Here is a 71,553-nt window from a genome sequence, read left to right as displayed (position 1 = left end):
TTTAATGGTTTCTTGGCCTCAATCCCTTATAATTCTGAAAAAAAAAAAAAAGTCTCTTTTGACTCTTGTTTTCAAGCCAGGGCTGTTTGATTTGGAACACTTCATTGAAGTCTGTGCTACTGATTGATTTCAGGTTTATTATATTTTCCCCTTTGAAACATGCTACAGTAAAAAAAAATCCGTACACTTTGTCATTTTTCATGTAACCTCCTCCCTTTTTTTCCCCCCCATTCTTAGCAAATGCTCAGTCTTTTCCACTTCAATAGCTTGAAATTCTCCCCTGGGAGCCCTAAGCTCTTTAAATATTTTTAGGTTGCCAGATTTCTTATGTTCTCTCTCCAGGAAGCCAATTTTGTTTCTAAGCTCTTGAGAGTAGTCCAGCTTCATCTTCTGCGCACTCACTGCATCACAATAAAATGCTGCCTAATTGCTGCCTCAGCTGAGTCCCAAAGGTGCTAGAGTTTGTCTCTAGGCTACAGTTGTGGACAATAAACTCTTCTCAGACTGGAGTTAAGCCTTTTTATTATTTAAATCTGAGTCATGTAAAATCAGTTTACTAGCAAGTAACCCACAAAGATCTAGTATAGAAAGAAACTCCCACATATTGTTTTCCAACACAATGAGAGAATGATCAGATATAAAGAGTTGCAAGGAGCTTGTAATACAAGATGTAATAGAAAGACCAACATTTAATTCAGCCAAAAAGACATGAGAATGTTTCTGAAACCCTAGGAGTTGCTCTTAGATATCATCTGTTTGGTTTTCTTCAGCTTTGTGATGGTTTGGGTGTTCCCTGCCCCTCCCCCCCCCCTTTAGAAATCACCCAGACTAGACTCAGCCAGCTCTGGAAATATGAATGAAGCTTATTATTTACAGCTGGCACAATATACAAGCAGATATTTACAATATATATACAGTTATACACAGAAATATGCAAGATAAAAGGCAATACAGAAACACAACTCCCTTCCCAGAAACCTGAGTCCCCAGGAGGGGCTCTCAACTGCCCCTTTACCTTTTCCCTACCCGACTCAACCTTACCCCAGTCCCAAGGAAGAATGGAGGTTCAGCCAGAGGTTTAGGAAGCAAAGTGGATTAGTGCAAAATGGAAGGTGAGGTTAGAGAGATGCAGCTCAGCCAGCAGCCCAAGCAAGAGTGATGCCAAGAGTATTATCTAATGTTTTTATTTCTTGTTCCTATACTTCTCAGCCAGGCTGTGAGGGAAGTAGACATCACCATTGTTTTCTTTCTGCAGCCTGTAATCTAGTTCTTCTCACCAAAACATTCTAGCCTGCTTCAAACTAGCACAAGCTTAAAACTAAAACAGACAGTATGAAAAACTCTATTTTTTTTTCTTTTAGCTTATCCATAACCTGGAATACCTATGAAGAAGGAAAAGCAGCTGTAGATAACAAATTCCAGATGAGCCAGATCACAGTATCACAGTATCATCAGGGTTGGAAGAGACCTCACAGATCATCAAGTCCAACCCTTTACCACAGAGCTCAAGGCTAGACCATGGCACCAAGTGCCACGTCCAACCTTGCCTTGAACAGCCCCAGGGACGGCGACTCCACCACCTCCCCGGGCAGCCCATTCCAGTGTCCTGTTCTGTTCTCAGGCTAGCACAACAACCAGAGGACTCAGTGAGCATTTCATTACAAAATCATCAAGAATATAGCAAGACTGGGTGGCTGCACCTTCAGTAAGCTTGAGAGGACCCTTGCAGCAAGGAACAAATGGACAACGTGAAAATGAACAAATCCTTTTTCTCACCAGGACCATATTCAGTCCCCTTCAGTAGTAGGCATCCTCACACTGCATGTGCAGGCATCTTCTCCCTTCATGTTCCCCCTCCTCTTTTTTTTTTTTTAATCTATACCTTACAGTGGTTTTAGTTCTGATGTAAAATACAGCTTGTGATAGTAGCACATGCTCCAGGGACATTACAGCAGAAAGAGTTACTGATGTCTTTGTCAGACTCTGGTCCCTTAAGACAACATTTGCTTTGGGTGCATTTGGTACTCTGTGCCCAAATCCAGTCTTTATTAGGCAAAAATGAAGCTGAAAGAGGCCTCTAGATTTCCTGAAAGTGTTTAGACTGTCCTGTAATTGAAAAAAGTCAGACAGGATAGCAGAGACCCGACCCAGTATTTGCAGCGGTGCTGGCAGCACACTTGCAACCCGGGACACTCACAAGGCAGAAGAGCACACATCCACGTCAAGGCAAGCCGAATCAAACGGCTCTTCATATGGCTCCTTTCGTCAGCAGGGAGTGCAGGCGTAACAGGCAGTCGGATCCATCTGCACTAACGGCAAGGAGACTGCTAACCGCGCACCACACACTCATTATGCAGAGACCCCTCCTGTTGCTGGGGTCTCTTATTCCTCATTAAGATTTGTCTTGATCACTTCTTAAGAATGTAATGGCAGACAGCGTGTGCACTGCAGAACCTTCATTACTGACGGTGATGCACAAGACAGGAAGGATGCACAGGGCTGAAGCTTCTTTTGGCAGGCAGCAGTTAGAAAAGCTCGGATGCAATTTCAGTCTTATTCAGATCAATGGCAAATTTGCCACTGATGTCAGTGGGACGAAACTTTGCTCCGCATGTCTGCCTGTAATCGGAGAATGTGTATTCTGCAAGCCCTGGAGACTCAGTGAAAGTGGGACCCCACAGACTTCACCTCAGATTCACTGCTTGAAATAAAACTACATGGATTCTTTCTGCTCTTTTGAGTTACCTGTAAAACAAGTATGATAATGCTTTGAGTGCTAAACAATACAAGGTGTGTAGGAAGACATAATATCTTTTATTAGGCCAACTGAAATAGCTGGGGAAAACCAGACGAGCTTTCAGGCTTGTCTGAAGTGCTTTGAGATGCTCTGATGAAAGGTGTTCGAGCTGTGCTAGGGATCATTAAATTACATTCTTCCTCTCTCTGGAAATCATTTAGTGATATTTCAAAGGAAAGATGCCATACAGAAATAACTGATTTCTGCTGGAAGTGCTGTCTGGAGCTAAATATCTTCCTCCCTCTCTCTTTATGAACTAATATAAAGAAAAAGATGTTTTAAATTACCATGTGAAGAATAATTTTGTGGTATACTGTAGAGTCCTGTGAAATGTTCTGCATTAAGGGTAATTCACAATATCCTTAAACATATTTCAGTGTACATAAACAAAATGGTTGGATTTCTGTTTAAGGTGTTACAGAAATTATGAAGGTATTGTTGCAAAGAAAGTATAAAGCATGGAAGCTCTGTGAAAACAGCAAGTGAAAAAAGGCAGATACGAGCAAAAACTTACATTATGCTTGTAAACACTGCCTAACAAACTCCCCTATTTTCATTACTGAGTGTGGGCATCATGCCTTTGAAAGCTGTGAACCGGTGCATGTCCATGAAAGAATGACACAAACAGCAAACGCTTAACCCTCTTCTCCCTGATTTACCAGCAAGGACACAACAAACTGGGTGTTCTCACTTGAAGTTAGCCAGGGCTGACAGACTAACAGTATCATGATATTGCAGCTGTGAGCGCAGCAAGATACATCAGTGCCATCACGGAGTCAGTAGATCACTGAGGTTACTGGGGACTGTGAAGGGATGGGTGAGGGAAAGTTTCACTGTACATAAACCCTAGCAATATCACTTTACTAGTACTTTAGTTCCATGTTAAGATACAAATGGTGTCAAGAACAGAGAAAAATGTGGGAAGAATCCTTAAATATAAAAAAAAAAGAGGTTGTGAAGGATGAAATAAACTGTTGTCTCTGTCTATCAGAACAACAACCAGTGGGAATAAACTGCAGCAAAGGAGATCTACATTAAACTACTAGAAAATCATCCAGAAGTAAGCATTGGTACAGACTGCCTAGAGAAGTGGTGAAACTTTTATCATTGGAACATGTCAAAAGTGGCTTAAGCAAATATCATGGAAAGTTTCACTACTGATGATCACCCAGTGAAGTGGGTAACAGACTTGGAGATTAAATGGAGAAAGGTGACAGTATGTGTTTTTTCTGGATTTTTTCCCCCCTCATAAGATGTTGTTGAAGATCTTCTGTTTGTGTGAGATTTTAAGATGTATTCCTCTGAAAATATTTGTCTAAGATTGGAGAGGCCATTTATCTTCTGAAGTGCCTGTTCCTCACCACTGATCACAGATGAGACTGGCAAGTTTGCAGATGACACTAAGCTGGGGGCAGATGTGACTGAGTTGGAAGGCAGAAGGGCTCTGCAGCAGGACCTTGACCGCCTGGACAGATGGGCAGAGTCCAATGGGATGGGGTTCAATAGCTCCAAGTGCAGAGTGCTGCATTTTGGCTACAACAACCCCATGCAGAGATACAGGCTGGGGTCGGAGTGGCTGGAGAGCAGCCAGAGAGAGAGGGATCTGGGGGTGCTGATTGATACCCACCTGAACATGAGCCAGCAGTGTGCCCAGGTGGCCAAGAGAGCCAGTGGCATCCTGGCCTGCATCAGGAATGGTGTGGTCAGCAGGAGCAGGGAGGTCATTCTGCCCCTGTACTCTGCACTGGTTAGACCACACCTTGAGTATTGTGTTCAGTTCTGGGCCCCCCAGTTTAGGAGGGACATTGAGATGCTTGAGCGTGTCCAGAGAAGGGCGACAAGGCTGGTGAGAGGCCTTGAGCACAGCCCTACGAGGAGAGGCTGAGGGAGCTGGGATTGTTTAGCCTGGAGAAGAGGAGGCTCAGGGGTGACCTTATTGCTGTCTACAACTACCTGAGGGGAGGTTGTGGCCAGGAGGAGGTTGCTCTCTTCTCTCAGGTGGCCAGCGCCAGAACGAGAGGACACAGCCTCAGGCTGCGCCAGGGGAAATTTAGGCTGGAGGTGAGGAGAAAGTTCTTCACTGAGAGAGTCATTGGACACTGGAATGGGCTGCCCGGGGAGGTGGTGGAGTCGCCGTCCCTGGGGCAGTTCAAGGCAAGGTTGGACGTGGCACTTGGTGCCATGGTCTAGCCTTGAGCTCTGTGGTAAAGGGTTGGACTTGATGATCTGTGAGGTCTCTTCCAACCCTGATGATACTGTGATACTGTGGCTTGGTGTGGACACCTACTTACTGAATCTGGAAAGTCAGCTAAGACAGTTCCCATCCTTAATGACAAATTGCATCCTTCCTAATATATATCTAAACATAACATTCAAATCTCCATTATTCATTCCAACGATTCTTACTTGTGCACATATGAGGTGGCACCCATAACACATAACCATAACGTTACTTATTGTTCTGTAGTAGCAATTTTATCACGTTATATTTAGATGCCATATTGTGTGATGAAGAATATAATCAAGGTTTCCAGGGCAGTGGTCAGAAAGTTTCTAGACAACAATTGCTAAAATCTATTCCATTTCTGCATTCCTTTCCTACTGAGACTATCACTAAGTGTATGGTATTGCAGGAAGGAAAATTTTATTTGTAGATCTAAGAAGGACAGGGAGCTGCTGGAGAGGGTCCAGTGGAGGGCTACAAATATGATTAGGGGACTGAAGCACATGCCTTGTGAGGAGAGGTTGAGGGTCCTGGAGCTTTTTAGTCTGGAGAAGACTGAGAGAGGATTTAATATATGTTTATAAATATCTGAGGGCTAGGTTTCATAGAATCAAACAGGTTGGAAGAGACCTCCAAGATCATCCAGTCCAACCTAGCACCCAGCCCTAGCCAGTCAACTAGACCATGGCACTAAGTGCCTCAGCCAGGCTTCTCTTGAACACCTCCAGGGACGGTGCCTCCACCACCTCCCTGGGCAGCCCATTCCAATGCCAATCTCTCTGGCAAGAACTTCCTCCTAACATCCAGCATATACCTCCCCTGGCACAACGTGAGACTGTGTCCCCTTGTTCTCTTGCTGGTTGCCTGGGAGAAGAGACCAGCTCCCACCTGGCTACATCCTCCCTTCAGGTAGCTGTAGATAGCAATGAGATCACCCCTGAGCCTTCTCTTCTGCAGGCTGCACACTCCCAGCTCCCTCAGCCTCTTCTCACGGGGCTGTGCTCCAGGTCCCTCACCAGCTTCATTGCTCTTCTCTAGACACGTTCCAGTATCTCAACATGTCTCTTGAATTGAGGAGCCCAGAACCGGTCACATTACTCAAGGTGTGGCCTGACCAGTGCTGAGTACAGGAGTACACTCTTCAAAGTGTAGAGGGGAAGGACACCACAAGGTGCACATACAAGATCCAGGCCGCAGGGCTACAGGGCACAAAGGCACAGGGCACAGAGGGAGTATTTTGTAGCAACACTAAGCAGCCTGGGTGGGAGTCAGCACACACCACTGAGCCTTGAGATGGAAAACTGCTCTCTTTGTGGATACACTTTGGAGTGGCATGGGGAGTCTGCTCATACCAGCTGGCACAGCACAGAACAGCGGTCCTAGAGGCTTTTTCCACACTGTTGAAAGGTTGCAAAATTTGTCTCAGTAGGAGGGGGACACGTTTTAGTATCTCACTGAAATGGAAATTCACAATACGAATGGTGAAAGTGACCAAAAGAAACAGCACAGGGTCGCCTTTTCCATCTGAGAAATCTATATAGAACATTTTTTGCTGTGGTTTTGGACCTCTTTCCCCCCCCAATAAGCTCTATTTTATTTCTGTAACCTGCAATTACAGAATGCCCAATCTTATATCTTGTTATGCACAAGTACTCTCATTATACATGTATTAAACCAAAGTGAAGCACTAAGGCTCTGTACTAGGGGCTTGGATGGGACAGAGTTAATTTTCCTCACAGAAGCTCATAAGTGGCTATGTTTTGGATTTGTGTTGGAAACGCTGTTGATAACGCAGAGATGTTTTAGTTACTGCTGAGCAGTGCTTGCCCTTTTTCCTGCTCACATCACCCACCAGCCGGTGGGCTGGGGGTGCTCAAGAAGTTGAGAAGACACAGCTGGGACATCTGATCTCAACTGACCGAAAGGATATTCCTATGATGTCATGCTCAGCAATAAAACTAGGGGAAGAAGGAGGAAGGGAGGCAATTTGGAGCGATGGCGTTTGCCTTCTCGAGGAACTCTCACGCATGATGGAGCCCTGCTTTTCTGGAGATGGCTGAATACCTGCTGGCTGACAGTGGTGAATAAATTCCTTATTTTCCTTTGCTTGCATGTACAGCTTTTGCTTTACCTATTGTGCTAGTTTGAAGCAAGCTGGAATGTTTTGGTAAAAGAACTAGATAACGGGCAGTGAAATGAAAAACAATTGTGTCTACTTCTCTCACAGTCACGCTGAGAACTCTGGGAAGAAGAAAGACTTTTTCTCCATTTTGTTTCTCACTCTTGCTTTTGCCTTAGACCTGGTCACATCTCATTAACCCTGCTCCTACTAACCTTGCTCCCTAACCTCTTGGCTGCACCTCTTTTCTTCCTGAGAACTGGGGTAAGGTTGAGAGGGCCGGGGGGAGGTGTTGGGGTGGTTTGAGAGCCCCTCCTGGGGACTCAGGTTTCTGGGAGGGGAGTTGTGCTTTTGTATTGTTTATCCTTTGTATATAACTGTATATAATTGTATATAACTGTATATATTGTAAATAGCTGCTTGTAAATTCTGCTAGCTGTAAATAAATTGCTTCATCTATATTCCCAGGGTCTGTCTGAGTTAGCTGGGGCAAATACAAAAGTGTGGGGGGGCGGGGTAACCCCCAAACCATCACATTTTTAATTGGCTTTCCCAACGTGGGGCTAGATATTTCAGTGAGTGGTAATTAGCTCTGGGAATTAAGATGAAGCTAATCAAGCAGCTATTGTATTTGGTTGGTGCATTGCTCTGGTCTGGTTTTGTTTTCTTGGCATTTAGTTGGTTAAAAGGTCAAATTGTTGCTTATTTCATTGATCTGGCTTATAATAAGGCTAAAGCTAAGGTTTCAGATATGTTCTGGAGCTGGGGTGATTTTATTCTTGGTTATGCTGGTTTTAATATCTCTGAGAATATTACCAAGGACATTACAGGAGCTCTGGTCAATAATGTGACAATCAATGGAAATTCTGCTTTAAATATGGCTCTAATGAGAGTTATTCAGCCTAAGACAGGAATTCCAACTGTTTGCATAGGTACATGCTCGTGTAAAACTGTTTTTCTTCTCACAGTTTTTAATATTTGCCTCATGATTTTAATATTCATATTAATTTTGGCATTATTGGTGAAAAATTCAAAACCAGTTTCTGTAAGAGCTAGGAAAAATTCTGTGTCTCAGAAGCAGTCTCTTTCACAGCAAAACAAGGGAACACAGTTATCGGCTTCCCCCTTGCCAGCCTCTGCCCCTCCTTCTCCAAGTGCTGGGAACACAGCCAGTGTTCCTGCCACTAACGTAAACAATGATAACGGGCAGAGTTCGGCAGGAGCCCTAGGAGGACAGGCAGGTACCCAAAATCAGAATGTTCCTAGCAAAAATGAAAACAAGTCAGGGTTGGCAGGCATCCCAGGAGGACAGGCAAATAATCTCACTAATGTTAATAATACTACTAGTGCTGGTAACGCTAGCCCAGTCAGTCCAAATCCTAATGACACCAGCTCAGCCAATTCGAACCCCCAGCCAGCAGACCAGAACCAAAATCCTCCTGCTAAAAGCAAGGCAGATCTGAACTCACAAGCTCCAAGTCAGACCTCCAATAATTCAAATGCTCCAGGTCAGACCCCTAAGGATTCAAACCCTCCAGGTCAGACTCCTAAAGATTCAAATCCTCCAGCAGACACATCCAAGTCTGTTGCTGCTCAGGCCCTTCTGGCACCTGCTAAGGCAAAAGCTAAGACAAAGAGTGGTTCGCAGGAGGATGTAAGACAGGGGACATCTGGTGATCAGCAGCAAGAGGAGGAAGAGGAGGTAGTTAGTCTGCGAGACCTTGTAGATGTGCTGAGACAACAATACTCAAGTGACAGGAGCACTGGGAGGTTAGCTGCCAGGAGAGAGGATGGTTCCAATGAGTTTAGGAATGCTATGAGGAAGATTGTGTTAGGCCCAGCACCACCAGAACAACAGGAGGAAGAGGAGATGGAAGATGACATCCAAGGCTCCAAGGATCCACTCAGAGAGGTCAGGGAAGTTAGGAAGGAATACACAAGAGAATCAGGTGAGCCAATCCTAAGCTGGCTAGTGAGATGCCGTGGCATTGGTGCTAATGCTCTGCAGGTAGGAGACAAGTCTGCCAAGCAGCTGGGACCACTCACTAAGGAGAGTGGAGTGGACAAACACCTAGCAAGTCCTCTTGGTAGGGTTAGCTTGTGGACACGCCTTCTGTTGGCTGTGGCTATGAGATATCCTTCCCGAGATGATTTGCCATGGGCTGCCAAGAAGTGGAACACCGTTGAGCAGGGAATTAAGCTTCTGAAGGAGTTTGCTGTGAAGGAAGTGCTTTATGGAGATCATGGCACTCATGAGCCTGACGATATTCCTTTGGGAACAGGTCTCATGAAGAAGCTGATTAAGCTTGCTCCTTCATCCTATGCTAACATCTTGGCCAGTAAATTCCTAGCAAGGAGTGATAATGGAAGATCTTTCACTGTTGGTGAATTCACTGACCAGCTCAGGCAGATAGAGGATAGCTTGTCACATTCTGGCCTAGTCTCTGCCATAAAAACTCTAGGTACAGAGATTAGAGATGGCATCAAGGAGAGCATGAAAGAACTGAAGGAGGACCTTACAACCTCAATTTCCAATCTGGTAAAGGATACCATTCCTGCATCATCTGAATGGGTGAATGTTTCTGCAGTCAGGAACAGACGCCCACCTCCTGCAAGGCAATTCCAGCCTAGGGGGAGACAAATTCCACCTAGACAGCAGCAATCACGTGCGTCACTGTGGATACTTCTGCGTGACACATACGGTGAGAACATGAACAAATGGGATGGTAAACCTACTTCAGCTCTTTCAAAGAGAGTCAGGGATCTGCAGAGTGGCAGAAACAGAGGCAGTAATGCCCGAAAAGTAGCTGTCACTTCTTCAGCTCCTGAGAGCAACTGCAATTGTTCCAACAGTTGCAGTTCCTCTCACAACAACACCCATCATTGTGTACACCCCACATGCCATGTTCAGCATTAGGGGTGCCCTGCCTCCAGCCAGGAGGAGGAAAGGGATAGTGGAGAGAACCGAATCTATTGGAATGTATTCATTAGGTGGCCTGGCAGTTCAAGAGTTCGGAAATACAGGGCTTTAGTTGACACAGGTGCTCAGTGTACTTTATTGCCATCTAATTGCAAAGGGACAGAGTCCATTTCTATCTTTGGAATCACTGGTGGATCTCAAGAGTTAACTAAGATACAGGCTGAGATCAGTTTAACTGGTAAAGAGTGGAAGACACATACTATTGTAACTGGTCCTGATGCGCCTTGCATTTTGGGAATTGACTTTTTGAGACAAGGTTGTTTCAAAGATCCTAAGGGTCATAAATGGGCTTTTGGAATAGCATCTGTAGAGATTGAGGATGATAAATTGAAATTGTCCATTAGACCTGAACTTTCTGATGAATCTGCAGTTGTGGGACATCATGACATAGAGGACCTGGAAGTGCCAATTGCAACTCAAACTGTTCATCATAGGCAGTACAGAACTAACCGTGACTCTTTGTTGCCCATTCATCAGCTGATTCGTCAATTGGAGAGTCAGGCTGTCATCGAGAAAGCTCATTCACCTTTCAACAGTCCTATCTGGCCTGTGCGCAAACCTACGGGCGACTGGAGACTGACAGTTGACTTTCGTGCCCTCAACGAGGTGACGCCACCCATGAGCGCAGCTGTGCCGGACATGCTGGAGCTCCAGTACGAGCTGGAATCGAAGGAGGCTAAGTGGTATGCAACCATTGACATTGCTAATGCTTTCTTCTCTATTCCCATAGCAAAGGAGTGCAGGCCTCAGTTTGCATTCACCTGGAGAGGAATCCAGTATCAGTTCAACCGTTTGCCTCAGGGGTGGAAACACAGCTCAACCATCTGTCACTCAGTCATCCACAATGCACTGGAGAAAGGTAAAGCTCCAGAGCACATCCAGTACATCGACGACATCATTGTGTGGGGCCAAACTGCTAAGGAAGTCTTCGAGAAAGGTAACAAAATCATTGACATTCTGTTGCAAGCAGGTTTTGCCATTAAGAGAGACAAGGTCAAAGGACCTGCCAGAGAAATTCAGTTTCTGGGAGTGCGGTGGCAGGATGGTCGCCGTTACATTCCTCAGGATGTGATCAACAAAGTCTCTACCATGGCAGTTCCCACCAGTAAGGAGGACACACTTTCTTTCCTTGGTGTGGTGGGATTTTGGAGACTACACATTCCTGGTTTCAGTCAGATTGTCAAACCTCTGCATGATGTGACTCGTAGGAGAAACAATTTCGAGTGGGGACCTGAACAACAAGCAGCCTTTGATCAAATCAAACGAGAAGTAGTCCATGCAATGGGCTTGGGACCTGTGAGATCTGGTCCAGACATTAAAAACATTCTGTACACGGCTGCCAGTGATAATGGTCCAACTTGGAGTCTTTGGCAGAGAGCTCCAAATGAGACACGTGGTCGTCCACTTGGTTTCTGGGGACGTTGTTACAGAGGTTCAGAGACAAATTACACTGCAACTGAGAAAGAGATTCTAGCAGCCTATGAAGGAGTGAAAGCAGCTTCTGAAGTGATTGGAACTGAGTCACAATTGCTTTTAGCTCCTAGACTGCCAGTTCTTAACTGGATGTTCAAAGGCAAAGGTTCATCACCACATCATGCCACAGATGCAACCTGGTCTAAATGGATGGCTTTGATAACCCAACGAGCACGAATGGGTAATCTTGATCGACCTGGTCTGGTGGAGGTGATCACCAACTGGCCGGAAGGCACAGACTGTTCCAAACCTCCAGAGGAGAAAATAACTCGTGCTGAGGAAGCTCCTCCCTATGGTGATCTCTCTGATCAGGAAAAGAACTATGCTTTGTTCACAGACGGTTCCTGTCGTCTTGTTGGGAACAAGCGAAGATGGAAGTCAGCGGTTTGGAGTCCAACCAGGAGAGTTACCGAAACGAAAGATGGAGAAGGAGAATCCAGTCAGTTCGCTGAGGTAAAAGCTGTTCAACTTGCTCTTGATGTGGCTGAACGTGAGAATTGGCCTATCCTTTACCTCTACACCGACTCGTGGATGGTAGCCAATGCTCTATGGGGTTGGCTGAAGGACTGGAAGAAGAATGGTTGGCAGAGGAAAGGAAAGCCTATTTGGTGTGCTGATCTATGGCAGGACATTGATGCACGGCTGGAGAGAACTCCAGTGAAGGTGCGGCACGTAGATGCACACATGCCTAAGAGTAGAGCAACTGAGGAACATCAACATAACCAGAAGGCAGACCAAGCTGCTAAGATTGCTCAAGTTGATACCAACTCTGAACTTGACATTGACCTTGATTGGAAACACCGAGGTGAGCTGTTCTTAGCTCGGTGGGCCCATGATTCATCTGGACATCAAGGCAGAGATGGAACATACCGATGGGCTCGCGATAGGTCAATTGACTTGTCCATGGACGCTATCACCCAAGTCATCTATGACTGTGACATTTGTGCTGCTATTAAGCAGGCTAAGCGAATCAAGCCCTTATGGTATGGGGATAGATGGTCAAAGTACAAGTATGGTGAAGCCTGGCAGATTGACTACATCACTTTACCTCGATCTCGTTCTGGCAAGCAGTATGTGCTGACGATGGTAGAAGCCAGCACTGGATGGTTGGAAACCTATCCAGTTCCACATGCTACTGCACGTAACACCATTGTTGGTTTGGAGAGACAGATCTTGTGGAGACATGGAACTCCAGAGAGAATTGAGTCAGACAATGGTACTCATTTCAAGAACAATCTTGTGAAAAATTGGGCCAAAGAGCATGGTATTGAATGGATCTATCACATACCCTACTATGCACCAGCTTCAGGGAAGATTGAGCGCTACAACGGTTTGCTGAAAACCACCCTAAAAGCCATGGGGGGTGGAACTCTGAAAAACTGGGACAAACATTTAGCACAAGCTACCTGGTTGGTAAATAGTAGAGGTTCAGTAAATAGAGCAGGACCTGCACAATCAGATTTGGTCCAAACAGTAGACGGTGATAAAGTTCCTGTTGTACATGAGAAGAATCTGTTAGGGAAAACTGTTTGGGTATTTTCTCCTTCGGGCGAAGGGAAACCTGTCCGAGGGGTGGTTTCTGCTGAAGGTCCTGGTCATACATACTGGGTAATGCAGGAGAATGGTGAAATCCAGTGTATTCCACAGAGAAATCTAACCTTAGCTGAGAGAGTTTAAATTCAAGCTGTTAGGAGTTTTCTGTTCTAGGTAACATCGGCGCCCAACACTGAGAGAATCTACGATAGAATCTACAGTATGTGAGCACGAACCCAACATCACCTGGGAGTCCCTGTTCTGAGCTTTTGAATCACCTACATCTGATTGAAGTGTGAACTGAACTTGTATATATATTGTTTTAGTGTAAATATTGGTTTAGATTAGATTGGATAATTCTCAGCGATACTCTGAGCGAAGTAGACAAGGGGTGGATTGTGCTAGTTTGAAGCAAGCTGGAATGTTTTGGTAAAAGAACTAGATAACGGGCAGTGAAATGAAAAACAATTGTGTCTACTTCTCTCACAGTCACGCTGAGAACTCTGGGAAGAAGAAAGACTTTTTCTCCATTTTGTTTCTCACTCTTGCTTTTGCCTTAGACCTGGTCACATCTCATTAACCCTGCTCCTACTAACCTTGCTCCCTAACCTCTTGGCTGCACCTCTTTTCTTCCTGAGAACTGGGGTAAGGTTGAGAGGGCCGGGGGGAGGTGTTGGGGTGGTTTGAGAGCCCCTCCTGGGGACTCAGGTTTCTGGGAGGGGAGTTGTGCTTTTGTATTGTTTATCCTTTGTATATAACTGTATATAATTGTATATAACTGTATATATTGTAAATAGCTGCTTGTAAATTCTGCTAGCTGTAAATAAATTGCTTCATCTATATTCCCAGGGTCTGTCTGAGTTAGCTGGGGCAAATACAAAAGTGTGGGGGGGCGGGGTAACCCCCAAACCATCACACCTATTAAACTATCTTTATCCCAACTCATGAGTTTTTTCGTTCTTACCCTTCTGCTTCTCCTCCCCATCCCACTGAGCAGAGAGTGAGTGAGCAGCTGTGTGGGGCTGAGCTGCCTACTGAGGTTAAGCCATGACAGCCTCACTTTGTAACTTCATTACATTTAAAAATGCATATAGCATGAAAATGAAATGCAACACTTCCCCTCTCCTTTTTTTTCTTAGTTTTTATTTTATGGTGATTGGCTACTGGAATGGGCTGCCCAGGGAGGTGGTGGAGTCGCCGTCCCTGGAGCTGTTCAAGGCAGGATTGGACGTGGCACTTGGCGCCATGGTCTAGCCTTGAGCTCTGTGGTAAAGGGTTGGACTTGATGATCTATGAGGTCTCTTCCAACCTTGATAATACTGTGATACTGTGAAAACATTATTTTAAGGAGGAAATGCACACAAGAAAACAGCAGCATATACAGGTTTAGCTTCAGCTTTGTATATAGAAATTCAGCTTCAGATATGCTTCCTTGTGGATATTAGCTTCTTCCTTATTTGATTCTTTAGGAATGTTTCCCATTCTTACTTTCATAAAGAAGGACCAGAAAGAGGTGAGCACTTCACCTAAAAGAAGCAATTAGCCAGGTTGATCTAAGGTCATAGATAAATACAATTAAACAATCTCGTCACATGTTATTAAGAACCCTATCTGATGAATACTATACTTTAAATATCAGCACAAGATGCTGTGTAAATATTAATGCCCTTTAAAAATTGTTAATAGTTCTCTCACCTCATTGAGTTTGTGGCCACCATTTCTCATCCTCACATATTTTAAAAGAATACTGTTTTGAAACGGGATACTTAGTTCTGAAATGACACTGTGAAAGTGTCCTAGTGGTGGTCACTAGTGCCACCAAATCTCTATGAACTGGAATGGCTTTCAATAAGGGAAAATGAAGTTTTATTCTGTCATGTGCAGTTGAGTTTGAGCAGTTTTAGAGGTTAGTACACAAGGCAGCTGAGCCTAGCTGCTTGTAGCCTGCATTTCTCTTTGTACAATGAGCAGACTTGTAGCCTGGGGGTGGGATTCAGCTGGCTAAATGCAAAGATTTCATATCTAATATGAATATCTCATACAGTTCATACGAAGCACCATCTCAAAAGCTAGATTTTCCCAATAATTTTGAAGAGACTCCAAGGCAACTAGCTCACGTGTATCAAGCGAGATAAACTGCATCCAGTCTGTCTGTTGAAACATTAGCAGCTTGTGGTGAGGAACTTCTGAAGCTGCTCAAACTTGCTGAATTTACTTCATGTTAGTGGCTTATTTATAAAGTGTAGTGTGCCTCTGGATGGTACATTTGTAAATCCTAGAAGTTACCTTGTATAAACTATGTCCATCTTTACATGGATAACAGAGCTATAAGGATAGATTATCTCTTTCTTACAGCGATGTAGAGCATAGTAAACTTCCATTCTACTTGTGGAACTGTAATGTTACAAATATGCATGGGGACTCAATGACGCTTAGACACAAGACTCAATCTTCTTAATTTGCACCCCAAAGCTGAATGTATCTTTTTCTTAGTGGCTCACTTGGCAGACAGGTCCCTGAGCTCAATTCCTTTCTGTGTCTTGCTAAAGTTCATCACTTCCTCAGGCATGCAGGTTTAACTGTTTGCAAAGTCATGTGATAAACCAGATCAGAAGCATGATCTAAGTTCAAAGCAATGCCTTTTTCAGGCATTCCTTTTAACATCAAGGATCCTTTTAACACAGATGATTTCACCAACCTAGCTGACAGTGCCACCACTAGCTGTGTCAACACTAGTGCCAACAGCTGTACTAGCACAAGCGATGGAGTGATACCCAGAGCAGAGGGCAAAAGCAAGTGTGGAAGACTGGAGACCAGTTAAGTCAGTTTTGTTGGCAAGGACAAGATGCAAAGAATAGCACAGAACAGCATTCAGATTTGAAGAAGCTCCTGCAGATGATAATTCAGGGCAGAAGCCTAACTAAGACAGTCTGAATTGCTCTCTGGAGGAGCTCCTCTCACTCCTTCAACTATGCAAGGCATCTGGGGAGACAAGACTCCTAATTCAGGCATCTAAGTAAGATGTTCAAACGTAGGCAGTGAATGTTCCCCCTGAGAATGTGAATGGGATTTTATAATAATTTAAAATATATTTAACTGAAGCTGCAGTATCAATGGCTGTTCTTCTATGAGATATTCTTCTTTGTGCCACCAGCCCTCTCCTGACACAATCATGTTTGCCATTTATTAGATAAATGAACAGAAACAAAAGTCTGCATTGTCCAAATACAGTCCAAACTCTGAAGTTCAAAAAAGATTCTCAATTTTATTGTCCAAATACAAACCAGATTTAAGTTGTTCACATGGAAACCTTGAATGTTCCCTATAGTAATCACATTAGAGGAGCAGAAAGGGAAAAAGGGATTCTTCACAATGTTCACCAGCATATCTTACTTAACTTTCTTGTTCTCCTTACACATTTTTAAAAATAAATTATCAATTAGGATCTTTGACTAAACTTTCATTTGTAATTATACCCTGTCAGTGCTCCTACCTACGCAGAAATGTTTATACATGGATTAGAATCATAGAATGGTCTGGGTTGGAAGGGACTCTCATCTAGTCCAACTCCCTCTGCAGCAATCAGGGCCATCTTCAACTAGATCAGGTTGCCCAGAGTCTTGTTGGGCCTCACCTTGAATATCTCCAAGGGCGGGGTCCCAACCATCTCCCCAGGCAACTTGCTCCAATGTTCCACTACCCTCATGGTAAAGAAATTGTTCCTAGCATTCAGTGTAAATCTGCTCATCCTATCACCACAGGCTTTTGTAAACAGCCTCTCCATCCTTCTTGTTGGCTCCCTTCAGGTACTGGAAGGCTGCTATTAGGTCTCCTCAGAGCCTTCTCTTCTCGTCTCCTCAGAGCCCTCTCTTCTCCAGGCTGAACAACCCATTTCCCTCAGTCTATCTTCTTAGCAGAGGTGTTTCAACCCCCTGAACATTTCTGTGGCACTCTTCTGGACGTGCTCCATCAGGTTGATGTCCTTCTTATATTGAGGGCTCCAGACTTGGACACAGTACTCCAGGTGAGGTCTCACCAGAGCAGAGCAAAGTGGCAGAATCACCTCTCTTGATCTGCTGGCAATGCATCTTTAGATGCAGCCCTAGGTGATCCTGCTTTGGCAGGGGGGGCTGGACTCAATCTCTGGAGGTCTCTTCCAACCTCAAATGTTCTGTGATTCTGATTCTGTGATTCAGGGCACAGTCAAAGCAGAAACTGTATTCCCAAACTGTTCCCCTTTCTACCACGTAAAAAGATAGAGGAAAGCTAACTCAGAAACAAAGGTCTACAAGAGAGAGATCTACATTTGACCAGAAAAAATGCAAACACCCATGTCCATTCCTACTCTTTCTCTTTTAACTGAAGTCTCATTTGAAAATCAGCCGCTTTCCCTTGAACTGTTCTCTGTTAATGATGTACAGCATTTTGGGATGTAGCTTGAGTGAAAGATGTTGACTAAATCCGTCTGTGCTGCTACTACAACACAGTTTCTCAGGGTTCAGGCTCTGAGGCTCTTTACCAGAAAATAAACTGGTGGATGTATCATACTGATAAATATAATACCATAAAAATATCTATGCAGCAGAAAAATTACTCTCTATGTATGAAAATGAACACTGTGCCTACTGATGCCTCCGCTGAGTTGTGCATAACATCCTTTGGAAGGATAATGCTCATGAATATGTAACGTGCACCTTCTTCTCTCTATTGCTTCCACTTTGTTTTGCAGTTTCCATTATTACAGCACTTCTGAACGTAGCCTAAGACCTCTGGTAAATAGTTATGCTTGCATGTGAGCATTAAATATTCTTATGAAGGTACAATAATTCCTGTAGTCTTGTTAAACGTAATTGCAAGGGGAAAGGAAGACAAAAGCAAAGGGCAGTTCATAATTCATAGCTATCTTGTATGTTTTCAGCCCTTTCCTGCAGGAGTTTGTGTGTGGGAGGAGGTTACAAATGAAGCTCTCTGCTACTCTGTGCTAAAAGCCTGTGCCAGACATCTAAGTTAGACAGTCTCTGGGATTTACGTAATGATAACCAAATCAATTCAGAAACCAGCTTTGTTAATCTGACACAGACCCCAAGATTGAGTAGCTTTAAACTTATCTGACAGTGTCTGCAATTACTCTAGATGAAGAGACACTTTTGAACCAAATCTAATGTTCACGGCAAAAGAGTTGTATTAATTTTTATCAGCTTCTGACTGAACTGACTAGAATAAATCAGAGAGAGAGGGCACACAATCGGCCCTGCTGGCAGATTTGCAGATCACTGGGAAGGGGCATGGTAGGTCTCTGGGGTCTGGCGGTGAGTAATGCTCTCCTCCAACATGACTGGAGCCTGCCTAACCGCAGCTGCTGAGACCCACCACCATCATGTCTTACCCTAAGCTTCTAGGTTTATAGCCTCTGTCAAAAATTAAAGATGTAAACCATGAGAACAGACTCATAGTACAACAACTTTCAGTGGCTCAGTGTCACACTCTCTCCCAGCAATTTCCTACCTTCTCTCTCACAGAGATTACTGCTTAACAGCAGTCAGTGGAACTAGTCCCAACTGCTTAAATACAACATCCAACAAATTAGATTAAACTATTGATAAAGATGACTTTAATGTCATATTTTGTATTAAAATGAATTAGAAAATCAGTATTTCCCCATCCAGGGACTGTTGTGGAAACAAGAACTTTCAGGAAGGATGCAGAATAAGATGGTCAAGGAAGCAGTATTTTTTGCATCACCCGAATCAGATTTTCTAGAGTTTGACTGCAGCAACAGAGGAAGCTATGAAATTTCACACTCATGACTACCATGCTTTTGTCTTATTAACAGGTTTCTGATTTTCTCTTTACAGAATCAGAGAAGCACATAAGTAACCAGGTTGGAAAAGACCTTTGAGATCATGAAGTCCAATCTATTACCCAACACCATCTAATCAACTAAACCATGGCACTAAGCGCCACATCCAGTCTTTTTCTAAATGCCTCCACCACCTCCCAGGAAAGCCCATTTCAATGGGCAATCACTCTTTCTGTGAAGACTTTTTCCCTAAACCTCCCCTGTTGCAGCTTGAGGCTATGTCCCCTCTTATTCTGTCACGAGTTGCCTGGGAGAAGAGGCCAACCCCCACCTGTCTACGACCTCCTTTCAGGAGTTGTAGAGAGCAGTAAGGTCTCCCCTGAGCCTTCCCTTCTCCAGGCTGAACAACTCCAACTCCTTCAGCTGTTCCTCGTAGGGCTTGTGCTCCAGATCGCTCAGTAGTCTTGTTGCCCTTCTCTGGACGTGTTTGATCATCTCAACATCTTTCTCAAGTTGAGGGGCCCAGAACTGGGCCCAGTTTAATTGTCTGGCAGGACTAGACAACCATCAGAGGTCCCTTCCAACATGAATTATCCTATGACCTTTACATAAACCTAGCACGCAGGGCTAGGAACCTGGAGATATGTTTCTCTTCCTGCCAACTCAGTCACTTAGCAGATGTCGGCAAACTATATAGACCAATGCACACCAAACTTTCCCTAAGAAGTTCAACTAGGGTGACACTGGTATTGCTTTGGTGTTGGGCAGCTACTTTCCCTAGGGAGGTCAGTGATAGTATGGGTACCTTCTGCCATGAGGAAGCAGCCTAACTCGACTTAAAATACTATTGAAAAAAAGGATGGGGAAAAAAGGTCTCAAAACAAACCAACGGAGATAAGACTAAGTAACCATCCCGCTCTGTGTCATAGCTTCCCAGATGGGGGATACAATCCTCAGATAATGCAGTCAATGTGTTGCCTAATGTGATAAGAAGTACATAGTCCTGTGGAAAGGGATATATGGTGGTGCTGGGAGCAAGCTGCCTGTGATCTGCTATCCCAAAAAAGTGTTTGGTTCTGTAAGGTCTGCACAGCATCTATGCTTTTGGGTAAGTGAAAAACCAGCAGGAATTGAAGTCATGGGCATGCAAGTCTGAAAAAAACTAGAAAAAGAGGAAGCCAGAGCTGCAGCTTGTATGAATTCGTCACGATTTTGGCTCTTGTTTTAAAATACTCATAAAGACATAAGAATCTCCACGACTTTGAAGGAAGCAAGAGCTATAGACATATGAATGACACATTCACACATGCTGTATTGTTTAAGAGGCATACCGAGCTTTTACTTTCAATCTCTGCTCTTTCACTTGGGTCTCTTTACATTTGTGAGACCCTTATCGTGAGACACAACCCCATGCTGCTACCTTAAGGTAAATGGACATTTTTCTGACGAAATTGTGTCATTATCGGGAGTGATTACAGTATCATCATCACTGGGGCGTTCCTGGAGCTGGCACAAAGCAGTCCCAGCAGTAAGGACTTACTGTAGAGGTGCAGACACAGAAACACAGCTGGGATCTCAATGCCTCTGCATCAGCTCTGCCTTTCGTGCTTACAGCAGCTCTGCGGAGTCAGCTAGTTCAGGAACTTGATCCAGCCGAATATGGGTCATTTTTGGATGGGCATAAGCGTCATTCCAACAAATCAGATCCCAGGTATGCCTTGCCAGATGGCAACGCAAGCATTATTGTCGTGTAAATAGCAAACGGGGAGGCATAGCCGTAATCAGAGAGGAAGGCAAGGCTGTCCCTTTTCACGGCAATACAGACACATGCTTGTTTGCATTAACTACGAAATTACATCCTTAGTGAGGTTTATAACTATATTGTTCCACTCGCAGAGACCAGAATGTTCACATTAATTGTGAGATACAGATTAGAAATGCGTTCATTCTCAGCAGAGGACACAAACTGGGTGGTGCCATCCTACAAGGCTGCCTGTGACTACCGGGCATCATTCTGAAAGAACAGGCAAATCCCTAAATCTGTTCCTGTACTGTTATGTTACTATCAAATCGTTACATCTGCTATCAAAGATGGTGTCAGATCCTTTGCGGTGTGCCCATGCAGGACAAATGTGCATTTTCCTTTTGCTAGCCACTCCCTCAGCTGAAGTGGAAGCAGATGAGTTTTTATATTCTGAGCGTGTCCATGCACTAAACTCTCAATACAGCCGAGATACACAGGCACAGAAGCCACAACAGGCACTCGGCAGCCAGCCGGGGCGTCCTGGCACTTGGCTCTTGCCCTCGTACCCTCCTCCCTCGCCAGGGACTGCGGCACTTTAGCTCCAGCCGCAGCGGGCTGCCAAGGACGGGCTCGCTGCCTGCCTGCGGTAGGGATGTTCAATACTGAGCTCATCGAAGGACTGCGAAACACAGGCTCGGCGGCAGAAACGCTCGCAACCCTCCCCGGCAACACAATGCGACTTTCCCTTCGCTTTAAGCTCGCCGGGAAAACCCCACCCTTTCCTGCTGGCCAGCGCAAGGCCGCGGCCGCAGCCCGACCGGAGCGGGCCGGCACCGCCCGGGGCCCCGCGGCGGGGGCGGGGTAGCGGGATGCGGCGCCGTCCCCTCCCCGCGCCCCGCCGCCATGGCAACAGCCCGTCGCCGTCGCGCGCGCGCACCCCCTCCCCCGGCCGCCACCCCCCCCCACCGCGTTTCTCCCCCCCCCTCTCCCCGGTCTGACAGAGCAGAAGGGCTGCGCCCCCCTCCCCGCGCCACTCCCGTCCGCGGACACGCACCCCGGCTCTCCCAGGTAACGACAGGGCCTGGCTACAGGGCGGCCCGTCACGGCGCTGCCCGGGGCAGGCGGCGGCTCAGACCTCAGCCCATCAACCGCCCTCCCGCGGCGGCGCCGATGCCCATCCCGCCGCACTGAAGGAAGCGGCGGCGGCGGTGGGGAAGGGGAGCTAGCGGCGGGAGCAGCCGGCGGAGGGCAGCCCGCTCTCCGCAGAGCCTGCTGGGAAGTGTAGTCCGTGCCCCCCGCCAGGAGCAGGGCGCTGAGGTGACATGCGGCTTGTAGGAACTACAAACCCCAGCGCGCTCGGCTGGGAAGGGGGAGAGATGGGTGCCGAAGCTTTTCCCCTGCGGAGGAGACCGTTGTGCGAAAGGGGAGGTTCGCTGAGTCGACTCATCTCTTTGGAGCCCCCTTTAAGGGGATGGTGGGCTCGGAGCGTTTTGGATGGGGGTCAAGGGTGCCCCCTTACCGCTGTCTGGAGCGGGAAGGGGCTGGAGGGAGGGGCATTGTGGAGGGCGAGCACGATGTCTGGGGGGTGGGCGCAGGGGCCCACTGCAGGGTGCGTGGGTGGGCGGCCGGGCAGGCAGGCGGAGGAGGAGGAGTGGGCTAGAGAAGGACTCTCCACCCAAAGGGGTATACTGCAGGCTGGGCTCGGGGGCGTGGGGAGCTGACTGCAGAAGGGGAGGCGCCTTGCGGGATGAGTGAATGCAGGAGTGAGGGCGTGAGAGAGAAGCGCGGGTGGGTGGATGGATGGATGCAGTTCGGAGGTGCATTGGTGGGAGGACGGATTGGATGGCGTGTAGTAGAAAGGCTCTGCTGGAGGTTGAAGAAGGAACGCGAGAAAAGGGACAGAGGACAGATGGAAATAGAAGTAGACGAATGAAAGGGGAAAGCTCTGTTGGAGGAGGAGTGGCAGGGCAGATGCGAGGAGAAAGCTATGCAGAAGGAAGAGATTGAAGGTCGTGTGAAAGAATACGGGAGAGGCAACGGTCAAAGAGAGCCAGGAGCTACTGGCCCTGAAAAGTTCTCCCAACTACTTTATAGTTTGCAGTTTTCTGTGGCTTACCACACTTAGCTCTGCTACGCTTGTTGCAGTAGTTGATCTTTACATGAGCAGACACAATGTTACTTCTAAAAATAATTTTGCTTCATTTCACTTGTGCCCACGTTTCTGTAATGATGTCACTATTGGCGTTTATCGTTTTCCCGTCTCCTCTGATGACAAATGTGGTGTTATCCTTTTATCTTGTATTCTCCATAAGGCATAAGGGGGAATAAAATTACAGTTCCTGCTCTATATAATTTATAAATATTTATGATTGGTATATTAGTGTATTAGAGGGAGTTATTTTCCCTGAAAATCTGTATTTTAAAAGCATTGGTGCGTTAGTACTCCCTTGTTTATCAATATTTCATGTCTATTCCTAATACAATTTCAAATGCCACAGAGATGGGTTTCTTTCCAGTGGGTGTTTGATGTTTATTGCAGTTGAAGATTCTGGGGCAGGTTCTTTTTTTCCTTTCCCCTCCACCCCCAATGTCAGCTACATGCTGGTCAGGCTTAGGCATGTTCACAGTATCACAGTATCACAGTATTATTAGGATTGGAAGAGACCTCACAGATCATCAAGTCCAACCCTTTACCACAGAGCTCAAGGCTAGACCATGGCACCAAGTGCCACATCCAATCTTGCCTTGAACAGCTCCAGGGATGGTGATTCCACCACCTCCCCGGGCAGCCCATTCCAGTGTCCAATGACTCTCTCAGTGAAGAACTTTCTCCTCACCTCGAGCCTAAATCTCCCCTGGCGCAGCCTGAGGCTGTGTCCTCTCGTTCTGTTGCTGGCCACCTGAGAGAAGAGAGCAACCTCCTCCTGGCCACAACCACCCCTCAGGTAGTTGTAGACAGCAATGAGCTCACCCCTGAGCCTCCTCTTCTCCAGGCTAAACAATCCCAGCTCCCTCAGCCTCTCCTCATAGGGCTGTGCTCAAGGCCTCTCACCAGCCTCGTCGCCCTTTTCTGGACATGCTCAAGCATTTTGATGTCCCTCCTAAACTGGGGGGCCCAGAACTGAACACAGTACTCAAGGTGTGGTCTAACTGACCACACCATTCCTGATGCAGGCCAGTATGCCATTGGATCTCTTGGCCACCTGGGCACACTGCTGGCTCATGTTCAGGCGGGTATCAATCAGCAGCTCCTGGTACTTACCTGACTGCAGAAGAGAACATCCCTGCTGCAGCATGCTTCTAGGGTGCTTTGGTCTTGGAGACTTCTGAGCAGGCAGTGGAGAGGAGTGGACCCTGCCCTGAACTAATCACATTCTCAAGATAAAAAAGTAAAAGGGAAACAACAATAGGCCTTCATGTGGATTTCTGTGTAAATAATTGCAAAAGAACCCCAAACAAGTTGATTCTTTTGAGGATGAGCTGAGAAATATGAAGACTTGATGTCTGCAGCACAAACAGCAGTATTCCTGTAAATGTGTGCTTTAAAGAATATATACTACTCTTTAGAAAAAAATGAAAAGCTGAAAATTCTAATATTAAAAAAACCCCACATTCATACTTTTAAAGAGACAACTCTTTGGAATTCAGAGGGGAATTCAAAAGATGGAGAAGTATTCAGCCCTAAATTCTGACCTTCTGAGTCAGGGTTATAAACACATCTGTGAGTCCATTAAACCTGCAATTATTCATGGAAAGTTTATCTGGGTTGCAGATTGGCTGTGCTAGGAATGTAGCAACACCAGAACTGAATCTTTGTGGAGCTGTCTGTGGTTTGGCAGGGCTCATGTGCTGCAGCACTGTGGGAACATGAATATGCTGTATCCAGGGCCTGGTGCAGGAGCAGTTTAACTGCCTTATTTGGCACAGAGGCCAGCCTAAGAAACGCTTTGAACCCGAGCTGGCACTGCACAGACACATCTTGTGAATCTTTGGTGGCATGTTTGCTCTACCAGAAGTGCTTAGACATGTCATGTGCAGAGAAGTAAGTGGTTTCACAAAGGGCCAGGGGGGCTATTGGTTTGGGCTGAGCCACTTTGTTGAGCTTTGGACCGTCCCTGCAGAATCTTTCAGATATCTGAGCCATATATCCTGTCAGAGGAGGAGTAGGTCATCTCAGGACTCTTGCCACTTGAACACTGGCTTTGGTTTGGTACTAATGCCAGAAGACCTGGAGACTGTGGTGGAGAGAAGAGGGATGTGTGGCATCAACCTGGGTCCAGCAGGGCTTAACTAAGATGGACAAGTAGCTAGCCAACCTCCCACTGCCTAAACTGGAGTTACGCTCTCTAGAGTGCCACACAGTGTTTGCATTGGCTGCTTTGATTTTGGTTATCCAGCCTAGCTGATGAACACTATAACCCTGAATAATGGTGATGTGACCATATGGATTCGCTTGAAGCTGGTAGATGAAGTGCTCTGGAGAAGGATATGTTTTGCAGTCAGTTTTGAGGAATAGCACACCCATCTCTGATTCTCCTCTTTATAATTCTTCAGAAAATCATAGTTCAAAGGCTTGCAAATGGCCATTTAATTTTTGTTTGGTGCAATAGTATATTCCCTCTAATTAAAACATCGAGCAACTGTTTAGTGGTTTCTTATGTATTTGTGTTTATTGTTAACTTGTGGTGAGTATCTTTATTTCATTTGAAGATTTTTCTTTCTTCACTTGCACTTGAAGTAACATGAAAGTCTTCAAGTTAGCTCTCAGAAGGTCCCCCATAAAAATAATTTGAGGCCTGTGTGCATGCTGCTTCTGCTTCCCACTTCTGTACACATCCATACGCATTTTCCTGTTAACTCCATCTCTGTTATTTCAAAACAATTTCAGAGCAGAGAAGCCAACAACTGGTTAATAGAGAGCAGTTAACTGAACTAGAAGGTCCCTCGGTGCTGGGTTTCCTAGACCATCCATGGTGTGTGTATATTCTGTCTGGCTGCATGTGCTGCTTTGAAGTAACATGTCCGACGGGGAGTGAACACTAATGATGTTACCTGCTGCAACTCCCAGTGCTGCTGCAGTTGTAGCCATTCTTGTCACTGCTGATACACACAGTGAAATGGAAAAAGAAAAGAGCAGTGGCATAGCACACTGCTTGTCTTTTATTAAGGAGGCCATTTAAATGCAGTTTAAAACCAAATCTACTGGAACTGAACCATATTCTTATTTATTTCTATTTTTTTACCAGGAGTTGTGGCCCTGTCGAGCAATGATTGTTAGATTCCACACCAGTGCATGGGACCACGGCAGCAAGTTTAAACAAAGCCAAGTTAACAGGGAAAGATAGGTTTGACTGTGAAACTTGGCAAGCCTTTTGTTTGTTTGTATTTTATCTGACAATGATCTGTTACAATATTGTTTTTGTCACGTGAACATAATGACTGATAATTGCAATATGAGTGATTGCTTCTGAACAGGGACAGTTAATTATTAGAAATGAAGACCAGTTGTTCCGCACCCAAGTCCAAAATAAAAAGGAGAATCTTTCTAATAAAGCAGGGAATACTTATTTAATTTTATCTGAGTAACTGTATTTCTTAATAACTTACTCTTTAAAAAATCACATAAAATTCCTTAAGCACATGAAAAAGAAATGCAATCTGTGTTTCAGTCAGAAATAGTCTTCTAGTAGGAACTGAATGTCATGCAGAGGAAAAATGCCTTTTTTCTTTCTCTGATAATGTTCCATTTAGGGTTGCAGTTTACACTTTTCAGGTTAACAAGTTTAACTGTGACAAAATGAAAAGTAGGGTCATTGTTCTACTTTAAGTGAAAATATAATCAAAGGAGAGGAAGCTGTTTGGTGAAATCTGGCATACAGAAACAATACGGCCTTAAACTAAGGAGGGTGGATTTAGATTAATTTTAAGGAAAAGCTTCCAAGCAGCAAGAAGAATTTTAGAAAAGAACAACTTGAGTTCATTGCTTAGACTCTGGTAATAGAAATAGATGCACACCAAAATCAAAACCTTCTTAACACTGGAATCGGCTTTCTTAATTTACTCTTCAGGGGTTGTGTAGCAGCAGAGGGACATCCTGGCTGTCTTGTGTAAGTGGAAAACATGAACTCGTACCTCAGCACTAAATTTCAGCAGGTGGTGCCTAACATTTTGGTTGGCTGTCTTGTGACATTAGTTGAGTCTCTTCCATCACATGTTTGGATGACCAACATCATGCTGCATGGTTGATTTACATAAAATGAGAAAGAGGATTAGGAACCAGTCTTCACCTGTGTATGTCCAGGCCTTCCCAGATGTTCAACTGTCCCGTGAGCAGTACTGCACAGCTGCTATGACATGAGACCATATGTCCAGAAGTTCTGGGGAGCTGTGGACAATCTGTGGTCTATTTGGTTAACATTTAGATCAGGGAAAGGCACATGTCCATTAAAAAACCACATATAGTTCTATCAGTGAGGAACTAACAACTGGTTTGGAGAAAAGTCTGATTAGTAGACAGTAGGCTTGATGTGACTATTGAAACAATGAAAGTAAAGCAAGAAATAAGTAGCCACTGATGTAGTGACTGTCACACTTTCTGTGCAAGAGTCAAGATCCAGTGGATAAAATGCAACACAGTTGTGTAACTGACTATCAGAACACATAGGCACAAAAGACACATGTAAAGATAACAGAGATGCCTTTCATTTTGGCACTTGCAGAGCTGAATGTTCAGTACTAAGCACTAGGAAAACCTCTGCCCCAGACCCCATCTATAAGGGAAGCTGTTTGTTGCCTTTGGTGGCACTATGCTGAGGTTAAGTGGGAGATAAGCAGAAGGGGGGCAGTTGTCCAGCATTGCCACTGGTGTTGCACACAAGTTTGCAATAGTGTGCTAAACAAGCTGTCTGCCCTTTACCCACCATCCACTGTATCTGCCTGTGGCTATGTCTGTGTGTATGTATAATGCTTTAATGTTAAAATAGAGACTCTTTTGGATCTTCCTCAATCGTGCCTTGCTTTAGTTCTGGGAGAAAAAATCCTTTTCTGACCTCAGATAGGGATCAGCTCAGCTTTTGCTTCAAAGAATGGAGATTAATATCCCCTGTGACCTTTTAGCCTAGCTGCTGCAGGGTTTTTAACAAGTGGGCTTAAGACCCCGTGTGTGGCAGCTATGCTGACATGAATGTCTGTAGTGCTTCTTCTTGTCAATGATCCATGAACTAAGCAATCTCGAAGGGTATCTTGATGTGCCATGGAGCTGTTATGGTCTAGTGCAGGAAAGAACCATGCAATGCTAGAATGAAAAACTGGTGTCACCAGTAAAGTGTAAGTTGTTCTAAGTGTACCTGACAATAGTTGTCCCTGGCTGTGTATTTACAGTATCCCCAAGGTTGGAAGAGACCTCACAGATGATCAAGTCCTTTACTTAAAAGATGTGGCTGGGATATGGTAGGAAAAACAAACAAAACCCCAAACAACAAAAGCACTATTTATAGCTTTTGTATTTCTGGTTCCTTGGGTGTTTGCAGTGTGGTATGTACTCTAGAATATAATGTAGACTAGATAATAAAAAAGAACACTAATAAAACAGTAACTAGCTCCCACCTAGTTCTACCTACTTCTTCCTCCCGAGCCCTGGTGCTAAAGAATGGAGTTGTCCAGAAAACAATCCAGGAAGGAATTCCCTTCTTGAAATATTTTTCCTTAATTTTGGGCCTGTTTGCTTTAGCACTTCTGAACTAATGTTGCCATCACAGATGTGCATAAAAGGTGTGTAGTTTGTTGAAATATTTTTTTCCTTTACTTTAGAAGAGATGCCACTCTTTTTACAATGGGATCTTTGAGGACTTGCTGAGTGTCAAGGGAGCACTGATTTAGGACTGAAGTCTATGACTTCAATTTCCAACATGGTTCAGGTGTGTGAATACAGCCTTCTCAAGCTATATTACCTGCTTTGGTGTCCAGGGTAGCTGATAAATAAAAATTGAACTACCTGAACCTCTGGAGGCATCTACTGCACATTAGGTGCATATGTGTGCACCCAACAACCTCCCTGTGTGTTCCAAGTTTCAGTGTCTGTTGCTGTTTAGAAACTCTACAGTGTGACACAGTGGACATCAAGCTAAGCTTCAGTGTCACCAACAAGAGGTTGAAAGCTCCCAAACTCTCGGTTGCTGGGGGAAAGGGGAGGCTCTCATTTGGTTTCCCCATGCAGTTCTAAGACCATGTAAGTTTTCCTGTCTCCCACTTCCCAACTCACCGCACTAACCACTTCTCTGAAGTATTTGTTTGCTGTGCCTTGCCTTCTGCTCATGGGTTGTCCCAGCTGTCACTGGAGATGAGGAGGTCGTCTTCACTGATGAACAGGGCACTCTTCTGCACTTAAAGGGTGCTGGATGTGAGTGTCAGCATTCTTAAGGCAAAAGGGAATTTAACACACTCCTGCAGGGTGGGAACCAGCTACAAACATCTACAAACTATAGCTAGCTATAAACAGATAGAAGAGATTGCTAAAGTACTCTGTTCTGCTGAATGCATTTCTAAGGTTTGAATGCAGCAGTTACTGTTTTTTAATAAATTATAATTTTTTTAAACTCTTTTTGCTACATAGATTTGAGGACTGTTTCCTGTGTGTGGACAAGCTGGTTATATGTATCAGGTGCTAACTTGGATGTGTTTGAAGGCCGGGCAATGGATTTGGCCCCAGGTTGTGTTCATTTACAAGTTGAGTCATCAGATCTGAATGATTTGTAACCTATATTCAGTTCCTATCTTTTTATCCATTTCCAGTGCAATACAAGAGAAATCACTTTCCCCCATCAGTTATCATCTGTGCTTTAGATTTAAATCGTCCTAGTTGCCACAGAGCTCAATTGCCACACGTAGGGCAGATTTATTCTGCCCTCCCTCAGCATCAAGAGAGAAAATTAGGGTCATTGCCCTTTCCACCTTAGTTCTGCTCCTGCCCAGAAGTTTCTAACAGCCCATGGGAATGATCTGCAAGCTGAAATGAGCCCCTTATGTGTCTTTCTGCACTCAGTAGAGTGCCAGCTGTGAGTCAGCTGTGTTCCCGCTCCATAAAAAGTCTTCAGCCACATGCAAGCTATGTGGCCTGAGCGTTTAAGTGAAGGTAGCAGGTTTCTGTGCCTTAGTTGCAGGGAGAAGGAGTGAAGAGGTGATGGAGCAGACCTGGTGTGCAGCTGCAGGCAGCAGTAAGAGCTATCAGTTTGGCACTGTTGAGAGGCAGAGCACGTGTTTGCTATAGGCAGCATTCAAGCAGGGCAGAATGAAGGTCATGTGGATATATGTTTAACTAACTGTCAGAGGTTTGAGTATTACTAAGCACCAGAGAAAATAAAGGCATAAGATACATCCTCCTTAATGCCATTTTGATCTTGTCTGTTCTGTTCTATAAAAACTATTAACATTTTTATAAAACTTACTAGGCTGTAAAAGGATGTTTCTCACTGTTCTGGTTTCTCTCTGCTACCACCTGCTTCTGCTGTGTGCATCCCCATACCGCAGGCTGCCTTCAGCTGTGCAACCTGAACTGTGTGCTGCATCGGGCATTGCACCCTGCTCTCTCTCCTGGTCTGGCTATATCACTCCTTCCTGGTTTCTTCACCATCTTGGTGTTGCCAGACCTTCAGTGCAGCTAGTGATTGACCTTACTGAGCTGGTCTTTTCTCCCTTGGTCAGTGCAATCATAGAATCATAGAATCAACCAGGTTGGAAGAGACCTCCAAGATCATCCAGTCCAACCTATCACCCTGCCCTAACCAATCAACTAGACCATGGCACTAAGTGCCTCATCCAGTCTTTTCTTGAAGACCCCCAGGGACGGTGCCTCCACCACCTCCCTGGGCAGCCCATTCCAATGGGAAATCACTCTCTCTGTGAAGAACTTCTTCCTAACATCCAGCCTCTACCTACCCTGGCACAACTTGAGACTGTGTCCCCTTGTTCTATTGCTGGTTACCTGGGAGAAGAGGCCACCCCCCACCTGGCTACAATGCCCTTTCAGGTAGTTGTAGACAGTAATAAGATCACCCCTGAGCCTCCTTTTTTTATTTCCTCACCTATCCTGAGTCAGAGGACAAGGGAAAGAAACAGATGCTCTTTTTTTGTGATAAGGACCTAGACTCTGGGTCATATGGAATTCAAATAAAAGGGACAAGCTCTGCTTCAGTCTTGAACCTGAAATACAAACCTGGCTGGTACAACATAGCTTGCTTTTGAATGTGTGCTTTAATATTGCTTTCTTCAATGATTACTGGGAAAATCTGGACCATGGATTTGCCTAAGTCATGCTGCAATTTATTACTTGTATAAAAAATCAGTAACCTCTGTAAGAATTAAGTTCTTTTGAGGGCTAGGGGAAGGTCGTACTTTGGGAGACACTCTTCTAAGAAATCTTAAATTTGGAGTGCTAACTCTGCCCTAAATCCTAATGACAAAAATTGGCATGTCAGTGTGGGAGAACTTTGAAAACAATATTTGAATTGGATGAGGTTCTCAACTTTGTTTTGTAGAGCTATCATTCAAGCATAGCACTTTTAAGAGCCCTCACCCTTGTGAGAATATGATAAGTGCGGACTTCCATGATGCTGGTTGGCACATTTAGGCACATATGTAATACAGCAATGTAAAGAGCAGTTTAATTCCTTGTATCATTTGTGATTCATGGGTTGTGGTAATCTACAGATTAAAGTTTGACTTGTTATATTCTGTGTGGGCAGGATATTTAATTTTCTTGCATTTATCAAACAGGATTGGGACCAAAGGCAGCAAAGAAACTGTGATGTTACGATTCCTGATCTCAAACCTTAGACTAGTAAAGGGGTACTGCAGAGGGGCTGGATGGAAATGGAAGGTGGAGAGACATGGTTTAGTTATGATATGAGTTTAAAAAAACAAACCACAAAACTAAAGGGTCTTTATTCTACAAGAAGTAAATTTTGTTTTTCAGATGATTTTGTTCTCTTTCAGATCTCTGAGTGAAGATGAACTTAGCAGAGATTTGCGATAATGCCAAAAAAGGAAGAGAATATGCACTCCTGGGGAATTATGACTCTTCTATGGTATATTACCAAGGTGTCATCCAGCAAATCCAAAGACATTGCCAGTCAATCAGAGATCCAGCAATTAAGGGCAAATGGCAACAGGTAGGGTGAAAAAAGGTTGCCTCTATTCTATTACTTGATATTTGAAAAAAACTGCTATACTTCCCAAACCTCTTAGATGTAAAGGATGTGTATTGCAGTTAAGTTTACATCTATTTTTAAATATTTTCTGAGAGAGTCATTAGGCACTGGAATGGGCTGCCCGGGGAGGTGGTGGAGTCGTCGTCCCTGGGGCAGTTCAAGGCAAGGTTGGATGTGGCACTTGGTGCCATGGTCTAGCCTTGGGCACTGTGGTAAAGGGTTGGACTTGATGATCTGTGAGGTCTCTTCCAACCTTGGTGATACTGTGATACTGTGATACTGTGATACTTCTTTTGCTGTTCTATTAAGCATCTAATGTCTGGTAAACTAAGATGTGAGGGGATGGGTTAGTATCACTGGAATGGTTGTCTGAGTTGCAGTTAACTGTCATGCTCCAGTGTTTCTAAAACTCTGATACTCTCAGTCTGATTCTTGCACACAGGCATCTCCCTGTTGAACTCGATTGCTCTTGGAGCCAAAAAGTAATCCGTAGGTGAAATGTAAGAACCCTCAGTTAGCAATTTCAGTATTTAAATGTTTCTTACATTTTTTGTGGTCACATTATTCATGGTATAAAATGTGTTCCATGTTAAAAAAAAAAGGAAGATAACCATATAAAAGTGTATTCCAGAATAAAGAACTCATGTTGCTTAAATATTCTGTTTGGAAATAAGAACATAGCTCCTCAGTAAGTAGCTGGAGAGATGATTTCAAGAAGAGTTAGGTGCTTTGATGAGGGGTTCATGTTTGAAACAACCTGACACTGACAGAGTATTTTGTGTGATGATAGATAGCTACAGCACTGTTAGCAGTCATTTTTCAATGACAGTACTATGTTTATCATAGAACTGTAGAAGTCTGTCTGCTTTTTAAGAGCTTGTCTGTAAAGCATGAGCATGTCCAAGCAGCAGTGGTACTGCCTAGCTTTCCTGGCGATGTAACACATGGAAAGTTGTGTAGGAGATACCACATTCAGGTATCTGTGTTCAAGCTCTTCCCCACCTCAGGACATGCCTGACACAAGGTGTTCATGCCCCATGTGTGTCCTTAGTTCCTGCTGAGCTTTTAGCTGACATAAAGATAGAGCACAAGGCTTTTTCCTTGTTCTGCAGCTGCATCACTGCATCACTGCATCACTGCATTGCAATTTTGTGTTTCCTCCAGAGACATTGACTCTTCCATTAAACTTTTAACAGGGCTTATCTTGTGAAGGTTAATTCAAGTCTCGTGGTGTTGTGTGTTGTCTGAACTGCTGCAGAGAGAAGCCCATGCACCGTAGAATGTGTGATGTACATTGGAGACAAACTTCAAGTAAATGAGGACCATTAACAGTTTCCAGGATCATTTCCTGGGGAAAGCAGCTGGCTCTTTAGCAGAGTTTGCACCTTCTCAGAAATTACTCCCTTTAGGTAAACCCATGAGTCTCTTTACTTTAACCAGATAGGCCTCTGACAGTGTCTTATAAATACTTTATAGAGAACCATCCCCAGAAAGATCAGCAGCAGGTGGGGTCATGTCTGTCATGCTGTGCACTCGTGTTAATTCTGAAACTTCCCAAAGCAGCAGTGGCAGCTGAGCTTTGTCAGGATAATGCTTTGCCATTACTGGTGCCAGTCTCAACTCGGGGACGAACACCAAGAAGTAAGAAATGTAACTGAAAAAACTCGAATATATGTGTCTTATCCTCTGGCTTTTTGCCTTCTCATTCATTTGTGGGACTGGCACTGGGAACAAAATGATATAGCTCTGAGAGTAAATGATGCAGCCCTGGAACCACTAACTTTTCCATACCTTCAATTGAGTGGTTTGATGTAATCTACCGAGATAGACCTGCCCTGCTACCCACCCTTGATAGATAATTGTTATGCTTTCTCGCTCCTTCAGACAGACTAAGAGGGAGTCTGATGATCTGGATGTTAGTACTACTTTCCAGCCCCAACGACAGCTACATCCAAACTGTCAGTCGCATTCAGCAGCTGACAGCCTGTTCTGAAAGAAAAATTAAACCAAAACTTTGCAGCCAAAGAAATGCTTGTTCACAATATTAAAATAATATTTACATACTCTTTTCAGTTCATTCTCATGAAAGAGTAATGCCACACATTCTGTATGTTTAGCAAAACTGAGGTCTAACTCACTTGGTACCAGTAATAATGCAGATACAACAGATTCCTATACCTGTATACTGCTTGCAAAAGGCACAAGAAGCAAAGCAACCCTTAGGTCATGGTTAAGGGAAAGAATGCAATTAATTTTTACTTGAAATTCTGTCTCCTGACTTATGGAACTAGCCCTTTGTTTACATTCTTCAGTCTTTCCATCTTTTGAGGAATATGAAGGGGATAAACCACTGGCAGCTTTTAGAAGTGGAGTTTATCTCTAGGACAGACTGAGTAGGGAGAGCTTTTATTGCTGGGAGAGGTCCACAGCATGAATGTCCATACATATTAGTGCTTGAAGGAGAGGATTGTTAAACTATTTCTTTGAGATGTGCTGTCTGCATACACATTCACAATCTTGAACCTCCTGAAGGATTCCTGAGACACCAACACTGAGGGAATGTGGCTGCATGAAGCATGCCCTTCTTTTCTGTATGTTTGTGTTCAGTGCACAAACCAGGTGTTTGTCCTACTGGTACTTCTGAGGTAATGAACTCAGTTCAAGTGTTTGTGTACGTGTTCCCTTGTAAAATAGGAATGTTCATATAGCTAACATCTCAACAGAATAGTTCCATCCATGATGCTGCAGCTGACCGGCTCATGCTGGTTACATGAACCATTGTTCTCCCTATCTGGTCACTTCTCTGCAGTGAGTGCTCCATCCTGAATAAATACCTCATGCTAGGTGGATCTGTTTTGTTGCCTTTTCTATTTTTCCAGCAATTATTAAGCAATGTAGAGCAGAGGTGAACCACAGAATCATAGAATGGTCTGGGTTGGAAGGGACCTCCAAAGGTCATCTAGTCCAACCCCCTCTGCAGTATGCAGGGGCATCCTCAACTAGAAGTGGCTGGAATTTTGAGTCAGACTCCCAAGCACTCTTTGCTTAGGTGTCATTGTTTTAAAACTTACACAGGTTGATTTGGGCAGAATTGTATTTTGTGCAGGTATTTGTTGGTTTTGATTTCATGTTGCACAGTCAGACAACTTCTACTTTGCAAGTGGGCACCCTGATTTGCTTGTGTGTGGTCCTGATGAGAGGAGAAACATGAACATGTATCATCTGCTCCACTGGGAACAACTGACTGGCTTAGTTCCACTTGATGCAGTGCTGCTTCTGAAAGTTGAAAATCAGCACTGACTCAGGGAGAGGGATTGTGTTATTAGCCTGGCAGAAGCTGCAGAACTTTGAAAGGTCAAAAGATACATCCTGGAGGGTCCACCAAAGCAGTATTGTGACAACATAAGAATTCCTCTAACCTTTTGGAAAATTCATTGCCATCGATTGTCTGATAACTAGATTGGCTTGGGGATATCAAAGGTGACCTGCTATTGAGACCTTTATTTGTTTTGCATCCAAGACAGCTGCTCTTGTGTGGCTGAGTGTGGCTCCATTTTTATCCTTGCTCCTAGGCCACTGAGCTCATTTGAAAAAAGAAAAAGTTACTGCTTTGTTGTGCTTTGAGGTTCCTCAGACATGTATGTGTCTCCATCTGTGTAAATACAGGCTGGAACTGGAAAGATTCAAAATCAGAAGCAATCCAGCTTTTTTCACCCCCCTCTTTTAACAATAACAATAAAAGGTAGATTTACCCTGATGACTGCTGGTGTGAACTTCTCTTGTGTTGACATTCCCCCAGTTTATTCTGAGAGAGTTTCTTGGCTTTAGCAGTCCTTTTACTAGACAGCTGGCTTGTAGGAAGTAGCTGCTCCAGTGACAGTTCAGCAGCTGCAGGATGACAGCAGAGCATGCCCCTGGGAGATAGTCCTGGTTTACAACAAGGCCAGTGGCTGTGGAACTAAACCTGCTGCATGTTACCACCCTGTGCTCTATGTTGCACAATACCTGAGAGCACAGGAGCCTCAGCCAGAGCTAAAGCAGGAGTTTAATGCTTCCCAGAGCACTGGGAGCAGCCTGCAAGGTATCTTTACTGACCATGGTCACTGGAGCAGATGATTAAGTGCACTGCATTCTTGCTTAAAGAATAAAGGATGATTTTCACTTTAGTTTTTTATTTTAAAGGCATCTCAGTCAATATGTGCTTACATTGGTTTTACTCCATGCCTGTTTTATTAACACTTCATGAGTAATTAAGGAATATTCTGCAGGTAGCTCATGAAGAATTGTGCTTACAGGAGCTATACTTTGACTCCATGGGATCAAACTGTGTTGCAGGATATCTGTTCTGGGTATGGTTTAAGGAATCTTTATTTTCATTTTTTCAAAAATGGAGCTTGTTGGATAACTAACAATAATTGCAGGTGGTGATTTCAGGTTTGGAAAATACTTTTATAGCAACTTGTTTTGTTTCAGCATGATATAAATTAAAAAACCTCTCCTATTATTTGTATTTACCAAGTTACAAATACCCATACTTACTGCTACGGGAAGTTCACAGGATCACAGAATGTTAGTGGTCAGAGGGGACCTCTGGAGATCATTGAGTTCAACCATCTGCCAGATCAGGACCATAATCTAGTGCAGGTCACACAGGAACATGTCTAGATGGGTCTTGAGAGTCTCCAGAGAAGGAGACCTCACAATCTCTGTGTGAAGCCTGTTCAGTGCAAGTTGTGTAGAAGTATAAGCTTTAGCACACCAAATATAAGCTGGACAGTTGCCAGGTTGTAAAATACAGTGGGAGTCCCTGGAATGGTTTTTGGAACTACCACTGAGAAAGAGTGAACACAGCTCTTGGTTCCTGTGTTTTATACTCAGGTGCTAGGATGTGTTTTCTGATTACTGTAAATCCTTAAGGCTGGAATGTTAAAACAAAGCCATAGGCCCATCTTGGGCTGAAGGGTTTTTCATTGGGCTTTCCAACATCACCCAGTGCTTGTGATGCTGCTTTTGTGGAGGCAGTTATGTGGCTTGTAGGAGTGTCTGGTGTAACAAGAGTGTGGCTGTAGGGAGCAGGCAGTTTCTGCACTAGTTTCATCTGTCTTGTTTTCTTTAAGACCTCCAGACATTTATTAGCTGGTTTTCCTTTGTGCTCCTGTTGTTTGAGCATATTGAAGGTTTTACTTTGGTTGGCTTGCCAGGTACTGATAAACCAGTAAAGGTGTGTTTCAAGAGATTGGGCTGCTCAGGTCTGGGATAAGAGATAGCCAGCAGTTGTCAGGCTGTTTCAGCTTCCGAGCCATCAAAGGCTCACTTTCTCTCAGTTTTCAGATACCATCCTTCTTGCTGGTCCAGAAAGTGGAATGACAACACTCTGGCCCTCAGTACTAGCCAGTCATTTTCCAGAAACTTTTCTGTGTGCTCTAGAGCATTGGAGTAGGAAGTGGACATGTCTTGTGGAGTGGTGCCCTGAAGGATTTATGCTGTATCATTTCTTTGAGCATTGCAGGAGCTTTTTGGCTGGATTTATTTTTGGAAAGGAAGGATGTGTGATAGTTTGAAGGAATTAAGTTAGTAATCAATCACGTTTGTAACTCAGCTAGAAGTTCTTGCACCGGGAGATGTGTTTGCTAATGGTGTGATGAGAAAGCAGAGAAAGCAAATAAAGCACAGCCAGGGTTCTGCACTTTGGCCACAACAAACCCAAACAGCGCTACAGGCTAGGGACAGAGTGGCTGGAAAGCAGCCAGGAGGAAGGGGACCTGGGAGTACTGATAGATAGTAGGCTGAAGATGAGCCAGCAGTGTGCCCAGGTGGCCAAGAAAGCCAATGGCATCCTGGCCTGCATCAGGAACAATGTGGCCAGTAGGACAAGGGAGGTTATTCTTCCCCTGTACTCAGCATTGGTCAGGCCACACCTTGACTACTGTGTCCAGTTCTGGGCCACTTAATTCAAGAGAGATGTTGAGGTGCTGGAAAGTGTCCAGAGAAGGGTGACAAAGCTGGTGAGGGGCCTGGAACACAAACCCTATGAGGAGAGGCTGAGGGAGCTGGGGTTGCTTAGAATAGAGAAGAGGAGGCTCAGGGGTGACCTCATTGCTGTCTACAACTACCTGAAGGGACATTGTAGCCAGGTGGGGGTTGGTCTCTTCTCCCAGGCAACCAGCAACAGAACAAGGGGACACAGTCTCAAGTTGTGCCAGGGGAAGTCTAGGCTGGATGTTAGGAGGAAGTTGTTGGCAGAGAGAGTGATTGGCATTGGAATGGGCTGCCCAGGGAGGTGGTGGAGTCACCATCCCTGGAGGTGTTCAAGAAAAGCCTGGATGAGGCACTCAGTGCCATGGTCTAGGTGACTGTCTAGGGCTGGGTGCTAGGTTGGACTGGATGATTTTGGAGGTCTCTTCCAACCTGGTTGATTCTATGATTCTATGATTCTAAGTGGCAGGGGGTGAGGGCATGTCAAACGCTAACTGTCTTTACCAGAGGAATCCTGCCTGAGCTGGATGTCCCATGTCTTTGAAAAGATACAGCTACCTCATCTGGAACAAACAAGAAAGCTGCTTTGCCCTGTGAGATGATCAAGTTCTTCCTGTACCTAAGGCTTCTTTTGTACAGACGCATGTAGAGCTCCTGGTAAAATCAATGCAGTGTTGCAAAAGCTGTGCAGGGCCTTGGGGATTTACCATTTATTTTGCCTCTGTCCTTGTTGGTATCTTGCTGACAGCAGTCATATATTTTTATTCTTAAACAAGATTTAAGTCTTAAGCCAGAAAGTAATTTCTCTGTGATGCTGAAATCTCCTATTTTGCCCTTGTGATGAGAAAATTCCTGGAAAATAATACAGAGCAGAGCATTGCTGTAGGGTGTACCTGGTAGTATTTTAGAACTGCAGATTCCAGAAAGATGTGATGTATGCTTGTTACTGAGTGTTGACCATTCAGTCATTCAATCTGTTATACACCATACTCAGAAAATGGCTATGTCAGGTAGTGTCTTCTGTCTTGAAGTCGCCCCACCAAAAGCAGGGTGGCTGCTGCTAATTTGAATATGTAGAGCAGGGTGGGTAAGGAAAGATGCATGTTTCTGAACGTGTGCTAACAAGACCTGTACCCTGCATATATCCATTCTAGTTCCTTTCCAAGCACACAGGAATATATCAGGCTGATGGCCCCATCTTTTCACCAGTAACCACCATTAGGAAGAGCAATCATGATGTGATGGTGTAGCTCTTGATCTGCTGTTGCCTTCCAGCATTTGAAGGGAGACTAAATGATAGATAGAGAGGAACTTTTTACAAAGGCATGTAGTGACAGGACGAGGAATAAGCTATTACTAGAGAAAGCTAGATGTAGAACAGACATTAGGAAGATATTCTTCACCATGAGGGTGGTGAAGCTCTGGAACCCAGAGAAGTTGTGGAGGCTACAATCCTGAAAGCTTACAAATTCAAGTCGGATGGGGCCTGGTCTAGTACGAGGTTGGATCCTTAAGGTCCCTTCCATCCCAGGCCATTCTATGATTCAATTCTATATTTATAACCTCAGCAGATAGCCTGGATGTGCAGGCTTCCATTCTCCTGATCATCTTGATTACCCAGTGTCTGCTCAGGATATGCACAGCAAGGAGTCTGGGTCTCAGGCAACATCACTGACATCTGTTGATGCTGTCCTGAGTTGCCTTTCTCTGTTTGCCACAAAGTGAAATCTGCTTGCAACGTCCCCAGGCAATAGTTTTTCCAGCTTTTTTTCCCCATGAATACATTACATGAGCACAGCTGGGGGCCCAGTGTCTTTCCTTGGCTTTCTTGTAAGCCCACGTCAGATCTTTTTGATTACGCCTTGCAGTGTACGCTGGTTGTGTCCTCATTCTGTAATGTGCCTGGTGGCAGCCTGTAAATATCCTCCCTGTAGCGTTTCTTCATGAGAGATGTTCACGTCTGTGTGCCTTTCCAGTGGGTAGAAAGGTCCAAGAAGTCTCTGCAGCTCCAGCTGCAGTCTGTAACAGGCAAGATTCACACCGGCCTAAGGTAATCTTAGCTGCAGAGTGCCCATACTGATTTCCAGCTGTGGGTAGCAATGCATAAATTAGTACACCAGCACTTCAGTGAAGATGTGTGGGTGTCACGAGCCACAAGCAGGTAAAAACTAGAGTAAGTGTGGAGGTTAATCCTGCAGGATGGAAAGCTGAGTGATAGGTGGAAGGCTGTTAAGATGCAGTCCAAGTGCACATCTTAAGCTAATGCACTGAAAGCTTTTGCTCCTGAGCAAACAATGCAGGTTTGAGCTGCTGGTGTGTACTGAGAAATGGTGACCTTAGCATACAATACTTGAGCTTGCAACAAACCACATCACTTAAAACTTAGGACATTTTTACACAGCTTTTAGTTTTCCTAGGCTTCATAGAAGAAAATCCAAAGGAACAAATGTCAGGTAAATACTCTTGAAATCATCACAGAGTAGTTCTGGTTCCCTGACTAGTGACTATAGAATTCAGCTGCATAATTATGAAACATGATTTCTTTTTGTGATTTAATTTCCTCTCAGTTTTATTTCACTCACCATTTGAACTTAGGCCACATAGAACTGAAATTCCCATTTTCTCTTCTAATCTTTGCAATCCACCACAGAATTGGCTTATGCTTTGACTGTAGGATGATGTGCCCCTCAAAAAGTTAATTTTGTAGTATTGCATTGGAATGATCTCACCAGTTTTACAAATAGAACCTTGGAGACTGTAATGGGAGAAGTTCTTTTATGTCAGAATAGTAGCAAATACGTTAAAGATCTGCCAGCAGTATCCTTACTAGTGTGGAAGTTTGTGTGTGTGTGCAAACATGTCAACATGCACACGTAAATCTGAGCATTAGCACATGTTATGGAGGAGTGATCCCTGTGCTAGAAGTCACATCAGGTTGTGACTTTGACAGACAGAAAGATGAGCTCAAGAGATTCAATCATTTAGGCTGTTAAAGATCTGCTGTCAGCCTGACAGATCTGGGGTTGGTGAATGGCTTGGGAATCCTAGTTTTTGAGGGTAGTGTATGTTTTGAAGTACCTTCTGGTTTTGTTTGGTTTTTAATGTTTACATTTGAATTGTAACAGTTTTTAATTACCTAATACCTTCTTTAATTAAACAATAATGTATTTCTTAAGGTCCGACAAGAATTAGTTGAAGAATATGAACAAGTTAAAAGCATTGTCAGCACTTTAGAGAGTTTTAAAATGGACAGACCTGCAGAAATCCCTGTGTCCTGTCAAGATGAGCCTTTCAGAGATCCTGCTGTTTGGCCCCCTCCTGTTCCAGCTGAACACAGGTAATGAGAAGCTATGCAGAGTGGGTGGAATAAAGCTGGGTTGCTGTTACATTCTTTTTTGAATGCACTTGTAACATGAAAATCACATTTCATTTACCACTTAATCATTTGTAATAAAGCATAAATATAAGTCATTGGGGAAAAAAGTCATTAAAGTGCATTTGAGATTTATTGCTGCAGCTCTAAAGAATGTCACTCCTTTAGGTGACCAATGTGATGCCCATCCACAAGAAGGGTTGGAAGGGGGAACTGGAAAACTACAGACTGTCAGCCTGACCTCAGTGCCAGGCAAGGTCATGGAACAGGTCATCTTGAGTGCCATCACAAAGTACCTACAGGATGGCCAAGAGATCAGGCCCAGGCAGCATGGGTTTAGGAAGGGCAGGTCCTGCCTCACCAACCTGATCTCTTTTTATGATCAGGTTACCCTCCTGGTGAATGTGGGGCAGGCTGTGGACATAGTCTACCTGGACTTCAGCAAAGCCTTTGACACCATCTGCCACAAGAAGCTCCTGCCAGAGCTGGAAGCTTGTGGCTTGGACATATTCAATCTGATATGGATCAAGAACTGACTGGAAGGCTGGGCCCAGAGAGTGGTTGCCAGTCACTGGTAGTGTTCCGCAAGGATCAGTGCTGGGCCAAATCCTGTTCAACATCTTTATTGATGATCTGGACGAGGGGATTGAGTCCAGCATCAGTAAGTTTGCAGATGACACCAAGCTAGGAGCAGGTGTTGATCTGTTGGAAGGTAGGAGAGCCCTGCAGAGGGACCCAGACAGGCTGGATGGATGGGCAGAGGCCAATGGGATGAGATTTAACAAGGCCAAGTGCAGGGTTCTGCACTTTGGCCACAACAACTCCAAGCAACGCTACAGGCTGGGGGCAGAGTGGCTGGAGAGCAGCCAGGCAGAAAGGGAACTGGGGGTACTGGTAGATAGTAGGCTGAAGATGAGCCAGCAGTGTGCCCAGGTGGCCAAGAGAGCCAATGGCATCCTGGCCTGTATCAGGAACAGTGTGGCCAGTAGGACAAGGGAGGTTATTCTTCCCCTGTACTCAGCACTGGTCAGGCCACACCTTGAGTCCTGTGTCCAGTTCTGGGCTCCTCAATTCAAGAGAGATGTTGAGGTGCTGGAACATGTCCAGAGAAGGGTGACAAAGCTGGTGAGAGGCCTGGAACACAAACCCTATGAGGAGAGGCTGAGGGAGCTGGAGTTGTTTAGCCTGGAGAAGACAAGGCTCAAGGGTGACCTCTTTGCTGTCTACTACTACCTGAAGGGAGGATGTAGCCAGGGTGGGAGTTGGCCTCTTCTCCCAGACAACCAGCAATAGAGCCTGTGATCCTGTGAGACTGGATGATGTTGGAGGTCTCTTCCAACCTGGTTGATTCTATTATTCTATTCTAGTAGTGATGTATCTTAAATGCCTAGAATGAGAGGAACTGGAGAGATAAGTGGGCTTTTGGTGACAGTTGCCATTCTCATGTGCAGGGAGAAAACTTTTCAGTTTCAGTTTATTTAAGCAGTTGAATTATTTGATGACTGCAAAGTTAGTAAGGAGCTGGAACTGAGAGATCTTGAAAGCACACAGTTAGAAGTCTGTTCCTAGCTTCAAATAATGTAACTTATGTTTGATCCACTGATTAGTTTTATTACTAAACATGTTCTGGTATTTATGGTGTTGCCCTTCTGTAATCACCTTTAGGGTGATAACTTTAGTTAGCTAGTCCTTGTGCATTTTCTGAAATCTCCTTTTTTCATCCTAATAGAACTTGACACAGATTGTTGGAAGCAACAAATCCAATTTAAAACCAAGAAAAATGTTTTTCATGGCAATGTGTTTCTAGCATTGTAACAGCAAAGAACTTTAATGTGCTTGCACAAGCAAAGGAATAAAGTTAGCTGAGAGATCTTGGTTAACAGAAAGAAATGCCAAGTATATTTGCAATTTTATGTTCTTTATGGTTATCAATCAGATGCATCTTTGCTTTCCAAAAAAAAATTCTAAGGATAAAATAATGTTAACACTGATTACTTTTGTGAGTGATAGGAATTATCATCTGATTTTTTTGTGGTGATGTTATGTGAAGTGCAAGATGTATTTATTCTTATATCTTTGTTAAGAGGTAAAGGCCCAATAGTTCATTCACTTTTTAATGATGAAATAGAAATATTGTGCAAATAAGCACAGAAAATTAGCCACTCTTCTATGCTGCTAAGTATGATGAAAATGTATACAAAACAAAGTGTAGCAGTTGTACACAGAAGTGTGTTTAAGCCATATTCCAGGAAACTGCTGCTGGAGGTCGCAAAGGTTGAGTTACACAGAACAAGAATCAGTAGACAATTTAATAGTTGGGTGACATTCCTGTCATACATTAGTTCTATGTTTCAAATCCAATCCCTAAAGCAAAATGCCTGTGATACCTGGTCTTCAAACCAGATTCTTTCTCCTTGTGCCACTGCTGTGTTCTCTGACATCATGGGTGATACACACAAGATTAGGGAGCTGCAGGGTAGGAGGATTGTTTTAAATTTCTCCCTCCTTTGTTTTGGTGCCTGTCAAAGCTATTGGCCAGCTTGTGGGGGTTTGTTTGTTTTGGCGGTTTTGTTTTGGTTTGGTTTTTTTGTGGTGGTGGTTGTTACTGGTGGTTTGTTGTTGTTTTCGTTTAACTAGGATTGTGATCCAGTTGAGAATCATAGAATCATAGAATCAACCAGGTTGGAAGAGATCTCCAAGATCATCCAGTCCAACCTATCCCCCAGCCCTATCCAGTCAACTAGACCATGGCACTAAGTGCCTCATCCAGTCTTTTCTTGAACACCTCCAGGAACGGTGACTCCACCACCTCCCTGGGCAGCCCATTCCAATGCCAATCACTCTCTCTGGCAAGAACTTCCTCCTAACATCCAGCCTATACTTCCCTTGGCACAACTTGAGACTGTGTCCCCTTTTTTTATTGCTGGTTGCCTGGGAGAAGAGACCAACCCTCACCTGGCTACATCCTCCCTTCAGGTAGTTGTAGAACCTGTGCATATGAATGTAGCCTGATACAATCTCCTGGTGTGGAGTCAAAGGCAACTATGACATAAAGACACTAAAGAGTTTCCTCTTTTGTTACATGCGTGCTGGTTTGCTACAAGATTGATGAGGAGTACTCATGCAATAGTATTGCTAATTTTTTTCCCCACTCTTGAAACATTTTTTCCTTTTGTGTTGTTTTCTTATCTTTAGGCATCAGACAGAACCGGAATTATGTTGCAGATACCAAGAGATAAGACTTAAGAGCTTGTCATCTTTAGTAATTACGCACTAAGGGAATTCATTAAATCTTAGTGTCTACTCCTCCTTAATAGTGCTCTTTTTGGTTTGCTGGTTTTAGCATGTTTTTGTTGTGGTTGCTTGTTGTTAGGGCTCCACCTCAGATAAAACGACCCAACCGAGAAGTAAAACCTTTGAGGAAAGACTCTCCGGGACTGCAGCCGCGAGGGCCCGCGGGCAGAGCACATGTGCTAGCCAAGGGCGAGAAGTCTGCAGCCAGCCGCGAAAGGGAATCTAGAGCTAGAGGAAGAGATGACAAGGTAAGAAGTGGGAAAAACTATGGAAAGAAGGAGTTCCCATGCAACAGGTGGCAAAGGGAAGCATTTGTAGTTGTTTCATACAGTTAATAAGAAAAAGGCATAATAATCCAGTGGAAAAAAAACCTGGTGCTTTCCTCTTGCCTTCTGGACAAAGCCTACTGTATCATGGGGATATATAGTAGTAACGACACCAAATTAGGAAGAATTCTCTCTTGTTTGTTCTGTTTTGATTTTAGAAGATTTTTTGATAGGGAGGAAGCATGGTGGTCTGTTGCTGGGGGGTGTTCGTCATCTCAGATTATAGACTTAACTAATATGTAAGCGTCAAATATGTGTAAAGTCCCTTCTCCTTCCCAATGTTATGTTTTCTTTTAAAGGAGTCCAATTTCATTCTGCTGTAAAGATTTCCATGTAAAAAGTGCAAAAGTGAGACCAGTGTCCTGTTCTAGACTTCTGTGCATTATGGATAGAGTTCCACAGTGCTGTTGTCTCTTTCAGTTGTGCCAAGACATCCAGAACAGTTCTGTAAATGCACTGATGCTAGATAAATCTGTGCCAAATCAATTGAAGTTATACATGTGAAAATTATGCCAGCGAGATGTAATAAAAGTAAACTCTTAGCAACTTCAATTTTCTTTAGTTTATGAAAAGGGCTTTTTATTTATTGTAGTGTTTTCTTGGGAAGGTTTTGTTTTTAAAATAATGACAGCAAAACAGAGTAAATTGGAGATTCTTTCCTCTGAAGACCTATGAAAAGAAGCAGTGCTAAAATGAAAGAAAAATAAAAACAATGATTCACTATCACGTAGTGATGTCAAAGGCAGGACTGTATTTGCAGATGAAAAACTGTCTGTGCACACTGCTAATTCTGAATCACTTATATTTTTAAATTTAACTATGGAATTAGTGGCAGGAACCCAAGGAGTCTGTGCTATAAGTGAGACAAGTCAGAAGTGTACTGAAGTAGCTTTACTTTCATGACAGAGATATGAGAAGCCCCTTCCTATGGGAGCACAGTGTATATAGATCTCTGAGAGACAACTAAGAATACTTAGTCCAGTTTTCTTTTAAATGAATTTGGTTAGTGCTTGGTGGCCTCTCTGTTGGAGCTTGCTTCTTCACAGCGCAGAAAGAACTCAAGATAGGTTTTTCCCTTCATGAATTGCTTTCCTGATGTGCAGGGAAAGTATTAAACAGTTCTAGCCCTAATACCATCAATAGGTAGGGCCAAGCACATTTTCAGCAGTGCCACCAAGTGACTGCACAGATCAAGTTTAATCATTTTGGAAATCTCTCTCCGCTGGATCAGTAAGATTAAAAATAACAAGCATGCATCCTGCAAGCTATAAAAACCTTGTGAAGATCTGTGAAACTATTTACAGCTCTGATAGCTATACAAGGAATTGGAGTCATGGTGAGTGACAGGTTCACCAGTCGTGCTTGTATAAGGCAGCCTTCAAAGTCTTAGCGCTAATGAGAGTGAACTCTGCTCTCAAAGCTTTCCGGTGATGAGCATTATAGGGCTTTACGATAAGCAGACCACAACAACATGACTTGTACAATACTTTTCTCTGGGAGTAATGAGCTTAACACGACTGCTGTCAGAGGAAGAGTCGGGACAGTGTTCCATTTAACATGGCACATTTTAAACACTACTCTTATCTGAATAAATAGATCACTAGGGGGCAGAAGGAAAATATGTGCACTCTTTAAAAGATGGACTCTTATTTTCCCCTTTGTCTACATGGTGCTTATTTGACTTTCTCTGCCTGGGGTATGCACACAAAAATCACCCTAGGTTACAAATTCTCACTTGTTGTGTGGTGATGTTTTTCATGAGAGATCTGTGATTTTCCCTTGAAGAAAATTTTGAATAAAAGAGGATGTACCCAGGTGTAGGAAGTGAAAGAAGTTAATGCAACTTTCCATATTTTACACACAGGCATGAAAATAGGTTTAACTTCCCTTGCAGTTTTAGCCTTTCTTAGATAGCTAGTGTTTGGTCTTCAGTTTATGAACTTCAGGCTAGAAGAAGCTTATCCTCTGTGGCCTGTATGTTGAATCAGAGAGGTTCAGTAATTCTTGTAAAGGGACTGGAGTGCATGACCTCCGAGGTGTGTGTGTGGGAGCTGGGGTTGTTGAGGCTGGAGAAGAGACCTCATTGCTCTCTATGACTACCTGAAGGGAGGTTGGAGCAAGGAGGGAGCCAGCCTCTTCTCCTTGGTGGCAAGCAACAAGACTAGAGGAAATGGTTACAAGTTGTACCAGGGGAGGTTTAGGCTGGGTATTAAGAAATACTTCATCACAGAGAGGGTTATCAAACACTGGAATGGTCTGGCCAAGGCAGTGGTGGAATCACCATCCCTGGAGATGTTTAAGCAGTGTGTGGACCAGGTGCTTAGGGATGTGGTTTAGTGGGTTGAAGCTTGGACTGGATGGTCTTTGAGGTCTCTTCCAACCAGATACATTCTGTGATTCTATGATTCACATTTATAATAAAAAAATGGGGCAAACCAGAAATGTCACTCGGTACCCAGCTATCTCTTCTTTCCAAGTAAATGTGCTAGCTCTAGGATGCTTGACTAGGATTACTAAGAACATGCAATGAACTTGGATGTCATATCCATTTCCCAAGATGTTATTTGCAGTGTCGTAGGTTGTATGATGACTTGGCTATAATATCACAATGTAGTATGCATATTTATTTGTGATACTCTTTAACACCCCTTCCAACCCAAACCATTCTATGATCCTATAAAGATACACAGAGGTATAGTATGTATGCTTCAGAAGTGTTTGCCTCATTTGAGTCAGATGCCTTCTTTCGCTGTTTCTCCTCACCCAGACCATAGAATCTTTTCATTTTGACAGTAAATGTCTTGGGATGAGGAGTTTTAACCTGACTGTGCCTGTAAAATGACCTTTTGTAGTGCTATATAAAATAATCTTGAACTGCAAGCCACTGGATGATGTTTATCCACTAAATCCTTATATTTATGTGTTGCTTTTTCTGAAATACTGCTTTCAAGTTCTTTTTCCTCTTTAGCTCCACTGGAAATTATTAGCTTGTTCTCAAGATACCTTCTGCCAAATCATTCCCAAGGATTTTGCCTTCTGTTCAATAGTTCAGCTTAAAGAGACAGCATGAATGCTACTTGGTTTAGAAATTACATAATAGTATAATCTAAGCACCTTTACTTTTTAGATCAATGTAGATAGTCTGTGGATGTGGATAGGACAGATTGCAAAGGATATCAAATAGCCATAGGCTGTGCTGCCCTATCAGTGAAGTGAGTATTAAAATCAATGAAGACTTTAAAAATGTTTTTTTTCCTTGATTTTTTTCTGATGTGCATCATCAGATGTGAGATGAGGTACTTGTATTTGGGTGGAAGCATAGATCTCCATGCATTGTGACTAGAAGGCTGCATAATCTAAACTAAAAAAAATGCTGAGAGAACCGGTAGGTGAAATTGCAGGGTTAGGAGCAGAGATTTCCATTAAAGCTTCTTGGATCTGCTTTTATTCCATGTGACTGTTAACAAGTTGTACTGAAAGAAATCACATCAGTCAACTGGTAAATCATCTATGGATTTCCTAAAGACTTAAGACAGATTCTTGTTTTCTATTTAAATCAATGAACTTGGCACCAAACAAAGACACATATGCTAATTAAACATGCCGATGACACTGAGTTGGGAAGCACCATCACCAAAAGAGGAGAATGAGGCTGTTGTACAGGAGGTAATGGATGATTCTGTGTGAGACTCATCCAGTTGAGTGGGGTAGTGTTCAGTGGTGCAGAGCAGCAGAACGTGTATTTGGAGACAGAAATTTCTCCTTCACTCCTGAACTCCCAGCCTCTAGAAGAAGAAAGACTTATAAGAAAGACATACCACAGAATCACAGAATGTTAGGGGTAGGAAGGAACCTCCAGAGATCAAGTCTAATCCACCTGTCAAAGCAGGGTAGCCTAGAGTGGGCTGCACAGGGACTCATCCAGGTGGACTTTGAAGGCCTCCAGAGAAGGAGACTCCACAACCTCTCTGGACAGCCTGTGCCAGTGCTCCCTCATGTTTACCATAAAAAAGTGTCTACTGATGTTGAGGTGGAACCTCCTGTGTCCTAGCTTGTACCTGTTGTTCCTTGTCCTATCACTAGGCACCACCAAAAAGAGACTGGCACCTTCATCTAGACACCCAGCCCTTGGATATTTATAGATGTTTATTAGATCTCAGATACAGTTCTCTCAGTCTTTTTTCATAGGAGAGATGTTCAAGTCCCACAATCATCCTCATAGCTCTCTGTTAGACTCTCTCTAGCAGATCCTTGTCTCTCTTGAACTGGGGAGCCCAAAGCTGGACACAGTATTCCAGGTGTGGTTTTATCAGAACAGAGTGTAGGGGGTGGAGAACCTCCTCAGACCTGCTGGACACACTTTTCTGAACGCACCCTGGAATGCTGTTTGCCTTCTTGGCTACAAGGGCATATTGCTGCCCCATGCAGAACTTGCTGTCCACTAGGACTCCAAGGTCTTTATCCATGGAACTGTTTACTAGCAGGATGACTCCTAGTCTGTGCTAATGCCTGGTGTTATTCCTCCCCAGATGCAGGACTCTGCACTTGTCCTTACTGAACTTCATGAAGTTTGCCATGGCCCAGCTCTTCAGCCTGTCCAGTGCATCAACTCCCCCACCCCCTCGCAGTTTTGTATCAGCAGAAACTGGATCATGGTGAATTTTAATTTGGCACATCACCTTTTCCTGGCAGTGATGGGGAGGACAGGCTGCAGGAGTGAGGCACAGCCAGGTGCCACCCTTGGCTTTGGCAACAAGGGGCAGAGAGTGCATTTGACAGTTGTTTGGTGTTCATGTGTAGTGGGAAAAGTCTGCAGGAAAGCAAGATGTCTTCAGTTTCAGTTAACTAGTTCTGGTTACTGAACCACCAAGATTAATCTATGTGATTGATCTGTTTGAGATTAAGGCAGGAATGTGATGCATCTGTGGAAATTAACATAAATTAAAGCCTAGGCTTAGTTTGTTGAGGTGTTACTAGCAAAGATACCCATACCATTATTAGGAGGCCCTGGCAAGATAGCAACATGAGTATGTTTTTATGCATTTTAACAGGCATGCTCAAGAAAGGCATGTTAATGTTAGAAGAAAGAATATTTTTTAAAGTTGGCTTGGCAAAGTGAACAGCTAGTTGTGTTCAGCTTATGTTCCGAGAGAAGACTTGCTTGGTTTGGTATAAGAAAGTAGAGAACATCTCTACTGCCAAGTCCATCAGGATGGTGGAACCATCAGTGAGACAACTGCAGAAACCAACACGTGAGAATGAGGGGTTTGCTGCAGTGGGGTGGTGCAGGTCTGATACCTCTTCCTGACTGACACACAGCAAAGTTTGAAAGTGTTTTTAAGTCACAGCTTGGTTGTCTGAGGAGAAGGTTAGGTGATGAGATTGCCAAGGGTAGGAACTCAGCTGTATACCTGCCTTTTAGCACACCTTCATGGAGAGAAGCCTTATTTAAAGCTGTTTGGGGAAGTTAATTCTACAAGAGATGAGGCTGTGAAAGGAAAATGAAGCTTACTCCTGCTGTGTGGATTCAGGTGACGCTTCTAAAAATGACTTTTTGTTTCTAGTTGCTGCTCACTTGCTGGCTGAGGGCTGTATGTTGGGCCAGTTTGGCACCAACATAAGTAACATTATTACATGTGAAATCTGTACATCTTAGATTAATCCTAGAATTTTAAAACTGGAAGCATTCAGTGTCTCAAAAATGACAGCCAAGGTGATGCCGAAAGCCCATCTGTCTGCGGCTGCCTTCCTCGCTCTCTGTCGGGTGAGCCATGCCGCGGGGAGCCGGAGGAAGAGCTTCTCCCGGGAAGCATCAGCCCCGCGGGCCCCGGCGGCGAGGGTCTGGGGCTCGGTCCGGAATGCAGCGCGCAGGCGGCCGGGCGCGGCCCCTCCCGCTCGACACCGCGCTGCTGCGCGGCCCTACCGCCGCCCCGTGGCTGCCGCAGCCTGCCTTGCCGCTGGGTCTTTCTTTCCCGTTTTGCTCGGTATGTTTCTTAATGCTTTGAGCAGCTCGCAGCTGCGCCTGGTGTCGCCGGCGCTGCCCGTGCCGCGTGTTCAGCGCCGCTCTGCTGCAGCCGGCGGGCTGCGCGCAGCAGTGCCAGCCGGGCTCGCTGCGCAGCTTCAGCGGCGGCCTCAGCCCCCTCCGCAGAGCCTGCAACCAGCCGCCCGGCCCTCTCAATTTCTGCCTTAACTCTCTTTCACCCAGGAAAAAAAAACAAACCGAAAGCAAACCGTCAAAACATCCGATGTGGTTTTTAGACGTGGAAAAAAATATTCCGCTAGGAAAACCAGTTCACTGCAGAGGAACAGAAGTGTGTAACAGAGACAGTAAATACCTTTCGTTGCATTGCCTTAGGTTTGTTTTGTTGTTGGTTTTTTTTTCCATCTTTGTTTTTTATGGTTACATTTGGATTCCATTTTCTGCCTTCTGAAACCTTCCCAACTCTACAGGGCTTTTTTTCTGTTTCTCTTTTATGCCAGACCATTACATTTTTGACACCAGCTTTTTGTCTAAACACAACTTTCAGCTTGTTTTCCACTGGGGAAAAAAAAAAAAAGGCAACCTGACCTGGGAATACTGAACAACGCAACACTTGGAAGCAAATAAAAGTAGTGGGAAGATAAAACTGCTGCCTCACAGGCCTTGCGAGCAAAAGGCAAGTAGGGAGGGTGCAATCGCTACCTTTTTCCACTGCAAAGGTTATTTGTGTGTCTCCAGCTGCCTCTCAGCCTGCCTTTGCCTGGCTGCTTCTGTCCCGCCAGCTGGGATTCTTTAACTTGCTGCTGATAGTGTTTAGAAGCTGAGTTAAGAGTCCAAAAGTAGCTCCCTACCCGGTCTCCTTCCTTAAACCAGCGCAGCTGCTTTTCAGGCACACTGCCGCTGGGCTGGGAGGAGAATAGTGGGAGAGGAGGAGCGGAGCCCTGGTGCTTCAAAGGGAAAATGTTACCTCACCCCGATAAGCTTAACGGGCGCTGTGGAAGTATTAACCAGAAACTCCGGGCCGCTGGGGGCAGGGGCAGAGGCAGTGGTATGGCTTGGTCACTGGATGAGCATTATCGTGCTGCAGAAATCATTGCCAGAGTCCTCAGAAGTCCCTAGGTAACTGTGGAGCTTCTGGAGGGGTTTTGGTGCAGCTCTTAAATAAATATGACCTTTTTAAAAAGCATTTTAACTGTTTATGGAGCTGGTCTGTGAATGAGGGGTGGGAAGTAGTTTACAGTTGAGGAAAGGAGAAATCACTGGGCAAGAAGGCTTTCATTACACAAGGCAGAGAATCTTCTTGGGTTTCCTCCATCAAAGACAGTGAGTGTAAACAGCTTTTGCATTCATTTTCAGTGACAATGTGGTCCCGTTTTTTTTAGCTCTGGCAGGTGTTGCATCTTCAAAATATGCTTTGGATGCCGTGGTGCTTCTTCAGCCAGAAGTTAATACAGCATTAAGTTGTGATGCAAGCCTGCTTTGAGCCTTTGGCTGACCAGGAAGTATGTCACTTACCTCTAGCACTGTTAAGAGTGTCTGGTTTGCTGCTTTCAAACCAACCAACCCACTCAGTGTGGTATGTAATGAGCTCTGACAGGGATTTATCACTGTGAGCTGCCCTTATGAAGGAAGTATGGTGCTGTTGTAGAGGCAACTACAGGTGTTTGGAGACTTTTTATGATGTCTTGGCTTTGCTGGCCATCATGGTCCTGAGTCTTGAAGCTTGGTACCTTCTTGTGGCTTCAAAAGAGATGATCCAGGTAACACTGCTTCATACTGTTAATAAAGGATATGTTGAAAGTGTAATGTCCTTATGAGGCTGTATGACTTTCATTTCCAGGGAAAGAAAACACCCCAAGAAGTTGGCGATGGGGAAATTCCAAAATTTGATGGAGCGGGTTACGACAAAGACTTAGTCGAAGCTCTTGAAAGGGACATTGTATCAAGGAATCCAAGCATTCATTGGTAGGAGGATTTTCTCAATTCAAGTGCTTTTGCTAGCATGGAGAAGGAGAGAAATCCTTCATCTGACTCTTAAGACAGGCAGCCATCACAATCTTCTGCAGATAAGCAAAACAAGATGTTTTGCTTTTAACAGTTTATGAATTTGATTCTGTTTAAGCTTTTGTTGCTAACTGCTATTATGTGCAGTAGTACTGCTGAAATGAAAGTACAGTCTAAAGAACATTAAAGATACCTCTTTGGTGTTCACATTGTCCAAAACAGTTTGTAATTAAGCAGGTCTGGGTAGTAACTTGAGTTGAAAATATTTTTTTCCCTACCTTCCAAAAGTGGATTCAATTTTAGGTCACAGGATTATAGGAATGCTCTAATGAGGCATATACTGGCATGCTAAGTACTAAGTGAAATGCTTTCTATTTTCTTGTATAAAAATAGCAAAATAATGTTGTATGGGTATCTTATTCCAGTTTCTTCATCTTGCACAGGGATGACATAGCAGACTTGGAAGAAGCCAAGAAATTATTAAGAGAAGCTGTTGTTCTTCCAATGTGGATGCCTGATTTTTTCAGAGGGATCAGAAGACCTTGGAAGGTGGGAATTTATGTGATGTTTTACTAAATTTAGTTAGTATTTTACTAAATGGTCCAGAGGGACCTAGACAGGCTGGAGAGGTGGGCCCATGCTGACCTTAGAATGTTCAACAAGACCTAGTGCAGGGTCCTGCATTTGGGTCAGGGCAATCCAAAGCAATGATGTAGGCTGGGCAGTGACTGGCTTGAGAGCAGCCCTGAAGAAAAGGACTTGGGGATACTGGTAGATGAGAAGCTCAATATGAGCTGCCAGTGGTGCCCTTGCAGCCCAGAAAGCCAACTACATCCTGGACTGCATCAAGAGAAGTGTCATCAGCTGGTCGAGAGGTGATTCTCCCCCTCTACACCACTCTTGTGAGACCCCACTTAGAGTACTGTGTCCAGTTCTGGAACCCCTATTAAAAGAAAGATATGAACATGCTGGAATGTGTCCAGAGAGGGGCCGGGAGGATGATCAGAGGGCTGGAGCTCTTCTCCTACAAGACAAGGCTGAGAGAGTTGGGGTTGTCTGGTGTGGAGAAGAGAAGGCTCTGAGGAAAACTTATTGTGGCCTTCCACAAGGTGAGAGGCTACAGGAAAGCTGGTGAGGGACCTTTTTAGGGTGTTGGGTAGTGATGGGACTAGGGGGGATGGATCCAAGCTAAAGGAGGGTAGATTTAGATTTGATGTTAAGAAGAAGTTTTTTTTCACCGTAAGGGTGGTGAGACACTGGAACAGGTTGCCCAGGGAGGTGGTGGAAGCCCTATCCCTGAATGTTTTTAAGTCCAGGCAGGATGTGGCTCTGGGCAACATGATCTAGTGGAAGGTGTCTCTGCCCATGGCAGGGGATTTGGAACTAAATGATCCTTGAGGTCCTTTTCAACCCCGACGATTCTGTGTTTCTGTAGTTATATTGCTGTAATACATGAGGATCGCTGTAGCAGAAGGCTGAACAAGCAAATGGGACAGATCAGGAATGTGTTCATTAAATCCTCTCATAAAGATTCATGTGAAATGCACTGAAAGAAACAGCTGAAAGTGAGTGTGGGCTTTACAGTAAATAGTATTTCTTCTGTATTTACGTAGTCATAGCTGGTTGACAAGCTAATACACTTTCCATATATCAGCCTGTACATGTGAGCAAGTATATGGGGTGTATTGACAGAAGCAGAAGTGCTTCATAGACAGTTCTGCCTGGGGTTATGGTGGCCACTCTTCAATGCTTTATGGAAGAAAGCAGTCCTTTGACTGGTACTGCAGGTGCCAACTGTCAGACTGCAGGCTGGATGGTGCAAGGGAGGAGGGAGAGAGTGGCCTGATCTGGTGATTTAACTTGCAGCTGAGCATAGTTACTGCTGGAGTGGGAGAAGTTTGAAGTGGAAGGACACGGGTATAGGACAGAGCTGGCCTGACTGATGCACCAGAGATAAACTCCATCTGGACCTTGCTTAGAACTAAAAATGAAGAGGAGAGAGGAGCTTCTGTTCGTTTATATAAGCAGAAAATAAAACTATCATGGGTTTATTTGAGATGAATTGACACTTGTTTTGGGAGTAACTAGTCACAACTGAAGGGCTTTCTGGTTATTGAGAAGGATTACTGGGCAAAAGAGACTGTTTCAACTTGTTGTTCCGAGTCTGCAAGGCAATAGCATGTGTAGGGAATGCTGTGCCGCGTGAGTGGTTTCCGTGGCTCAGTGTGCTGGCTCAGCAGCCTATGTCAGATCTTGTGTAACCAGTGCTTGCCCAGTCTTTTCCTGCTTGTTGCTTTTACCTCTCTGGGATATACTGAGATCTGACCCTCAAAACTGTCCTTCTCCAGCTGAAGCCAGTCTTAGATCCCCATTATTCTCCTTGTTTGCAAAACAAAACCCTGGAAGACTTGTCATTATTGGGGCTTGTGTCTACAGCCAGTACAAAGGGGAAGTTAGAAAGAATGAGAGCTGGGAGGTTGATGCTGGAGAGCTGGCCATGATGGTTTTAGTGAGTTTCAGGGATGTGGTGGTTTGGATGTACCCTGCCCCCCCACACTTTTAGAAATACCCAGCTTAGACTCAGCCGGTTCTGGGAATATAAATGAAGCTATTTATTTACAGCTAGCACAATATACAAGCAGATATTCACAGTATATACAGTTATAGACAGAAATAGACAAGGTAAAAGTAATACAGAAACACAACTCCCCTCCCAGACACCTGAGTCCCCAGGAAGGGCTCTCAACCACCCCTGCACCTTCCCCCTGCCCCTCTTAACCTTACCTCAGTCCTAAGGAAGAATAGAGGTTCAGCCAAGAGGTTAAGAAGCAAAGGTGAGTAGCAGGTGAGGTTAGGGAGATGCAGCTCAGTCAAAGCCCAGCCCGAGAGTGCCGACAAAAATGGCGAGAGTGTTATCTAATGTTTACTTTCTTCTTGTTCAGCAAGACTCTGAGGGAAGGAGACATCACCATTGTTTTCCTTTTTCACAGCCTATGATCTAGTTTTTCTAACCAAAACATTCTAGCCTGCTTCAAACTAGCACAAGGGGACAGCCCAAACCTAGAGGCAGGCCAAACTTAGCACCAGGCTATATAGCTTTTAGGGTTCAGAGCGCTTGTGGTCAATGCCAGTGACTTTGAGATAACCCTTAAGGTTAGCCAAGCTTGAACAGAGGCTAGATAGCATGAGTTAAAAGTGTAGGGTGAGATTTTTTTGTGCTTTTTGAATGGCTGAATCTTTCTCTTCCTCTTGGCATAAAGGAAGTCGATCTGTACCCTTATAGACTGCAGGGGCCTTGTCTGTTCAGCCTTCAACAACTTTTAAGGGAGTAAAGAGCTGCTGTGCTTTTTCCCCCACCTATTAACATGCCTAGAGGATGTAGTGGCCATCTGTCTTGATGACCAGCGTCTCAGCAGACTGCAGAGAATGTGAAGGGTGCCACTGGCCTTGTCTCCAAGTGTTGTGACTGTGGATAAAGAAGCAACAGGCGGATCTTTTAAAGAGTTACAGTCTCCATCTCTTTGAGATTATCTTTTCCTGCTGAGCAGTGTTGTCTTTGAAAACTAGGTGGTAGCTGACATGAAAAAAAATAAATCCAGGATTATTTCCTCTCTTCCGTCTGAAATGCAAATTGATTCCTGACGAGTCCATGAAGAGTCTTCATTGTTAGCCTTTTCCCTGGTGACTTGTGAAGCTGTGGCTCTCCTGAATTTATTTTTCACACAGAACAGCATGTATTTTCTCTACTGTTGACCTCTGACTGTGCTACAAGGATGAGAAGTTTTAAAGGGAAGGCTGTTTCTTGCAGTAATCAGTGTAGCAGCAGGCATTTGTTGAGCCTAGGCATTCAGGACAATAATTCAGGGAAAAGGCAGCCAAATCTGGTTTTGGATGTTCAGGCTCTCCTGAGAACAAATCCCAAGACAGCCCTCTCAGTTTGTGCCTGCTTTCAGAGGACAGTGCCTTGTATGAAGGAGCCAGCTGTCTTCCCTGATTCAACACAGGTGCTCTCTAGTTGCAGCCGCGGGCTTGCTCTTTCTTTCTCTCCGAGCTGTTTTGTGCCAGGCAGGCCTGGTTGCTCGCTGTGCTTCCCACTGCTCTGCTAGTGATTGTTACAACAACAAGTAACCCTGCAGTGATTTCATCAAAACACTTACTCCCCGTGGTGCATTTCAGCTTCTTATTGGAATACTTTGGATTAACAGCGCCTTAGAGAAAGAATAAAGAAGTCTTTGTATTTGTCAAGGATTTCAGCTAGTGAGTAAATGGCAGGCTTCTCGTTTGCAGAGAGAAAGAGCAACTTGATCCTGTGTGTTTCTGTTTACAGCCATGCACATCTTGTATTGCCAAGAGCTCAAGCATCTTGTTTTGCCAAGAGCTCAAGTTCTGGTTTTTGTTTTGAGGTTGGATGTTTTTGTTTGTTTTTTAACTGATATTTCAATTGTCTATATCCCCAGAGAGGTTGTTTTTCCCTGGCTTTACAGCTGGTGTGGCTGCTTTGCACCTGTGTTATACACATATGTACTGCTACCAGTATCACATGCAAGGTAATGCTCACTGTAGTAGTTACACAGGAGGTGCAAAGCGATGGGCTTCAGTTTCAGCAGTGAGCAGCATGCATAACTGAAGACAGAATTTGACCTTCCATAATAATGGAGACCCAGAGCAATATCCAGAAAATTAGGTTAGCCCCTTTTATCACCAGGTCCCACCAAAAACACAAGGGTCAACTTTGATTTGAATTGGAGTGCAGCTTGCTTTGAAATAGCAAACAAACACGTCTGAAGTTCAGAGAGGACAGTAAGTCATCTTGCAACTCCATATCACAGGCTGAGTGATTTTTCGTCTGGTCCTCCAGGGCTGTGCTTGCAATATTATTACAGTGTGCAGCAACTGAAATCACAGTATATGTCTGAATGTTGATGGAGGGAAAAAAGAGTCCATTTACTTTTTATGTTTGCTGTTCTACATGTTAGGGAACCTTGGGCAGCCTGAGGAGTGACATTGGGCTGTTGGCTGTATGGATGGCGTGTGAACATTTCTGACTTAATTTACCGATGAATATATATGGAGCTTACATTAGCTAAGTGTTAAATGGCAATAAAGGTATTAAGAGTTGATGGAAAATGGAGTACAGAGAGACTATTGCTTTTGAATAGTACATTTTTGAATAATTGCATTCCTGGTTGATTTGTTTTTATAGATCTCTTCCATGTCATTCTTAGTGCATTTTGAAGTGAATTTTTGGTGAGGAACGGATGAGATCTAATTTGCTGTGTAGCTTGCATTTAACAGAATTTTTATTGCTGTGGAGTTTTATGTGAGTTATTAATTGCAAAGCGTATTATGATGTGCCATTCTAATTCCAGCTAATTTGATTACCCTTGCAACACAGTGCAACTTCTTTAGGAGACTCTTGTTAGCATGTAATAACATCTTGCAGTTGGGAGGGAAAAAAAAGCCAAGTGGCTTGAGCGCTGCATTTTCACAGTGCCATGCTTAAAATTATAGTACTGTGTTTCAGTAGCATGGAACAATGTGGTGTTCCTCTGCAACACAGCTGCTGAAATGTTTGGGAAGACTACCCATGAAGATAAGTGTATCTAGAAATACTATCAGGAGTGGTTAATCAGTCTCAGTGCTACAGTCATAATGTGGGCCCTGAGCGCACTGTATCTAGCTGAAAACCTGCTTGTTCAATGATGGGTAAATGGGCTGCGCTGCAGAGATGTGTGCTTCTTAGTCTCTCTTTCAGGTAGACCACAGATGGAAAGACACATGTTATGGACTTGGCAGTGTTAGGTTTGCAGTTGGACTCAATGATCTTTAAAGATCTTTTCCAACATAAATGATGTTGCAAGTCGATGATGCAGATGCCAACCAGGGACTTAACAATTATAGTTTAGTGTTCTGGTTTAAAGCTTTCGGGTTAATCACCGAGGTTCATATTAGGCATTTGTGAGTCTGAGAAGTAGTCCACCTGAACTACAGTTGCTTATCTGTGAAAAAAGAAATGGCAATACTTTTCTGGCATGAAAAAGTGTGGTGGGGATGGTGTTTCATCCAGTATTGTTAAGATGCAGTCATATGGCTGTAGAAATACTGAGATGCAGAGATTACGCAGTATGACAAACCGTTGTATTCAGTGGATGTTCTTGTGCTTACATAAGTGTGTCAACCAGCCAGGTTCATATGTGCACATCATCAGTACTCTTTGGCAACATGTTTTTTCTACATAAAAATGCTCTACTGAGGGAGCAGCTTTCTGCAAAAGCATTTTGGTTTCTGTGAAGCTTTCTTTGTGAAGAGCCTGTTGTTCCAAAAATAACTCACTGTCTTCATCTGTCTGTGCATCCCTGCATGAGCTGGGAAAGGCCTAAGTTTATGTCCAGGCTCTGTCTGATTCAGAGCAAGGCTGTAAATCTGTTGCCTGCTCCCCAGGTGACAGGTGCAGCAGCACTTAACTGGCTTTTGTGATTGAGACTCCAGTGGAGCGCTAAAAAGAAACCACGCAATGTTTCCGTGCTGTTCTTGAAAGCAGGATTCTTGCCTTTTGCTTTCCACTGGTGACGATTAATTGTCAAGCAATTTAAATACAGATCTTGTTGAGGTGCAATATAGAGTACCCATTGCAAAGTTTCTTTGTGTCACTCACTCTTGTTTTCACCTTTCAGGGTGTGCTGATGGTTGGTCCTCCTGGCACTGGCAAAACAATGCTAGCGAAAGCTGTTGCTACAGAATGTGGGACAACGTTCTTCAATGTGTCTTCCTCTACCCTGACATCCAAATACAGGGGCGAGTCTGAGAAGCTGGTCCGCCTCTTGTTTGAAATGGTATGTCTTTGGTGATGTGATCTAGGGATCTCTAAGGTGAGAAAGGACATCTCTCTTGGTTTCCTGTCCCTTCAGTAGCATGCTGGAAGCACGGAGGTCATTGAACTCACTCCTACCAGTCAGAAAAGCATAGTCTCTCTGTTTCCATCCTTTACTGGTTGCTGAGGATGAGGGAGAAAATGGTTCATCACTCATGTTTAGGATAGCGTTTTCCAGACTCACTGTAGAATTATGTCCTTGCCAAAAGTTCATATTGGGTTGTGGAATAACAAGCCCATAGGAAATAGATGTGAAAGTGGAAGGGATTTGAACTGTTACTCTAGAAGTGATACATGTTTTTGTTCTTTTCCTGTTCTGAATGGTGGACACAGGCCTCTCAGTGGAGTTGTGGGTGTGATCTGTCGTGAGAGGCATGCAAAGGACGTGCCTATACTGAGGAGTCATTCACCTCTTTGCACTTCTACAAGTCTGTTAAAACCTGTCTCTTTTGAGACAGGCTGAGTCCCTTTCTGTCCTCTGTGCTTACCCCTCAGCAGCACAAAAACCTGGACATGAAATCTGTCTGTATTTTAGTTGTGTTCTGTCTCCCCTTTGCAAGACTGGTTGCTGAGGAAAACCAGCCACCAAGACCTCCGATTTAAGGAATACAATTTAAAGTGCACAGACTTCAGCATTTGCCAGATAGTTTGCAAATCAAGATCTTGAATTGCATTCTCACAACAGGCAGGGAAAATATGTATGTAGTATGCCTGGTGGGACTGGGTCATGATCTGATGAGGGCCTATGCTTGCTGCTGCAGCCTTAATAGTGGTGTTTTCGTTTGAATAAAGGCAAGGTTTTACGCTCCAACGACAATCTTCATTGATGAGATAGATTCCATGTGTAGCCGCAGAGGCACGTCGGATGAACACGAGGCGAGTCGCAGAGTCAAGTCTGAGCTGCTTGTGCAAATGGATGGTAACAAGTGTTTAGATCTGAATTTGGGGCTGGGATGTTGTTTCTTTACAAATGGGAGTGTAAGAACTTGGGCAATCTAGAAATTCTGGCTGTATGGACAGTGCAGGAATAAGGCAGAACCTGAGAGCAGCAATGTGTTTTTGGAATTTCCAGAGGCAGTGAACAGTGTTCTGCTTTGTTTTTTTCTGAAATGACTGTTTTGCTGGTAAATTGAAAATTCATATCTAAGAGACCCTCTTGGAGAAGCAGATAATGGAGATTTGTGTAGTTTAGTGCAAGTCTTTAATTTTGATGCAATTTAAATAATGTTCTCCCCTTGGCTAGAGTCTCCAGCTTGGGGACTCCATTGTGAGATCAGATTTTGCTGTGTTCTGTGGTGGCAGCTAGTTAGTACCTCTCTAGCCAAGTTTAGTATCTGTTGTGTTGTCATATAACAATGATGACCATCTGAGGGATGTTGCATGGGGTAGTGGATTGATAATCACCTCTGTATTGCAGTTGATGTTTAACTACTGTTTATAATGTCCTCAAACATACAGGTTCATTGTCGTGAACTCAGGGTAGACAGCTTTTTGCTCCAAAGTGGTAATTTCTTTGCAGTCCTCTATTTGGAAGGCCAAGGAGTAATTTCTGTTTCGTTCTGTAGCCAGATTTGACAGAGGTGACACTTTCAGTGGGACTGATAGTGCTACACTTGCATATGACTGTTACTAGCACGGTCAAAGAAATCCATCCTCAGACTGAACAAACAATTTCACTGTCCCCCTCTCTGTGGCAATGATGGTCTTGTCATGCCTAAGCTATGGGAAGTTGGGAAAGGGACACTAGGATTATATAGAGTTGTTGCTCAGCTTTGTTCAGGCTTTTGCAATGCCTTTCTGTGCAGTTTTTCTTAGCAAGCATCTCAATCAATAAGGGCTGTGCAATGAAATAGCTTTGTGCTTGCAGGGGTAGGTGGTGCTTTGGAAAATGATGACCCTTCTAAGATGGTTATGGTATTAGCTGCTACAAATTTTCCCTGGGATATTGACGAAGCTCTCCGACGGAGACTGGAGAAGAGGATTTATATACCTTTGCCCACAGGTATGTTTGCTATGAGCATTTTCCCTTTAAAATGGCCTTTGCAAAGGCAAACTTAGGATTACTGCAGAACTGTTGAGTTTTGAAGGAATCTTGATTATTTTGAGCGGTGAAATTCAGGAGTTAATAATTTGTCTGGGTCACATTTTTAAAGAAAGGGGGAGAAAGAAAACAAAACTAACTAGTAGCTTGAGGGCTTAAAAACAAAGAGCTTGGACACTCTGTTGCAAACCCATTGACGGGTTCTTACATTTTGAAAGAGATTTAGTTTTAATGAGCCTCGAATTATTTCAAATGTTTAACAGTCAGTCCTTGAGTGATCATCAAAGGCAGCCGTTGGACATGTTGAGAAATACTGCGAATGCACTCTGTGCCCTTGCAGACAAATGCAAAGGAGTGGATCCATGAATTTTCACTTACAGGCTTAGTTCATTGTAAATCAGGGCTTGCTTGCCTTTGTGGCTGTGCTTCGAGTCACTCAGAATGCAGGAGGCTGATTGCTTTCCTGCCCTACAATGTCTCAGCTTGCATTGTCTTCCCTAGCTGTCATTCACCTGTCCTATTAATTTTGAGATTCCTATCGCTTGAAGTTTGCGTAGTTTCGTTTCTTCTTGGTGCAATGGATGCCTCATCTCCCTGCATGAGCACTCAAGATAACAAGATGTGTGTTCGTGGTGACAGCAGTTGTGATTGAATTTAGCAGGTGTAAGGATACTTAATAGTTCTACAGCTTGTCTTTGCAGCTTGCAGCTGGTAACAGCTCCTAACAGGATGCCTGTCTTTATGACCAATTAGTTTAAAAACCTATCAGCTCTTGTTCTTGTTTCTAATTAAACCAAGTTGTTTTTTTGACACAGGGTGTTACATCCTGGACAACATGCAAGCTGGGCTCCAGTTAATATTGGAAATTAATGTTCTGTTCCATCTTTTTTGTAAATAAGAACGTTGGGCTGTTCTGGGCATGTCTAAATGATGCATCTGTAACTGTGCTGTATGATTTGATGTGTTTAGGCATTTTAATTGTAAAGGTTGCCTGTCGTTACGTACATCTGTTTAGTGTGGAATTTGGTGCAAGCACATACGATTTCATGTTCCGTTTTCAAAGTACTGCAAGGACTTGCTTAGCCTCAGAGCAAAGATAGAATAAAGTTCTCTCATACAGGGTCACAGTATCACAGTATCATCAGGGTTGGAAGAGACCTCATAGATCACCAAGTCCAACCCTTTACCGCAGAGCTCAAGGCTAGACCATGGCACCAAGTGCCATGTCCAATCCTGCCTTGAACTGCCCCAGGGACAGCGACTCCATCACCTCCCCGGGCATCCCATTCCAGTGTCCAATGACTCTCTCAGTGAAGAACTTTCTCCTCACCTCGAGCCTAAATCTCCCCTGGCGCAGCCTGAGGCTGTGTCCTCTTGTTCTGTTGCTGGCCACCTGAGAGAAGAGAGCAACCTCCTCCTGGCCACAACCACCCCTGAGGTAGTTGTAGACAGCAATAAGGTCACCCCTGAGCCTCCTCTTCTCCAGGCTAAACAATCCCAGCTCCCTCAGCCTCTCCTCATAGGGCTCCCAGCAGGTGTGCTGTGTGTACAGTGTGCTCCGTAAATGGCTAATCCCCCTTTCATAGCTAGTGCCAGTTGTGTGTGATAACTCCATACTCTTGACAGTTCTGCAAAGCATACAAAACCAGCAGCTTTATGCAAGCTTTCTAATTTCTTTTGTATTTCTCCTCCCTCAAAAATTAATTAAAAAAAAAGAGGGAGTGATATCAGTATATAAAACCTAACTGTGGACATTTTCCTTAGAACTTTTAGCCTTTACTACTGTTACTTACAATTGTCCTCTTTTCTAGGTCATAAAAAATGGTCTCTGGAAATAAAGATGTTGAGTTGGTGTATTTATTGGTGCAGTAGAAGCCAGGAAAGCGTTCGACCCCTTCTTTACCATCCCTGTGTAGAATAACACTGAGGCCTAAGCTGTCAAATGTGAATTCCCTTTTTATAAGCCTAGGCTGCTGAACACATGTCCCCAGATGCACAGATGCAGGTGCCCTCTACAAGAGCAGTGGCTAATGGACTATGTGAGTGCTTGTTTACACAGCTGGTTATCACTCTGTGCACGCTGCACCCAGGTCAGAAAGTGGGATACCAGGACATCTCCTATTACAAATATTAATATGTATATTTATTATATTAATGTATCTGTTTTCTATCAGGCTGCAGCAGCTTTCTTGGGTCCAAACTGAGTAAAGTGCTTAAGCATATGCTTAAAGTTCAGCCTATTGTTAAGGGGGGGTTGCACTGCCTGAAGCTCTGTTAATAGAATCCTCGTGAAACTGTATGAATAATACACAATCAAGCAATTGAACAGTGAGCGAATCCAAAGGGATGTGAGAAGAAGCAGACATTTGTAGGACTGTGCTTTTGTGCCCTTGGGTGGTTATGTGACCAAATGCTTTGTCACCTGAGACATAACAGGCATTTTTAATGACGTATGACTTTGAAAGATGTCTCTGGAGCATGCTGTCTTAACACACAGCTTTTAACCATATCCTTCATTGTATTTGATTGCACAAGTTACTGTGATGTATTTTCTTATATTAAACCCAAAAGGGTTTGTACTTTTCACTGAAACATCTAAGTTGTGTTTTATGGTGGGTTAGGAACTTTCCCTCTCCCTCCCCCAGTTGAAATTTACCAGACTAGTTCAGATGGCCTGGAAGAAAAATGAAGCAAAGCAAAATTTACAAGCATATATACACAATATATTTACAAGTATTTACAATTATATACAAATTAGAGATAATACAGAAATCCAAACTCCCAGACAAAGAAAACTGCCCAGAAGTGCTCAAAGCTACCCCCTCTTTCTCCCTGTACTTTCCCAGACAAACAAAACGAGCAGCAAAGCTTACACTGTTTTCTGTTAGCCAAGATTAGTAGAAAGATATTAGAGCAGAGTGGGAGGAAGGGAATAGATCCAGCATCGCAGACCAGAGAGGGACAAATTGTTGACATTTTAGCTTTTTATCCCTCTCAGCAAACTAATGAATGATATAGACTTCATCAGTCTTTTCTTTTTACAACCAGCAATCTAATTTCTCTCATTAAAATATTCCAATTAGCCTCAAACCAGCACATATTTGTATCTTCTTTTTTTTTTTTTTACCCTTCTCAGTCTTCAAACAACTATTTTTGTGTTGCAGCAAAAGGCAGAGCAGAGCTTCTTAAGATTAATCTTCGGGAAGTAGAACTGGACCCTGATATCAGCCTTGAAGAAATTGCTGAGAAGATTGAAGGCTATTCTGGTGCTGACATCACTAATGTTTGCAGGTATCTCATTGTCCTTAATTTACAAACAAACCTGCATGAAAGATCATTGTTTGTATCACATGATAAAAGGCAATACCTCCTACAGCTGAAGCCATGCTAAGAGTGACTCTGTTGAGGCCCAAATCTATTTTACTGGAGCCATATGTTGCTGCATTACTGTCACTGGTCTAAAGATGATGGAGTCTTTCTGTGAAATGTGTTTTTCTTGGTTCTAAGAGGGAAAAAAGGGAATTTCTGGGCAAATTCCATGTTACTGTTGGCTGTATTTGCTGCATTTGTCTGCATTAGTTAATATAGTGCAAACCAGGTTTGGATTATGTCCTAATTTTTCAAATCCAGTGAGCGTAAGAGGTAGAATTTTGTGATGCAAAGGAACCTTTCACAGAATAAGTCTTTGGGACTTCTATATGCTCTGTGCTTGCACAGCCCCCAGCGCAACATCATCTTGGGTTCTGCCTGAACCTTCTAGGTACTCCAAGGGATCCCCTTTCTGTTCCCACAGTTTGTTTCATTTTTAAAAGAATTAGTCTTTTCTGGTGAAGGAGAGGTGTTTGAAAAAACTTACTGGAAGGAAATCTGTGTCTCTTACAACATTAAGGTCTCTGCCAAGAGAAACTGATCCTTTAAGAACATGGCTTGGGATGTTTTTTTTCCTTCCCCTGCTGCTTTGCTGAAATTGTGAAATGACTCAATGGCTTTCAAAACTTGGTGTGTGTCACACAGTGCAGTAGTTAAATTACCTGTTCTCCCTGAGGCTTGTGTTATCCCTTGCTGGGAAAAACCTGAGGAAAGAAAAAAATATAATTTCTGACTGTATGTGGGCTTTGGTGTGAGAAATGAGCAGTGTTTTCCGTGCCAGTGGGCCACAATGACAGCATCTGAGCTGAGGAGGAGTCACAAAGCAGGTAGAGCATGAGGAGCCACAGGCACTGATGACCTCAGCCCTGCAGGACCATGTGATGCTAGTGTCTGATGCCTCCTGCTCTGCAGACTCAGGTGCTGTGTGTGAGCAGGCAGCAGAGCTGGGCTGAGCTCCAAACACTCGATGACTGTCCTTTTGGGCTACACACAGCAGAGAAGGTTGATGTCTAAGAGGAAAGCTGTGCAAAATCCAGGCTGCTTTGAAAAGGAATAAATATTTGAGCACAGTCCCTCTCCCACCCTTCCCATTCCTGCAGTGAAGCTGTAAAATTTCATCTCGATGAATCATTGTAAAAGGTTTTCAGTTTTATAGTTTTAATTATCTGTGCACATTTACCATATGCTTAAATGGATTTTGTCGCCAGTGCATTCTTTATGTTGAATTAGTGTAGTGATCTGGGAACACGGAAGCTAAGAAAAATGCAAACTGCATCTTGTATGGTAAATAAATGCTCTCTTAAGTGCTCCTGCAAGTGGTTTCTAGCAAGAGAATACAGTCAAAATTCATAGGCTTACAGCACATGCTGCTAGCAATTAATTCTCTTCCATTGTCCTCTATTTCCAGGGATGCCTCTTTAATGGCAATGAGACGACGCATTAACGGCTTAACTCCGGAAGAGATTCGTGCACTTTCTAAAGAGGAGCTTCAGATGCCGGTTACCAAGGGGGACTTTGAGCTGGCTCTGAAGAAAATCTCCAAATCTGTTTCTGCTGCAGACCTGGAGAAGTATGAAAAATGGATGGCAGAGTTTGGATCTGCTTAATCTCAGCGACAGCTCCTTTGCTACAGTTTTATGGCTTTTGTTGTTTTCACTTGCAGAATGAGTTAGGAATCTTTTTAAAGGTTTAAGGAAAGGTCTGTCTGTGCTCCCATCTCACCCTCTCCTGATGACATGATATTTTAAACTCCAGAAAAGCTAATATTGTGAAAGATAGAGTATCTCTGAAATAGTAAAATCAGACAAACAAGAAGGGAAAGTTATACTTGCGAGGATAATCTTTTTTTTTTTCTCCTGAGGAGCAGTGTTACTTAACCTCCTCATGGTCATCATTCATAGCTGGAATCAATAAATCAGCTGGGGTATGTGACTCCAGAGGAGCTAACAAGGGCTTGCTGTACCCCCTTCTCTTAAGCACTACTTTTATGTTGAGCTCCTGACTCTGCTGCTCTCGAATGTGTCATCGAAGTTACTGTTCTCTCTCTCTGCTTGAATATTCAGAACAAAGCCTGTGGATCAATTGGCATTGTACAGGGGAAATGAGGATCACTTTTTCATCAAGACATAGGCTTGGCTGTCCTCTCATATACATTCATTTGGAACAAATCCTCTTCAGACTGTACTGATGTTACTTGTGATGACTTCTGATGGAAACAAGAGGAAAAGAAAAGGGCCTTTGCTTGCTCTCAGTTCACTTTATGCTTCATCTCTGAACATAATTTGTACCAGTTTGACCAGTAGGCACTTTGACTTAAGTTGCATCTTGCACTTTTTTGCTTACATGCCATCCTGTACTTTGTCTTGATTAACAACTGAGAGTTTAGTACAGTAAAGACACTAGTATGAAGGCTGCCTGTAAAACACAAGGCTGTCCTTAAAACAAGTGGTCATGGACTTCCACTTCTGATTACATATGAACTGTTTTACTAGGCAATGGAATTTGCACCTATTTGTGTTAGAGAACTGTTTATGTTTTATTATTTTTTTAATGAAGGTGTTTTTTTTATTGTATGAATGTTATTGATTTAGAGGAGAATAATCTCTACAATCTCATTTATATTCTTTCTTGTTTCTTCCCTTCCCACATACAAGTGTGGAGATGAGAAGAGTCAGGTTAGAAACTGTAGCATGAGAAATTCTCTCTCGAGAGCTTAACTGTCATGTTGACTTTTCAGATCTTAACAGACTCAGGCTGTGAGTCTAACACATGAAGGTTTCCCGTGGTAGGAATGAGAAGAGGTCAAATCCACAGAGGAATATCTGAGCTTTCAATTTTTTGATTTTTTTTTTAGTGTCCTGGTGGATGTGAGCTGCTGTGCAGTTCGGTAGGTATTCTGCTCCTTGGCCCTCTGCTGGGCTTCCTAGTGGTGTAGCTAGGTGTGGCAAACCCGAGTAGGAACATCCAGCACCTCCCCTTGTGTGGGAATATGCCCTTATTTGCTCTTTTTTTACTAATGCTTGGAAGTTCCCAATAATGCCAGCAATTCATCACATTGGTCTCTTGGACCACGACATGAGAACCACCAAGGCAAAGGCTGCTCAAGCGTGTTTAACTGTTCAGTAGCAAGGAATGTCAGAGTGCATGCATGACAGCCCTGCAGCATCTGTCTGATCACATGAGTGACTTCTGGAGCTGTTTTACCATTGCTGCTTTGTCTGACAGTATTCCTTTTTTCCTTTGTGTGTGAAGACCACATCTGAGACTGATCCTGTCATTATAAAGGGCTGCCCAAATTTGCACGGAGAAATGCCATGGAGATTGTCAGTCTTGGATCTGACATGAAGTTCAAGTCAGGGCTTTAGGAGTGTCTTTCCATGTGGCACACCAGAATCTTCTGGGGCTGCTAGGCTGGTTGGGACATAGCTGCTGTTTCGATACCTTTCCAAGGACAGAGAATCTCTGCTGCCTAGCGCTAGACCCTGTTACGCTCTGGGGCAGGGAAACAGTGCAGAAAGGTACCAGCTTTTACCCTCTATGCCTGCATGGAGAGTAACTGCTTCTTTCCTGACCAGTTTGCTCTGACTGCACAGTAGAGTCCTTGGGATTCACAGAACCTGTGGCTGTCAGACTAACAGGAACAAGTTCTCCGCACTTTGGAAGATGAGCAGGGCAAAACCACATCGAATCTTTATGCAAGGCTAGTCTGTGCCTCCCAGGAAGTAACTGGACTTCACAGAGAAAGGGCTCTGCACACGTTGCTACAGTCTGTTATTTCTTCCTTTGAGAGCTGTAGCATGCAGCCGTTACTGATTTGTTTTACTGCAGTAGAAATTGGTAAAGCTACGTAAATCTTTTGTGGCCAGTGCCAGATTAGTACTTCATGGTCTGTCACTAGAGAGGGCTTTACTGCTCAGGGAGCTTAGTCTAGGCAGGCAAGACCTAGAAGACAATGGGCACAAATGCCAATAACTTGCAGTGTTCAGCTGCTCAAGAGCAGTGCTGAGATTCAGCACTTAGAAAGATCTAAGTGGCAGTTTTCTCAGTTTCGTATTGCAACAGCAGTGCCCTTCCTGCTGACAACAGCACAGCGTTTAGCAGCAGTGTTGTTCATTAGCTCTTTCAGAAACCTTCTGCTTTAAATCAGACTTCCTTCTTGGATTTAAGCAAAATTCTCTGTATTGGGCATTCCCTCTAATAAGAATTATTCAGGTGCTGCAGTGTCTTTCTTTAAAGGTCACGATTTTCCTGTACAGATCCATTCATCCCCTTAGTGCTGCAGAACAGAAGAATTAAAGTTTCCAGGCTCTAGATGTTTATAAGTTCAGTGGTTGTGCCCAAGCATTTACACCTGTGCTTTGGGCTCTGATAGACCAGGCACCCTGAAAGACAGAGCCCATCCTTTCCTTGCATTGAGTTTTTAGTACAGGGCTCTGACTCTGACCCTTACTTGTTTACCAAGTCATGCTGGTGCACTCACCTAGGCAGGCTTGGTGATTGGGTAATTGACTCGAGGAGAGCAAGCAGTGGGGTGCAGCAAGGAGCAACCAGGAAGTAAAGACCAGTCTGACAGTGGCAACAGCTCAAGGCAGGAAGAGCATATGGCTCAGGCCATTTCTGTCTCACTGATGGATATGCTCATCTAGGGATGTTGGACTCCTCAATCTGCTGTGACAATTTGTTCAGTCTGTGTCTGTGTGATGCGTGGAGATACATGCCCATGTGCATGTATGTGTATACACAGGCACACAACATGTGGTGCTTCAGTAGTTTGTATCTAAATTCCACTAAAAACATATTTTAAAGCTGTGTTTACGTCACTCTGAACATCTGTGAAGGCCCTCTTGGGTGGCACCATTAATTTTTGTACAATAAGCAGTCTGGTTGTATGAAGTAATAAATGTATGTGTAGAGTCTGTTTGTTTCACTGGGGCTGGGCTGTGAATGCTTTGCTGCTAGCTGTTTTCAAAGGCTGCCATACAATGCAGATCGTTTCAGCATGTCACAGTGGTGTGGCACCAAAGTCCTGGACAGAGAGCACTTAAAGCAGAGTCTGTTTTTTTTTTGGATAACGCTGTCAGCTTTGCTTTGCCTCTTAAATTTGCCTTCTGATGCCACAAGCTATAAAGTGGAGAGTGCTCCAATGCCCAGCACATGAAAGGAGGGTGGGGGAGAGGAGAGCAGAGGCAGCAGATGTTCAGTGTTAGCACCTGATTCAGACCTCACAGAGCCGGGCAGGACTTTTTATTGCCTGCCCTTCGGCTGGAAGTAAAATCAGGCTCCAGAGAAGCTATATCAGCAGCTGCCTGTTAACCAGAAGACTTTCAAGAGCAGAAGTTCTGTTAGGAAAGAGCTTTCAAACTTAGAAAGAGACCCCAAGTCTCCTGGGACTGAGTTGATTATTTGAATTTTCTCACTAACTTCCTTATGAAAGAATGTGTAGTTTCCATTGTTTCATAATGCCTCAAACATGAAAGACCAAGCAAGGGAAATTGCTGATCAAGGGATTTCAGGAGAGGTCAAGTCTTTGTATAGAAAGTTCAGCTCACCCCAGTTTAAAAGAGACTGAAATAGCAAAGGTTCACTGGCTTGTTCTGATCATGGTAAAGATGAAAGAGTTTGTGTGCTGTAAAGAAGTCCTCTATCAAGCCAGCAAAGGCTTTGCTGCACAATCAGGCACGAGGTGGTGGAAGCAGCAGAGGAAATTGTGGAACCTTTTTTCAGTCTGTTTTAGGAATGAGCCATCCTGAGTCTGACTGGGACTGAGGTTTTTTTGTTGTTTTTGATCCGCAGTGCTGCACTTGCAGGTGACTCTGTGCTGCCAGGGGCGAGCAGTGGGCCTGCCTGGGAGTGCCAGAGCATCACCCTAGTGGAAAGTGGGTGGCAGGCCCAGATTGTGAACAATGCTGTAGGTACAGGCTGCAGCCAAGACAGGTAGGAGTGGTCTTAGTAGCCCCCTGATCACGTTGGTGATAGCAAAGGCTCAGAGATGCTGCATTCCAGAGAATGTGGCACATGGTCTTCCCTGCTCACGCTGCCTGAGAGCACTGTGCAAAAGCTTGGCCATGGCTGTGGCTGCCTCACTCACCTGCATTTCATAGCTTGCCTTCCACACCAACCCTAGCTAACGGAGCTGCAGCCACAGGCAATGTTCTCACCTCCTACAGCACAAGGGACATAGAAGGTTTCACCCAACACGAGGAGAAACTTCCTTAAAGTGAGGGTGACAGAGCACTGGAACAGGCTGCCTAGGGAGGTTGTGGAGTTTCCTTCTCTGGAGATTTCCAAAACCTGCCTGGATGCATTCCTGTGCAAACTAGCCCAGGGCATCCTTGCCTTAGCAGGAAGGTTGGATTCGACCTTTGGAAGTCTCTGTCAACCTCTAAAGTTCCGTGATTCTGTGAAGGGCATTTGACCCTCTAGGCCTTCTAGGCCAGCCTGGGTT

General features: G+C 44.1%; 1 protein-coding gene across 2 annotated transcripts; it reads left to right on the top strand.

Moving 5' to 3' along the window:
• Nucleotides 1–21,659: 21,659 nt before the first annotated feature.
• Nucleotides 21,660–70,035, top strand: KATNAL1 (katanin catalytic subunit A1 like 1). 2 transcript variants are annotated; one of them, XM_064172647.1, is made up of 11 exons: nt 21,660–21,738; nt 31,660–31,835; nt 41,027–41,187; nt 44,597–44,765; nt 52,664–52,788; nt 53,271–53,376; nt 59,502–59,660; nt 60,491–60,617; nt 61,566–61,700; nt 64,904–65,030; nt 66,517–70,035. In XM_064172647.1, the coding sequence occupies exons 2-11, from the start codon at nt 31,674–31,676 to the stop codon at nt 66,713–66,715; spliced, it is 1,470 nt and encodes a 489-aa protein (XP_064028717.1). In that variant the 5' UTR covers nt 21,660–21,738; nt 31,660–31,673; the 3' UTR covers nt 66,716–70,035. The 2 variants fall into 2 exon arrangements, with proteins under 2 accessions (XP_064028717.1, XP_064028726.1); XM_064172656.1 differs by lacking the exon at nt 21,660–21,738 and adding an exon at nt 22,056–22,098.
• Nucleotides 70,036–71,553: the final 1,518 nt, after the last annotated feature.

The sequence above is a fragment of the Pogoniulus pusillus genome, chromosome 3, assembly GCF_015220805.1.
Source record: "Pogoniulus pusillus isolate bPogPus1 chromosome 3, bPogPus1.pri, whole genome shotgun sequence".
NCBI classification, from domain to species: Eukaryota; Metazoa; Chordata; class Aves; order Piciformes; family Lybiidae; genus Pogoniulus; species Pogoniulus pusillus.
This window is presented reverse-complemented; position numbering and strand designations above follow the sequence as displayed.

Coding starts and splice junctions, on each gene's coding strand:
- KATNAL1 (XM_064172647.1), top strand. CDS start 31,674: ATGAACTTAGCAGAGATTTGCGATAATGCCAAAAAAGGAAGAGAATAT. Junction 31,836..41,026: donor TTAAGGGCAAATGGCAACAG/GTAGGGTGAAAA, acceptor GTATTTCTTAAG/GTCCGACAAGAATTAGTTGA. Junction 53,377..59,501: donor GGATCAGAAGACCTTGGAAG/GTGGGAATTTAT, acceptor TTCACCTTTCAG/GGTGTGCTGATGGTTGGTCC.